Here is a 71,808-nt window from a genome sequence, read left to right on the forward strand (position 1 = left end):
AAGAGTGAGCAAGGACAAGTCCAGAAGTTACTTACATTTTCCTCTGAAACATCTGGCTGCTGCTGTGGGAAGGATAACGGGCCCAGGAGTCTGGTCTGGCAGGGTGGAACATATATCCTCACCCTCCCATTTTGGTACTTCTACATCTCCTTGGTAAGATACCACTTTGGGAAAAAAAAAGATTAAAATATTCATTTATTGAACAATCAGGTCTTTACAGAGTAGCTGTAGAAGACAGTTTTCCAAAACAGGTGGGACAGCACACTTCAGAGACCAGAAATCTTTTGACCATATTCCCAGCAGCGCCACTCGATGCTCATCCCTGCTCCCGGCCACCTAAACCCATTTAGCCAGAAAGTGTCCCAGAGCTTTCCCCTTCCTCTGGCTGCAGGAAACCTGTCCCCGCAGCAGCAATCCGTCAGGAGGTCCCTGCCAGGGCCAGGCGCTATTTGTGCCATCGCAGGTGCGGGGTGTGCGTGGCACCCCCAAAGCCAGCATTTAAAGACGGTTTACTTTCTACTAGTGAGAAGTTCATCATGGTTTGAAAAGAAACGCAATTTTCTGAGTTAGGGAAACCAAATCTGCATTTTGATTTGAGGAAGTAATAGAAAAGGAGATCTCAAAAACTTGGTGGTGGGGGGAAGATATCAGTGGTGTCTCGTAACATTAAGAGATGGAATTCCAAGGGGACAACTGCTCTGGTAGGTGTCCGTGTCAGCTCCTATCACCAGGGCTGTCGGAGAGTACAGAGTATTTAGTGAAACGGGAGTTTCAGTCTCCTTGTGGCATTGCAAGCTTCATAGCAACAGTTTGTGTCCAAAAAAAAGCAGTACACTGGCTTCAGATCAGGAGGAGTCATTAGGACCATACAGTTCAACAGTAAAAGGTTTTGGGTTTTTGCACGCAAAATATTCTTACTCACAAATTGAGGGTAATAATTACACCAAATGCAAGAAGTGGGGGGTTTTGCCTAAGTAATTTCCTTATTATTTTTATTAAGATGTACTGGGGAAAATATAGTTCAATCTAAAATAAGATTTTCATTAAATTCTCTGGTTCAATTCTTTTTAAAGTTTAGGGCTAAATCCACCAAATAGCCAGTAAGTAGTTTTTCGTCCTGTTTAAGTTTAAAGCCATTAAATAGAGTTTCGTAAATTCCACAGAAATCTTTAGATTTTTCTTTCAGATAAAAAGATAAAAGCTGTCATCATACAATTACATTCTGTCTGGGCGTGAAATTCAGGAAAAGAGTGAAACCACGAAGGCTGCGGTGGAGAGACAGATGGAGGATGCCATCCTCATGTGAGATGCAGACAGCACATTGCCCATGAGATGGGCTTCACTGCGTGGGATGCTTTCTACGCTTTTAATATATTTAAATTTGGCTTTTCATAAATTCTTCCTGCTATGCTTGTTTGGAGCACAGAAATAAGACTTTGACTTTGCTTAATGAACAACAGCAGTGCCAGGCTTCAAAAACGCAAACAAAACACCCTTTGCTTTCCCTGTTTTGATAATGAGCAGCACAAGAGGGTGAAGCCAGTTCCCAGCTCTCGAGGAGAAGAGGAAACTGGCCATGCTTTTCTCTTCCATAAAAACCCCATTGCCTACAGCGTTCCTATGGAGGAACGAAACAGAATTTGTAGGGCCCCATCAAGCAAAGGCACCACGCACAGCCAAATCTCTGACATCTTGGTTTCCCACTAAACACTAAGGAAAATAATCTCCTTTTTTTGTGGTTTGTTTCTGTAGCATATTAAGTCTATAAGCTTAACGAGCTCTGGTGGCCACAGAGGCATTGAGAGACCTTTGGGGTCCGTCTCAGGTGGCACAGGTGAGACGCTGCTCCCGCTCGCACCGCAAATCACAGCAGGAAGGAGGCAGCCAGTGTCCCAGGTGAAGAGCAGAGCAACATGTCCCCAAATTTTAAAAGGAGATTATTTCCATAACAAACCTTAAGATTACTGAATATAAAATTTTAATACTAGCTATCTGGCTAAACATGCTTACTCCTAGTTCCTCATCCATCAAAGCTCAGGGTGACCTACGAGAAGACGCACTGTTTCCCAGGACCATCCATCCGCAGGCAGATAGTAGATCTGCACCCAGATCTGATAGATTCTGTAAAAATATTGGGGCTTGAAATGAATGTCACTGAGCATTTTGCAAGTGTGAAGCTTTTTTACGGGCCCTGTAATTTTCTAGGATATTGTATTTTCCTCTGGCTAGAAAAAGTCCTAGTACATGAAACAATTTGTCCCTCAGAATATTAATTGTTTAATATCAGATTTTAATGAGTGTTCAGCATCAAAAAGAGAAGAATTCTGCCCCTAGCAGAAATAACTTTCTATTTACAGGAAATACACATTGCTAGAAGAGAGCTCTGAAGACTGGAATCATATTTCCTTAAGCCAGTAATTTCCTGAACTTTCTGAACGCAGTGCCCAACGGGATTTTTGTTGTCTGCTGTTCTGGTTTTGCAGTTGGCCAAAGCACTGACATCTACTACCCAAACGCAGAGACTCTCCACGCCAACATGTCAGCCCTTCTCCCTGCACAAGGCGCAAACTGCCAGGCAGCGACGCAGGCTCCAGCACCCTCATTAGATCACAATTATTTGGTTGCACGTGCATCTTTCTTTTTTTTTTAATCTTTTTTTTTTCTTCTTTTTTTTTTTTCTTAAGTATTCCAAATAACCTAAAATCTGAATTCATTCCTGGGCTTCATCTGAAAGTCAGAGCTACGGCTGCAGTGCTGTGCGGATCTGCAAGTGCTGTTGGCACCGTCAGACTTCAGCCGAGTGGTGGGTTGGTGAAACCCAGATCTCTATTACTCAGTGGAAAAACAGACAATACAGAGCAACGTCTTCCTTACTCGCGATATCAAGGTACTAAAATACCAGCTTTCCAACTAAAAGCACCGAAAAAGCGCAGGTCGTACAGAAATCACCAGTGCCCATCAGGGCCTAAAGTGCCAAGCGCCTCATTAGACAGACGCACACTTTGCACAGCCAGCCAGCCACGGCTTAACCTGAGGTTTCAGAAGGACACATGAAACAACCACCCTGGTAACGCACGACAGCGATTCTCTGTGTTTAAACCTGACGTTCCTATTTCACGTTTTACTCCTCCCAAATGCCTGTTGTGGTTTATTTATGTCTTAAAGATCAAGGTGAAGGTTTCACATTAGTGAAGCCACATTTTTCCCTCCCTGTTGGTTTTCTATTTACCCATTCTGCTTCAGAAAGCCACGTCCCAGCTTACAGCACACCGCTGACACATCGGGTGCTTCAACAGGCAGATCCAGTTCTTCCCTGGAGCTGGGAATAACTTTTCAGGTGAAGATCTTTCGTTTGGCAAAAGTCATTTGGGGCAGGCAAACCTGTTTAAAAATTCAAATTAGATTTTCTTTAGCTAAAGAATTTGAAAACATTTCCTGAAAGACAGAAATTTTGGTGTTTGTTCTCAAAGTGCCCGGAAATGTATTCTGGATAAAACTTATGTGAGGGAAAAAAAGACACTTTTTAAGACAAAACATTTTTTGAAAATCACCATTTCAGTGGATGAAATTGTGTTGCATTTGATCTGAAACTAATGAGGTCTGCTCAGTTATTTGTCTGTCCTCCTGAACTAAACCAACGGCTTATTCACCAAGCTCTGTCTTTGCACCATCTTCACTGAACAGCTACATTACCGTAGCAAGACGAGGACAAAAGAGATGTCAAAACGCTGGTAGATGCTTGTCATACTAGATATTTACCCTCACGGCACATCAACCATTGCAAGCCTAAAATAGCTTTGCAAGCCATTTTCTCTCAAAGAGAAGCGGACCCCTCTGCACACAATACCACTGCTTTTCTGTTAGCACCTCCGCAACACTCCAAAGACCCCCCCCAAAAAACGCATTACACGTTCAAGCTCCCAGCCTCAGGCAGACAGAGCACAGCACCAGCACATCACATACACTGCACAGTTCAAACCCAGGAACGTTCCCAAAATTTCTACTCAATTCTTTGAGTTGCCTGCCATGTTTCAGGAGTTTCAGATGGGACTTCGCAAGGCACTGCCGCTCATGATCCTGAATTCCTCACTAAGCGGTGAAGGAGCTTTTGTCACACTGCAAAGACTCGTTTCATTCGGAGAAGTAATTCATCTGTTGAACTCAGAGACATTCCAGCGCTCCTTCCCCATCCACAGGCAAACTTCTCTTTTGTTGCACTATAAATTCTTGGGGAAATTAAATCAAATTAAGGCATTTTACAAAATAGAGGAACTTTATTATCAAATTTGTTGGATATTTGGAAGCAAACAGTGACCAACCAGTTCTCAGTGATTCAGCAGCACTTTTTCATGCTCCTTACGACCAAGGTAAATCGGAACTTCCATCACCTCCCTGTGTGCAACCTCCATGTACACACTCCCACACTCGCTCCCCTTTTCTTTTCCCTGCAGCCACCGTGTCACGAAAAGGCTTTCTGTGCTTCCATTTCCAAAGCATTTCAACAGGGAACTGCAGCCCTTGTTTCCCCATTTTATTTTAAGTCGCTTCCCCCTTTGCAAGTTTTCTTGTAAGGAGCCTCCACATCCCTTGTTGCCCCAATACAGACGACTCGCCATTCCAGGAAAACCCATGTATTTTAAATCACAAGAGACATGAACCATTAATGAATGTGATTTCTTCAGTTCCTTAATAAATTAGCAAGATTTTGTACGACACCAAAACTAAGCAAAATCCCTGGACAAACAACGCAAGCTGGTACAGCATGTGAAAAGCTAGAAATTAAAGGGGGAAAAAAAAAAAAAAAAAAGAGGAAAACAGGCAGGAGAACACTCTGAAATTCTACATGTGCAACTTAACCCAGCCAAGAAAACAGTACAGTGCAGCGCCCTGGGTGGAAGTAAGCCATAGACAGCACTTCATCCCGTGATGCAGTTGACACCACAGATGAGGTTTCAGACCCCAGATCGCTGCCAGGTTGTAATCCCTTTCATCTCCTCGCAGCCCAAGCATCCGCGAGAAGATAAACCAAGGAGACAGGCTGCATGGAGCACGCAGGTGATTTCTTACTGAATAAAAGGTGGCGAGCACGTGAACTCGGTCACTCGATTAACACTTCACCTTCTACCTGTACGTCAGCGTGTTATCAATCTCCACTTTGGTTTCTTGCTCTGCTGAGACAGACTCAGCGAAGGCTCGGACATGAGCTGCGGGGTCCCTTCGCCCTGTGCCTGCCACGACAGACTCCCTGTCCCTGACCACAGCCACCAAGACCCAGTGACAGAAAGCTTGTCATTCCATAGGATTACTCTATGTTTCCTCTGCTTAAATTAAACTCAAGATCGTCAGAAGCCGTGAGATACTTTTAAATATGGACATCAAGAATGAGAACAAGTGAGAAGCTGACTTTTAGGATGACACAGTCTCTTCATATCTACACGTTTCCCAGCAATGCTTTAAAAGCAGTACCTTGCTGGCACTTCCAGAACACAGAATTCTCACGATACCCCAAAACCAGCAGCGATGGGGATCTGCATCTCCTTTGCTTGTTGGGAGCCTTTCACAGGGCAACAGAGAGGTAATCTAAAGGAGGGCTGGGAGGTATGACCTGTTCATGTACTCCAAAGGCATTTGATAAAGTTCCTGCCTAGCTAGAGGCTGTAGAGGAAACACGGTTACAACGATAAAGTCTTGTCATGGATTAAAACAAGTTAAGAGATAGGAAAGAGAATAGAAATAAATGGCCAATTCTCAGCATGAAGAAAGGTTAATAGCGTAGTGCCCTGGGGATCAGTCTTCGGGCTGGTGTTTTTCAATATATTCATTAACAGTCTACAAGAGGTGGTGAATAGCAAGGCAGCAAGAGCGCCTGACAAAATTGTTTTAGGTCAGTCACAAGGAGGGGAGGCTGGGAAGGAGCAGCCACCAATGCAGAAACACACACGGAGCAACCCAGGCTGCAGAGGCGGGGAAATGGCATAGAGACATTGCAGCGCCTGGCGCGGCCAGGTAGCTGTAAACATGCAAGAAAAGTAGCGTAAGAAATCACCTAATGCTGTATCTAATATAATGCCACATATACACGAAGGTCCAGGAATAATCAAAATGGACAGTATAAAGAAAAAAAACACAAAAAACATTATACAAAACATCTCCCCAACCTATTACCATTAAGATTTTTTTTTTTTTCAATAAGAGAAAAAAATCATAGAATCATAGGATGGTTTGGGTGGGCAGGGACCTCCCAGCCCATCCAGTCCCACCCCCCCTCCATGGGCAGGGACACCCTCCACTAGCCCAGGTTGCCCAAAGCCCCATCCAACCTGGCCTTGAACACTGCCAGGGAGCCAGGGGCAGCCACAGCTTCTCTGGGCACCCTGTTCCAGTACCTCACCACTCTAACAGTAAAGAATTTCTGTCTAACATCTAATCTCAATCGACCCTCCTTCAGCTTAAACCCATTCCCCCTTGTCCTGTCACTACACTCCCTGATAAACAGTCCCTCTCCAGCTTTCCTGTAGGCCCCTTCAGGGACTGGAAGGCCGCAATTAGATCTCCCCGGAGCCGCCTTTTCTCCAGGCTGAACAACCCCAACTCTCTCAGCCTGTCTCCAGAGCAGAGGTGCTCCAGCCATCCGATCAGCTTTGTGGCCTCCTCTGGACTCGCTCCAACAGCTCCATGTCTCTCCTGTACTGGGCCCCCAGAGCTGGACGCAGCACTGCAGGTGGGGTCTCACCAGAGCGGAGTAGAGGGGCAGGATCCCCTCCCTCGACCTGCTGGTCACACCTCTTTTGGTGCAGCCCAGGACACGGTTGGCTTTCTGGGCTGCAAGCGCACACTGCCGGCTCATGTTGAGCTTCTCATCAGTCGATACCCCAAGTCCTTCTCCTCAGGGCTGCTCTCCACCCATTCCCTGCCCAGCCTGTAGTTGTGCTTGGGATTGCGGTAAATAAAGGTAGCAGAAACAAAACTATTTTGAAATATCACAAAATCCTTAGAATAGTCCATCATCCCTTCCACATCTCTCTGATCTTTTGGCCTGTTTGGTGCTCTCTGGTCCCCACAAGCACCTTTCAGTTGTTACATCCAAAGGCTGTCCTTGGAAATCACCGACATTTCCAGCATTTAGAGCTCACGGCATTTTCTCTTTTATCTGCATTAGTGGCATCGCTCTGCTGAAATAAAGGCAGAGCATTATTCATAGGCATAAAAAGTGCAAGGAACGTTTGATGACAAAATAGTCCAGTTTGATCTGAGATTCATTGCTGCTCTCCAAGCCCTAGATCAAGGGAAGCAGGTGGGAACAAGAATATCCCAAGAAACTAGTGCCACCGAATCACCAGGCATTACTGCAGGAACGGGTGTGCACCCAGGGAGGAAAGCTGCAGCAAGAACATCTTCAGGTGTTGGGGGCAGAGGAGGTCACTCCATCCTCAATAACTCTTCATTCCTAAGAAGGAAACAGTGCAAAAAAACGTGCATGCCCGAGGCCAGAGCAATGAGCTGTGGTTATTAATACCCACAGGGTGACCGATCTCTTCAAACACTTGCGTACTCGCCTCCAAAATACTATCAGAGTACCTCAGTACACATCGGAGGAAAACAACTTGATTGTCGCAGGCAGAAAAGAGCACGCCACAGATTTTGTTAGGAAGAAGGTGCCTAAAGAAAGGAGTCGGATACCCAATTACACCCAGGAGTTAAAAGCCATGCTCTCATGCGATTCAGCGCTTTACAGAAGCGTCCAAGCAGGTTGTGAATAAGCCAGCACAGATACAGGGGGTCAAGCACCCAGATCTGTGCTTTATCCGTACGGTAATGCCGCTCCATTTCCAGAGCGCTCCGGCTGGGATTACCCACATCCAATACGTATCCCTGTGCCCCGAAGTGACAACTAACTGCTGCCTCGGAGCCGCTTGCAGCCGGGAGAGCGCTGCCTTGGACTGACAGCTCTGCCCCCCAGACAATGAGGGATTTCAAGCAAAGATCCCCAAAATGACAAAATTCAGGTGCCTCAAGAACTCCCCATCTGCAGCTTGCAGACGGCTTAAACCTGCTCACGCTGCGGCCCCCGCTGAGAACGGCCAAATCTCAGCTCTGTGATGGTTCTCTTGCTCTCCCTGCACGGTGCATCAAGGAGACAGCAGCAATTCCATTGTTAACACCATACTCCATATCACTACCAGAATCACGGGTAACAGTGTTTTTAATACAAAGATAAAGCAAATTTTATGAGCTGACCCTACTACCACCTCTTTACTTTCCTACAGAGCACACCGATACACGGCTGAAGCAGAAAGCGATAGCAATTTAGGGGAGAGAGGATGAATGTCAGCTTTGACAGATTACTTTTTCAATTGGTTGTTCTAATCTTTTAAAAGGCCACTGACAAACTCTGAGCAGCATAAGAAAGTCATGTTCACCTGAAAATTAAGGGAAAGCTACTCAATATAAGGGGCCTGCGTATCTGATGGCTTATACCAGGCAACGCAAGCTTAGAAAGGCACAGGGTAATTCAGGGGGTTTAGGAGAAATATCATTGCTCTGCATTACTTACAGAAATTCACTGAAAATTTAACATCCTGTTGGCACCCCATTTAATTTCGAAGACAGAATATTATACTGCGGATGATTTTGTTGTTGTTTTCAACTCATTCGTGTTACTTTACTGGACTGAATCCATCAACCAAAGCCTTATAAAGTCTTTTTCGGTTGGCTGGTGAGCAGGGGGATTACAGGCAGTGATTATTTCTCACTGAAAAGAGACATCAGGCCATTTCATGGAGTGATTGGAAAGCCAACGGCAGCCCCTCCTGCTCCGTCCCTTACCGCAATAACACAATTAAACTAGCGTCCTACACAGTGCATGAGCAAAGCATGTGAAGGTAGGAAAGAACTTTAATTCTAAACACGTTTAAATTTTTCTGTTTCTAAACAATTAGGAAGCATGTGCCTATTTGCTCAAACGTAAGAATTTTAAAAGTATGTCCTTACATGTGGGAGTATGAAAGATATAATTATCTTTCTGATTTTCCACTAAAGAGGCTATAATGAAGTGATTCTAGTAAATTCATTGGGAACTATTCAGCTGAGCACAAAACTAAAGCACTATGCATAAATATTTGCAGAACTAGGTCATTAACCCATCAAGGATCCCTTTCTGCAAGGTTTGAAAATTGCTGGCAATCTTTTGGTTCGGAGGACCTATCCTTTGTGCGGCACTGTGCATGCCTCTGCGTACAAGAGTTTCTCTTTCAGTTATCATTCTCAATACAAACAGATGCAATTTGTTTTACATTTGCATTTTCTCAGTATCCTATAATCATTCTGGAAGTCAGCAAGATGTACTAGTTGTTTCTATGCAGTCTAAAATTTGCAAAGAATAATTAAGATGACATGGTTCGGTTCATAATGATGTTGCAATTTCATCTTCTTGGAAACTGGTATTCTGCAATCTACTTCCTCGGTTGCTTTCAGGGGCTGCCTATGTGCCCAGAATGCTGACGCCGCTCTGCTTCTGTAAGAATAACATCGGAAAGAGCTCCCCAGCGCAACCGCCACCGCCGCCACGTCATCTAGAAGGATCAGCAGCCAGTACACTAGAGCACTACCACCAAAGCCATAATATAAATAATAATCAGCTTATTAAGAAATTGTCAACACTCATCATACGTTGAATAATTTTCCTAAGAAAGATAGCTGCAAATGGTTGTGGAAAGCCAGACCTCTGAAGGATGGAAATAATTCTGTGCATACCTGGACGCAGGCACATGCTCCCAAAGCCACAAATATCACCCTTCCTCTACGTATACATTAAAAACTACTTTAAAATGACACGTACATAATCTCTAATGCTATAATCATTCTAATTCTTAGTTCTGATGGATTTCTCATGCCGAGGGAAACACCGTGTGCTTTTTGCCCTCTGTAGGTGTAAGAAAGAATTTCCCACCATGTTTTCCTCACTAAATAGCAGCCTTATTGCCAGCGGTACTTGCACTAACATTTTACAGGACACTGCTGGAAGCGAAGAACGCAGCTCTGAACTCTTCTCACTCCTCTGCTCCTCCAGTGCACAGAAGGCTCCATCTAGTGTTACGCAGAAATAATCCCAGGGAAAAGGAGCAGAGGGGAAAAGCCAGTTGATAATAATTGCTGTGGGTTTTTAAGTTGTCCTACAAAATAACTGGACTTTCCTGCCTGCGCTTTCCCAGGCGTGCTTTGCTATCCTCGTGGAGGCTTAGAGTCCAGATGGAAAAGCAAGGAACTAAGAACAGGGAGTAGACTTTACTACACAGAGCTCTTCGGTTCCCCACCTAAATCTCTCACACACGTACAAACAATTGCATTCAATAATACAACAACAGAAAAGGACCTAGAATTTACAGCAAGTGGGAATGATGCCGGGAATTGGATTTTCACCCGGTTTTGGCAGCACGGCCTTGCCGTGGCTGATCTCTCCCATCACGCATTAGGATTTCCCCTTTCGCCCAGCGGCTGCGGGTCTCCAGAGGTGGCTAACAGTGGGTATTGTGCCTCGAACCTGGAAGTTGCATCGTGGATAAAACGCAACAGAGCATCTCCAGCCCAAACCAAACCAACTGAGGACCAGATCTTCCATCCTGACTCGCACGTAATGCCATTAATTCTGTTGCCATCGCTTAATTATGCTGAAAGTTGCACTGTAACCAGCAGAGGTTTTGAATCCAACAGGTTTCTGTACAAAACCAAGTTCTTGGAGCGCAGCGCTGGGCAGGCAGACTGGCATCCCGAAAACCATGGGCCGGGGTTCAGCCAGCTCAGCTGACGGATTATCCCCAGTGCTGAGCGGGCAGAAATGCCAGACTGGTTCTGCTGGGAGCCTGAACATCCCTGGGCTTATTTAAGAGTTTCAGTCTTCACAGCAGCTTCAGTCAGCCTAACGTTAGGATTCTTAATTTCAACCGAATCTTCCAAGGTGCAAGAAAACCTTGTCCGCCTGTCCTTCCCTCAGCCGCGCAGGAAGCACCGCTGGGCTTTCCGAGCCGCTCCAGCAGCTGTGACACCGCTTCCACTCACCCAGGCCATAGGAAACCCCTGCTCGGGAGGCTCAGCGGAGGCCCCCAGTTTCGCTCCCTACCTCGGTTTCCATCGCGTCCCTGCGGCCGCCTGCCCAGCCCCGCAGACGCCCTTCCTGCCCCCCTCGCCCCAGCTCTCCCCGCTTGCATCCCTCCATGCCCCACTTGCCGCTTTGTCTGCCGGCACCTCTCAAGCTAGGACTGTCTCATTAATCATTTACATCTTTATTTCCAAAATAACCAGGCACTGCGCAGCAGTCCCTGAGACCAGTTATTTGGGGGGCTTACCGGTAACCGTGGGCAGCTTTTATTATCATTACTAACCAACATCTAAGCTTAGAAAAAGCTGAAAAAGAGTCCGAGCTTGCCTTTGCAAACAGCTGCTCATGGGTTTAGCTTTAAACTTTAAAACCCTGCCAGAGCAACTCCCGAGCGCTCCCGCTGCGCCCCGCAGCCCAGCACCCTGCCCTTCGCTCTCCCCCTCCCAGGCCCCGACATCACCCCGCGGCTCCGGGACGGAACAGCCAGGAGCTGGGGGGTTTTCCCCCAAAATCCGTGCCGTTCAATCCACTGAGCAGGCTGCTCAGCAGGGGCATTCAGGGCTAAGGATTCACCAGGCAAAGCGGTCCTGCTGGGCGCAGACAAGCCGCTTTCCTTCCCGAGCTCCGAGGAAGCACATCGGTGCCTGAATGGCATTTACCTATTCACTGTTCTACGAGTTGTAACCATTCTCCTCCAGATCATGCTCCGGAAGAACATGCTGCCTGACGACGCACCCTCCCTCAGGTCCCAAAACCAGCCACGTCGGCAGCTGCTTCTAAAGATTTCATCTTTGAGGTACGTCTTGACGATTGCTAAAACTAACATTGTGAAATAATTCTCAACGAGGCACAGCACTGGCAGGGAAAGGCGCTGTACTACCATAGCCTCCGTTCAACGAAATGACGTGGCAGAGGCAAAAGTTTGTGCCTTTTTTGAATATTCATCTCAAGAACCCACGTGGTGCCTGTGGGAAGTCACCGCGCTCACCACGGACACAGCAGCACACGGGAAGAGGCCAGTGCAAAGGTGATGAAGAACCGACCCGCCGGTGCCCGCAGCCCCCAGCCCAGGGGAGTGCGGCTCTGCCCGCCCCAGCACGTCCCGTCCTCACACCTCGCCGGGCTCAGCGGTAGCTTTTGTGCCACTTGCAGCCAGAGCCGGGCACTCTGGCATAGCCCCCCCCAGGGACTGCGGAAAACTGAGCACGAAGCCAGACCCACTGCTGCCTCACCTCACGTTCAGCGTTCCTGCGGGACACGGAGGAAGCATCTTCCCTGGGAAGCACGTTTTTCTTTCACGTAGGAGAACCTAACCAGGTAGAACCGGTCAGCTGCAGCTTTTCACCACGTGAACTCAGGCTGCACCTTCCTCTTCCACTTTTACAGGACACCTTTGCAAATTTGGAGAGAAAAGGCTGTGACAGTCTCTGATCCATCCTTCCCTCTCCCTTCACATCTTCTAAGGAAGACCAGAGCATGAACAGATCTCAATTTAAGATAGGAAATAAGATGGGAAGTGGGTCAGCGGGAGAAGGATTTTGAGAGTAAAAGGCTTTGAAGCACAGCAACCTGCTCAGATGAGCCACAAACCGCGTCCTACCAGCCTTTGCTCGTCTCGGATCAAGAGTGGTAGCAATGCCTTCACCCCCCTTGCCTCTGCCTGAGGCTACTGAGACCAGAGCAACCAGCCAAAGCTCGTTCTGCATCTCGGCACACGTCCCGAGGCCCGGGAGCCCCCTGAACCCCTTTGTTCAAGTGTTGTTTAAACATTTCCCTACACCAGCAATAAGGTCAGTGGATCTACCGGTATGGCTGCAGTACGACTGGGCATAAAGGGTTCTTGTACAAGGGGAAATGCTTCACACATACACAGCTCACAACTACACGGTGACAGAGAACAGTCAATGCTTCCAACGTGGCAGGAGGACTTACAGACCCCGAATTAACAGCAGGATGTAAGTTTTTCTGTGAAGGAGGACTGTACCGACATCTCTGTCTCCTCTCCCCTTGATTTTAGTAGCCCACTTCCAAGTGCTTCCCTAGCTTGGAGGGGGACTCTGCTCCCCCGACCATACCCATCAGGAAAGAGCCGATAACATGGCCAGGAGAAAAGGAAGCCAGTGACTCCCCCGAGTGACGGCGGACAGAAGCCATCGCTGCGCTCTTCGGGCATCGCTGCGGCAGGGCGGGAGGCACTGGCATGGGAAGGCGAGGGAAGCCGGGAGCCAGGGCCGGGCTCTGCTCCCCCTGTCCACGGGGATGCTCTCTTCTGGGCCAGCTGCCTGGAGCCACCACTAGAAGAAAAGGAGTCACTGCTTTCCTCCCCTTCTGCCTCACCACTATGAAATGAGATCCTGTATCTTTCTGATTACTTTCCATGAAATACTCCCCTAATTAAAATCATTAATTGCATCAAATTTCTCCTTGGCCTGTCAGAAGCCTTTAACCAATGCTCACATATTGCCAGATTAATTTTTAATTTAAACACGATATTGCATTACCTATCTCAGCCATATGGCACTGGGCTTTAAAACCCAGAATACTTCATAGTGTTTTCCAAGTATTTCTTATTCCAGCAGAGAGGAGGTGGCAGGGTGGCAGTTATCTGGTTAGGCAAAGTTATTAAACACAAAGTTATTAAAACTGCTCTGTGGTCTATTAACAGCATAGAGCAGTTAACCGCTGCAGCGGGACTCTCGTTTTGGTGAAGGGAGCTGTAGGTGCTGGGCTGCGCTCTCCTCACTAACACTTCTCCCATCCACTAGCACTTCACTACTCTGCCATTTAAAAGCAGGGACAGATCTCTGCAGGTCATCTGGTCCAACCTGTTGCTAAAAGCTGATCAAGACCAGATCAAGTTTCTCTGAGGTTACTCGAGTCCTGAACAGCTCAGAGGATGGAGAGCCCCAACCTCTCGAGGCAACCTGGTCCTGTTTGACAATCCTCGTGGTTAATTTTTTTTTTTTCCTTGTACACTAATATTAAAGTACAGGAAAAAAATAATCTAGCTGAAATCTTGGGACAAGCAAGGAAAAGAAAACACACAAAAAAGAGAAAAATACAAATAAGCAGAACATGTTATGTAACATTACGTTAACTGCACCCAAAAACCGATGTCAAACACTTCTCCATCGGTAAGAAGCAACACGCCCTCTGCAGCGGCCACAAAGCTCGAGCCCTCACGTCCCCGCTCACCGGGCGGGCTGCAGCTCCCACCCCTCGCTGCCTTTCCTCCCTCCTGCGCAGAACACGCTCCGTCCCTCGGCTGGCTCCCTGCACAGCACCCCGGGCCTCCCCACGCCCAAATTCAGAGGCCCGGGAACACACGGAAGCGTGTTGCCCAAATCACCCTCTTTCACAGAAAACGGTAAGGGACTCCGGCTGTACTTTTCCATCAGCAGGCAAGGAGTGACTTTGGGAAGAGGCACGTTTGCAGACGGCAGCGTGTGCACGAGCACGCACGCAGAAAGCTGAACTAAGAACCAGCACCTACGCTGGTTACAGGTATCCACCGCGTAACTTCCACCAGCACGCACTTACCATCCCTCGGCTCCTTCATCCCTTGATGAATTTATCTACCTCACCTTCATCTCATCCCGAGTGCTGACAAACTACACACCCGCCGTACATCTCCTCCCTGCCACGTAAAGCCAAGCGTTCCCCCCCGCAGCAGCGGCAGAGGGACCACGGACCCCAGAGAAGGGCGAGCGCCCTCCCCGCAGGGCAGCCGCGGTGGACAAGCCCCGCTCCCCGGCAGCCCCTTGGGCTGAGATTGTCCCCAGGCGTGTTTTGGGGAGCTGCCGTGTCCCATTTCCCGTGGAGCCGGGCGGGGATGGCAGGGCAGCGCTGCGCAGCGTACGCTCTCCTGCCACGGAGCGGCAGCCTCCACCCGCGCATCCTTCCCGCATCCTTCACTTCGCCAGGCAGCTCGGCACCGGCCCTTCCGCGGCTCCTCGGGCACAAACCAACCCCAACCAAAATTACAGCTACGGGACGGTAAAGCCCGTGTACAGACTCGGTACAAATTTTAAAACTGCACCACGCAGCAGTGCAAGACCTGTGCAGAAATACACCACTTTGAACAGCATTTTAAGAGCACCAGCGTGAAATCCAGAGCTGACGCCCCTCTCACACCATTAGACAGCTGGAGGCCGATGTTCCAGTGTTGAAGCCCCCGACCCGGGGGGGTCCTCCCCGCACCACAGAGCACCCCTCAAGCCCTCGGAGCCCAGCTGCAGGCTGCGCTCACAGCAGAGCCCGCTGGAAAAGCGCCCTCGGACAAACCACTTTTACAAGTGCTTGTTTCCAGAAAGTCTGCTTTTGGGCAAAGAAACGTCACGCTGCCGTTTGAACTCCTCCACAGCGGGGTTACAACAAATTCTGGCAAAAGAACGAGTGCTAAATGTACCGACTGAGGCCAATGACCAAGCGGAAGCCCTTGGTGGAGCTCCATGAGCAGTTCAGAGAACGGTCACCAAACACCAACAGCAGCACAGGAGTTTCCCTTCCAGAGTAAATTCCGTACTGGTGTAAGAAGGGTAACACTGGAATATATGGAAGATAAAACCATAAAGCGTCAGAGAAACAAGTGGTACTCACCAGTGGTCTTTCACACTTCTATAAATATATTAGCAGGACTCCATAAACCTCGAGTAGTTAGCTTCCACTACAGTGAATTTTGAAGGAAAACTCTTGCAGAAGACAAAGCATTTTGTATTTAATCTTGTTTTAATTAAAGCTTCTAATTCCTAATTTGACCAGGGGGATGTTTTTTTTTTTTTTAAAAAAAAAGGCCTTACACCAAAAAGTAATAAAGTAGGTTAGAATTACTACTGGCAACTGCCTGGATGCATTTGCAATTCACTCTGAGAGACTAATTAAGGCTTGTTTTCATGAGAAGGGCAAGATTTTTTTTCTATAGTGCTTAAAATTGGTTTTAAACTTATAACATATACTATTTTACAGTAATTACAATTATTCCTAGAAAATACTTAAGTATCAATCATTATGAATTCTGTAACATGTAAAAGTATCTTCTTCTCTGCAGTCAACCTTTAGCATTTAAGGACTAAGTCCAGTAACAGTCCTGCTTCAGGCTCCAGTGTATTTAAATTACAGTTAGAATTTAAGCAAGCAAGCCCCAAACTTGCTTCCAAAACCTGACTTTGCAGCTGCTGCCCCAAACTTCGTACCACCCCGCTCATCAGGCATCTCCTTCCAGGCACATGTCGAGGAGCAGGCGGTCGGTCCCGACCCCTCCTGTTGGGGACACAACTCCTCGGAAGTGTCTGGCTGTGAATCTCGAGCAGACACGGGTCTTTCTCTGCAAGCACAGGCAACACAAAAACCAGCGAGGAAGAGGCTGTCAGCAACACCTCTCTGCTCACGATGTATCACTGGTGAGGTTCAGGCACTTGTCTGCTCACCAGGGCTTTGTGTTCTGGGTTTCATAAGGGGGCTTGTTCCTCCTCAGGTTCTAGACTGCTCCAAGAACATCAAGGTGTCCTTGACGTCTTCACTGTGTCTAGTCCACGCACTCCGAACAGCCGAAACCAGTATTTCACAGCTAGAAGTCAGCAGCAGCCAACACTGCTGTCACACGCAGCTGTCCATACATAATTACCCAGAAATATTTCACTATTTCAGACACAAAAGCACCTTCCGAAATAAAACCCTCACTAGTCTCAGCACAGATATCAAGAACTCAAAAGACCTGAAAGCAAAAAATGTTTCTCTTGAAGAGGAATACCCTCCTGCACACACTTGTGAGTACACCTGGGCTGTAGCTGGTTTGATGGTCAGCCCATTATTAGAGCCCTTAATATTTCAGAGCACTACAGGTATTGAAAGGAGGATTAAAAACAAATTAAATCCCCTGAATACAGAAGTGAAGGAGTCATATATTAACACAATGATTTAAATTGCCAAAGTCACAGCCCAGAAAGCAAACCTTTCCATCTAAGCAAAGGAGCACTGACGAGACACCAAAAGACTGGCCTAATCACTATGTTTATTGGCTCGTTTCCACCGTAATTTAAATATGTCCAAAAAGCTACGTTAAAATAGGTTGAACATCTGAAATTAACAATTACTGTACCTACTTAGATAATGAAGATGCATAGTATACGGCTGAAACTCATTAATAACAACTTCCTAATGGTGCATTGGATTGAAGTTTCAATAGTATTTTTCTTGCTCACTAGACATGAAAACAATTATTAAACAGGGACAGAAAATTATTATGCTCCGTACCACAGAGGTATACCCATTAATATTCTCCTAATGAGAGCATCTCCAAAAAAAAGATGCAATTTAGTCCTGTGTAGTACTGCAATGGACAGTGGTGTCATTACTCAATTCTTAAACATCCAGATGCAAGGAATACACAGAAAGAGTGTAGTAACAAACACAAAGTTCTTTAGCATTATATTTTAATTGAATTTGAAGATCTCAACATTTTTGTATCTTCAGTGGAAACACATTGTCATAGGTAGGTCTTGTGAAATATGTAGAGTACATAAGCTGTCTTTACTCCTGATGGGTTCCACAGGGCTAAGTTGTATATTGCTCCAATAGAATCTATACATGAATAATTGTTCCAAGTATTTCAGATTCCATTGACATCCTTTCCCATTAATTTTCTCCTTTCAGAACAGGCAACAATTCACCGCTTTCCTTTAGTTCCTGTAAAGAAACATACACAGCAATTATTCTCCATGTGCACTCCGCAATGACGCTAACAGGATTTCATAGGGACAGGTTATGGATGAGGAAATCGAGTCACTGGCTGTTAAGGGAACACACTAGATGACCCACCGCAAGTTCCTCTTGATCAAGACACTGAAGTTCATAATGTTGCGTTTAAATTCTACTTTGTGTTTCTTTAGTAAGAGAGGAAACTTACTTGGTGAAAAGATACACCTTCAAAAGAATTGCCATCACCTTTACCAGGCAAACCCCTGGTACATCTCCTTCTAGATGTAATTCAAGATATAATTTAGGCAGATGCAAAATTTTACAACATCCAAAATGCCTGCCACGAAATGCAAGAATGACCATCCACTGATGATTTTGTGACTACCACACAGTAAAACAAACAAGACAGTAACAGATTTGTAAGAGTTCTAAACACGAGGCACTTGCCCATATTATCTTGATGATTTAAATTCAAATTATAAGGCTGCTAGCTTACTAAAGAGACAGAGAACATCAGGAAATGGTTTTAAAATAACGTGTTGTGGAGCATATAGTCTTTTTCCACATTTCAAAAGAAACAACTGCTTTAATCTTGTTCCATGTTATGCTACATTACAAAATGCGTTTTGAAATACTGACAACACCATCTATCCACACAAGTTAGTGTGAACTGAATACAGTCCAGCTATGCAAACAGACAAATTATATTTAAATACCAACAAGACAAGAATTTTGCAGCATCTCCGCAATACCCAAGACTGTACTTACTCATCACCGAAATAACCCACACACTTGTTAAATAAATAACATTAAAGTAATCTATATAATTTAAGTAATACCAGTATTTTTAGAACTAAATGAGATTTATTGATTGTATCTTCCCAGGAGTTACAATGTCTGAGGAATTGGCTATAAAACATTCAGACAAGAATAGGCTCAAGAGTATTTGGGGTTTAGAACACTGTGCCTGCTCTGTTACAAAAATCAAAAACCACAGTAACAGATGCAGATCTATTTTTGTTGCTTCAGGGTCTGTTCAAACAACTACAATAAACCTGACTTTCTTCCAGCAATGAGACTGTTTGCTAGGAAAAAACGTCTCTCCCACCTTATTTGAGAAAAGCAATGTCAGAAGTAAAAGTAGGAAGAGAAACCTGTAAAAATGCACCCACGGGGTAAAAATGGTCTTTACAGTAACAGTAACTGACTGCTGTCAGGAAAATACATTTCACTGCTAAATCTTGGCATATGAGAACGCTAGAGATTTAGAGCTCCTTTCAACTGTACGTTGAGCTAATAGAAGTCACAGTAAAAGCAACCAAGTCTTTCGGTTTCAAGATCTAGGGCCACTACACGGGAATTTCTGTATATTATGGGCAGAAAACATTGCTACAGTTTTAAACAAACGGTCCATTTACATCTCAAATTCTCCCATTCCTACCTTAACAATATCCAGCCCTCCAACAAGTTCACCTTTCACATATAATTGAGGATACGTTGGCCAGTTTGAATACGTTTTTAATCCTTGCCGCACCTAAAGGAAACAGGCTTAAATGTAAACTTCAACTTAAGTAAAAGCAACAATGAAATCCTCAATGATGGAAAAAATTACCTCTTCATCCTCCAGTATGTCAAACGTCTCGTAATCAACACTAGACAAAAAAAAAACCAAAACAAAATCATCTACTGTGGAGTTTTGCAATGTAAGACTCTCAAGAATTCAAAATGGGTATGTTGACAAGCTGGCTTCCAAATCACTCCGAATTCACAGGTAATATGAGGTAAAGAGTCAACACCTTATGCACCAAGAACTGTAATGTAAGAGATGTCTAGTTTCACAGGAAACTTCTTATAATGCACAGGTGGTAGCCTAACGCAGTAAAAATTAAGCTGTGTAGCTTAGGCTCTATTTGGCCAAAGTGTGTTCTAAATAATTCTATTCACTATTAGCTTAATTAAAAAAAAAAAAAAAGACACGCAGACATACTTTGGAGATTTTTATTAAGGAGTCAACCAGTTGCAACTATTTCACCATCTTCATACACCACTTGTGTAAAACCATAGCAATAAAATGCCTGTGTAAATTTAATTTCTGGCTGATTCAATGTCTAATATTCTAAAACTGGCACTCTTCAATAACCAGCAAGTATGTAGATTCCTGCAAGTGGACTAGGGCCAGTGACAAGGAACAATGACTTGAGTAACTGCTACTTATTTCCGAGCTGGATATTGGTATACAGTTATGTATCATCTCAAAAACCCATTCTAACATCTAGTAATCAAGACGACTGCTTAACCTCTAACTAGCAGTACAAATGAAACAGGAGTTTATTCAAAGGAAGATGATACTCATCTCTCTCACTGCAGAAAGAACTGCTTTGAAGAGGAAAACTGAGACTAGATGACACGAGGCGCTCCAAGATTAAGGAAACAGATCAAGAGACACCTCTCTAAGAAGAGAAGCTTATCAGAGAGGAAGGATTTCTTTCATGTCAATCACAGAGAAAAAAAAAAGGGGAAAAAATTCAGTGTTGAAATGAACTCCTTAATGCAAGCAAGACAATCAGTATGTAGTAGTGCTAAAGCAGTGTAATATTTGACTTGGTATCAATAGAGTGTAGTAGTGATTTACACTATGGGCTTTTCCATAAAGATACTTTAAAATACTTTTAAACAAAGAAAATTAAGTTTGGAGAAGTCTTCCACTAATATTTTCCAAACTCTTTATTTATAAAATGTAGTTTTTAAAACAGAACTAGCTTCCCAAATTAAATTAAAAAAAAGCAACAACAAAAAACCCCCCAAAACAACCCACACTTACGTACCCAGTATTATTTATGATTTCTATAATTTGCTTGCTGAATCCACATTTTGCCATCTAGAATCCAGAACACACATATGTTAAAACATATACCTGCTATAATTAATCCACAAAATTCCAGGTCCTCAAGCTACACTAAAGCTATTACCAATTAAATGCTAGTAACGACCTTACTAGAAAAGCAATACTGCTAATCTCTTTTTCATTCTTCTTTATATTCTTTCAGCTTTAAACAGTACCGAACATCTCTTTCTTTATATACTCTGCTGAAATAAATGAAAACATTGAGAATATGAAACACTTTCCTCAGTTGTTGTCTGCAATGACATCAGGTGAATCTGTTCTCCAGGTTTGGTGATACTATCTTGAAAACTAGTTAGGCTTGATTATTTTATGAACGTTCAAAAAGCCAAAGCTATAGGTAGGATAGGTATAAATGCCTTATATGCATTTGTAAAACAGATGTGTTTTGAGACATAAGCTACCTTTTACTTACTGTTCTGGAAAGAGCAGCAACCTATGGTCAACTGATAAATAGGCTGCATGTACAGCAGCTCCCAATTGAAATGAATAATTCAAAGTATCTACTGCAAGCTCTTCATACTGACAGCGTAAGGACATAGAACACCTATCATTTTTCTAGACATTGAATTTTTAACCCAGACTATCCCTTCTTATCAGTGATTTCACTCCACCAATAGTAGCTCAAGCAAAATCAAAACATGTTAAGCAACTTGCCCAAACTCTTGCTTTCTTCAGGCAAGACACAGGCTTTAAAGGAGGCAGAAGTGCATCTGTTTAGAAGACCTAAGCCCAGCTGGCCCATCCTCACTGTTTCAGTGAGTCAGCACAACCCACAGGGTTCCAGTGGCTATGAAATGGCTTTGCAGAACAGCCTACTGCACCCTCAAATGCATCTGTTGTTAATACCCACAGGAGGCTCAGGGAACCAATGAGAAAATGAAATGGAAAGACAAGTCCCACAACGGAGCTCAGTCCCTTTCTCTGTATCCCTTTAGAAAAATACCGACTCTCACAACACACAATCGCTAACTGCAATTACTGTTTAGGGTACACCACTCCCATGAAAAGCCTGAGTTCAGCGCCGTTCAAGTAATTTTGACAGAAGAACTGCAATGCCTTGCTGTGCTAAAGGGCACAATTTATCCCCCGGCTACTTTGTTTGAGTATGCAACACAAAGCAACAGACTGACCTTTTGGGTTACAGTCATTGGTTATTATTTTAATCCTAACTGTTAGCAGTTGTCTGTCTTCAGTCACTGTATTTCAGTGAGCAAGATAATTAAGTGCAGCTTAAAGACAGCAGGCATAGACCATTCCATGTATGTGAGAAAGACAGTGGATCATCTATGGTATGTGGCATTATAGTTTAGCCTTAAAAACATCTCGCACCTTATTTTCAATGCAGTTGTGAAAGCATAAAGTCAGAGAAATTAAAAAGGATAGGACACCCAATCCAGTTAGGTCTATGGAGGGAAATCTCAAGAAACGTGTATCCAGAGATAGAGTTTTGGGCCATAGTCAAAGCGTACACCCCAAGTAGGATAGACATCAGGGGCAAGCACTCAGAACACCAGAAGAAAATCAATTATCTGCAAAGATGATCAATAACTAAGACGAAAAGGACACGCAGCCTTCTTCCATTCATTCCGGAACTGTAGATCAATTGACAGACGTCACTGCAGGGCATCAAGTTCCCTGATTTTACTGTAACACAGCTATCAGCATTTTAGCAATATGCTTCCATCAGGTAAAATAGGGACTATATGGCCTATAGAAGCACTGAATAAAAAGACAAATAACTAACTTCTCAGCACCATTAATTTTCATTAAGCAAGGAAAGCAAGCAAAAGAAAGTAATTGTCACTGTTTAAAAAAAAACAGTTTTAAATATAATGTAATATAACTTACTTAAATACAACTTAATCTTACCTGTTTGCTTCCCTTCATAAAAAGCATCACAGGAGCTTTGTTTATCAAGTTTTTAAGCCTACAGAAGGCACAAAAAAGAAAGACATAAACCAGCTCGGTTATTATCCCAAGCTTTGTTACAACGGGAAAACAAGAAGTGGAAAGACAGCAACTCACAGCTTTACCAAAGGCATATAAAGCATTATTATAAGCATTTATATTAATTTAAATTGTTTACAGTGACTCTAGTAAATCAATTTGAACTATTCCGTTACTTTTAGAGCAACAATTTACTTCTCTAGATTGGTCTCTAAGTATCAAGCAGCAATAAGTTTAAGGAGAAACGCCATTTTAGGATATTTCAAATACAGTGTCAGTATTTAGCGACACACTACTTTTTCACATACAGAATATAATACTTCGCATTTCTCATTCTCCACATGTGAATGGCTTTTGCAGAGTAACAGCTGTACCTATTGTACCTATTGTCCATCAGTCATAAGATCTATGGGCTAAGCACTACTGAAATCAGGAGCAGGTCTGGTTTGCCCCACCATGCCTTCTCCACTTCTGGTCTACCCACACTGCCCACCGACACTCCCCTTCTTGCCCTCTCCTTTCAGAGGAGGCTTTCTCTGATGGAAAAAGTTAGCAAAGACTAAACGCAGCAAGGGTAAGCTACAGTAATCTGAGCTGGTTCCCCAGCTGCCAGACTTCCTTTCTGAAACCAAGCTGATTCCCAGAGTCCATTTTCAAGGGTATTTTCAAGCGAAGAAAACACAGTTAATTGATGGGAAGAGATCAAACATTGAGCAAAGGAACATAGTTTAGCATTAAATAGATTGTACTACTGATATTCCTTCATATTATTAAGTCTTAACATTTTTTAGTAACTACCTCATAGGGGCTTTTTTATGAGTAACAACTGGTAGAGCGAATACAGTTTGAAAGAGATGTCAGTTGCTCAGAAGTTAAGTATGAGGTTAGCTATGAAGAAAAACTAATCTGTGTCACAGGGAAAAAACCTTACCAGAAGACAGACCTCAGCAAAGCATCGCATGTTAACCCAAGAAACCCACACCCACTAAAAGATGAAGGGCAAACCAGGCAACAAGCAGGTACTTGTGACTTGTCTGGTGAATTTTTAGCCAGTTTTCCTTCAGGCCACTTCTATATCAAAACTTGATAAAAGTGATAAAAGCTTCACACACCTGTTCAAAAGCTGCTGTTACTCATTTAGGGAGACATTTAGCTATACCAACAATTTTAATCTATTGAAACACATTAGGTACACAGAGGACATTTCACATTACCTTCTTTCCCCAAAAAGACTAAGCAAAGCAAAAAAAGCTACATATAAATTCAATGAAGATTCAGCTTATGCAAGTTTGCAAAAGGGAAGGAAGAGACTGAAGAAAGCTTTCTAAAATAAGTTTTCAAAAGGCCTTACTGAGACAATCTCATCTTCACCTATAATTTAATCTCAAACTGCAAAGTGTAGTGATTGCTTTTCGTGGCCTTGGTGAAACAATTTACTAGTAACAAAAGGTAAACCTCAGCCATAGAACAAATTAGAAAGGAATTATTAAATATGGAACTGTGAAAGTATACTTTATCACCATATCAAAATGACTTGCATTAAATTGTTTCTTCACTGTGCCAAGAAGGCAAAAGAACCAGAACCAGTCACATCTAGAGCACTGTAAAACTTGCTCTTACCATCCTCAGACAGCAAGAGGGAGTCTATGCTAATATATTTGCCTTCAAGGTACAGGCCGCCTTCTCAGTAAACCAGCCCCCCTTTGCCTGTCTTAGTGGCACTATTCACATAAAAACTAGGGGGGAAAAAAGGCACATCTACTAGCATCTTCTCAAACAGAATACTTGTCAGATATCTGGAGCTTGACTGCCTGGGGCACGTCAATTTCAAACAAGAGCGAATCTTCAAATGGGAAGGTTAAAGGAGGACAAATTGCTTTCTAGATACTACATCTGATTCAGGAAGCAACATGCTTCCTACTGATGCAGCATATATTCATGTTGCCAAGGTGAGAGAAAACAGGAACTGAAGGACATGAGTAATTCAAGAAAAATGAGGAGACAAGCCTTGATATTTTCTCCAGTGACATCACCGTTATGAAGTCTATGTCAAATAAAGCTAACAAAAGCTCCTCACGTTTAAAAGATTATCTTCCCAGTTATCTTTAAAGAATAAATTCTTGAAAGAGAGACAAAAAGGAATCTATATATTCCTGCTGTAATTAAAAATTAACAAACTACAAATATAATAAGCAAAGCCTGTTGGAACAGTATAGCTTAATACCTACATAACAGTATAACTTAATATTAAGTGATGCTTACTGTATAGAAAATAGAACATATTAAACTACTGCAGGAGTTCTGTAATTAAGAAAAATCTTGACACATTCCCATAAAGTCGAAGAACAGGAATTTATATAGGAGGTTCCCCCTATGTAAATGAAACCTCAAAAATAGACACTCTTAAAATAATGACAGAATACATCCCACCTGTCCTCCAACTTCTGTGCTTTCGGACAGACCGTGTCCAGTTCTCCAGATGCCTCAAGTTCCTGGCAAGATTGGGGAGAAGAAAAATCAGATGTAAAAAAAAACCAAGAAAAACATGCTTCTGACAACTAACAAGATTAAGAATTTCTCGGTTTCTAACCTTGACAATATCAAGTCCACCTATAAGCTCTCCAGCTACATACAGCTGCGGGTAAGTTGGCCAATTAGAGTATGTTTTCAGTCCCTGACGAACTTCTTCATCAGAAAAAATATCAAAACTGCTAAATGAAATACCATGTTTGTTCAGTATCTCCACCATTTGTTTGCTGAAACCTGCAAACACAAGAAGAGGAATTACATATATTTTAAAACAAAGCGTTCCCATGTCTGTACTAAACCTTACTCATTTTAAAAATGCAATTCTTCTAGATAGTAAGTTCAAAACAGCTCTAGTGTGTTATTCTTTGCTCTATCAATATCCTCAAATATTATAAAGGGGCACAACTCATATTTATTACTGGAATTAGAAAATCACATACATGGACAGTTTGGTAAGTCTGGTGCTTCTCTATTTAGAGCTACACAGTAAGTAACCTTCACCTAAGTGTTTCTCTTGCTCCAATATACAATTAAAGCAAAGTTATGTGCATTCCCTTATTCACACATCACTTTCTCTACCCCGCCATTGCTTCCTCCAGCTACTATTGAACTCCTCCCGCCCCAAACAGGGATGACATTGACACACAGAGTGGGAACCAGGATTTAAACCCACTACTGTGTCACTAGTTTAACTTAAAAACTTGGCTTTTGCAATGTTTTCTACCACTTTTGCTTTAAGAGCATGTCCTTCCCTACTTCGTGGGAAAAGGCAGATTCCTTTTTTCAACTCTGTGTTCACATGCGTAGTTAATATTATTTTACTACCCTTTTGACACTTTCATACCATGTTTTGTTTTCCTTTATGACAGATTTTCATTATATCCTACTCCGACAACACTATCTCAGCTGAAACACTGAATATTACAATGTAAACATCCAGGTTTTAGAAGTTCATTATATGGCCGACCTTCAAAAAAAGTTTCTCCCTTCTGTAGCTAAGCAACTTTTTCCTAAGAAAATCAACACATTATTTGTAAAAAGTTATACGAATAAAAATTTTAACATTATAGAATTTATAGTCTATAATCACCTAAATCTTCTTACACTAGAGAGAAATCCCCACAAAATTTCACTTTCAAACAATTCTCCTTCCACTCTATTACAAATTTACCATTCTTGTTAGAGAGAAACATTAATTTTATTTTTTTAGAAGGTAATTTTTTTTAACAACATTAGTCTCTACAGAAACTCTTCAAGATCACTTCAAAAAAACCCAACACACACCACCCACACCTAGGCTGTACCCATTATGTCAACAAGTCCATTCTTTATAGGGTAGCCTGAAAGAAAACCTCAGACTGATGTTCAAAGTCATCTTCATCCACTGAGCACTGCCACAGAAGCACAAGCGGTTCTCCAGGGAAGACATCAGCCTACTGGATGTTTCATAGTGTGTTACAGATATTTCTTCCGTCAGGAAACAGATAGGTCTGCTGTACTTTGCAACAGAAGGAAGCCAACGACTTGATCTTTAGGACTGATGATCAAACCTTGATTCACAACTCCACTGTTCCTCCACAATCTATTTGCTCTGCTATGAAAATTATGCTAATCAGGAAAAAACGCTAAGTACATTACAACACATTGAAAGATTTGGGGATTTTGCTTCATTTCTAACTCATGGTCTTTATCCTAAAGTATTTCAACACCTGCTACTGGTGCGTTCATGCACATCCATTCTAAGGAAATAGAAGCTTCCCAGACACCACCATCATATGGTTTGCAAAAAGGATCTATGAGAATTTGTCCATAAATCAATGTGATAATAATGTCTGCTTTATATCTTTGCCAACTCATTCTATTTTGGATTCAAATGCCCTTGCAATCCTACCAATTCCCTCAAAGAATTCCAACAAATGCTGGGCAGACAAATGAAAACCTCTATACAACTATTAAAAAAAAAAAAAAAAGAGACAATGCTTAAAGGCTTTAATAAAGGAATACAAAAATAAAGAAGCTTTAAATGGGAAAAAGAATCAAAGTGCCATGGAACAATAACCTTTGATTTCAGCTTGCAAGACCACCTATTAGTTTTTGAAATATGGATTTTTACTACAGCTTTCTGCAGTTTTCATGATCTGCAATTTATTGAGATATGAAGTAGCAGTATTTATACGTATGGCATCTAAGTTGCTTTTCTTTCTACAGCAGAAGTGTTAAGTTCATGTACAGCCTGAAGTAAAACACAGATTCTGAAATTTTTCATACATCTGGGAGTTCATTAGTAAACAGCTAAAGGCTGATTGCTGATGGTTATTCCATCGCCAATATATTAACTCATTGCTACTGTAAGGAACTGAGGGGGGAAAAAAAAAAAGCTTTATTTTAGCTGTAGGCAATTACATGCAAACTAGAAAGATTGATTGGTTGTGTTTCATTTTGAAGGGTTATGGTAGCAGTCTGGAAGTGTTATGCTTAGGGATAAAGTGCCAGAACAGCTTTACTTTCATAACAAAAGATCTAGCTTGAATTTCTGAAGGAATACCATACATGCATTACAGGGAATAATTAAACTGCTAACAAAATGTTTTAAGCGGTTATCTAGATGATCACAAATGCCACTCCAGATTCTACACCAATAAAAACACACTAAATAAATTACAGCATTGGTGAAGCAAATAAACAAATACTAGCACAGTTCAAATTAATTCCCTGAAATAATACAGCGTACGTAGCAATGACCTACAATTGCCAGTAAACACATAGCCGAGGGGACAAACCTTACTTTACACTGTGCTTAGCTAGATTTTCCAATGAAGAAATTACAAACTACAAGAAGATCCTGAAATACACTGCTGGATAGGGTTCCCTCTACTTGCCAACGGCACTAAAGACTCAAGTGCAAGTCTATTATTTGTATCAAAACAGATACAATTCAAAAATATCTTCACCTTTAAACAGGCATAGCTCCCTTTATTTAATTCTATTTTTATTACTCATACTACCGTTGTAACAGATCCATATCATCTTTGACAAAATGTTAAATTACCTTTACCTTGAAAAAGACTTTGTCTATTCTAGGAAGTTTAATGGACCCAACTTACTAACATCTCCCAACTACTGCCAGAAACTACCACAACAGCCTAAAGCAGGCACGTTATTTAACTGCAAAATTAAGAGCTGTAAATTCAGATGATCTCATGCGTTTAACACTTCCAACTTTAATACGTAAGTCTATTTAGTTAAGTACCTCCTGTGCACTTTCCACAGGGTACCAAGGATCAAATGTAAGAACTGAAAGCTTGAAGAAATATCTACTTTTTCATATTAAGACATGCAAATTAGCCTGTGTTATACTCTTAAGTTGCTTTCCATACTGAGTTTATGATGAAGTACCAAGCTTTTTTTTAACCTTGATGCCTCGAGGTCTTCTTTGGTTTGTGTTTTTTGTGCAGTTTTTTAAAGCCTCAAAATTCTCTCCCATCAAAAACTCAAACAGATGAAAAACAGTCACAGAAGCAGCTACATGGGGATGTCTGCACCTGAAACTGCTAACTGAATTTAATACTGAAAATTGTGGTGAGATCTTCCATGGCTGGAACATCAGCAGTGCGTACACACCACAAGGATGTTGGGCAACTATGTGAATACAGCATCAGTAAATTGCCAGACCTGGCGCAAGCACTCGTGGACTCCTGACCAGGCATGAGCAGCACTGCTCGATCTCTTGGCTGCACCTGTCAAGCCCTTACCAGAAGGGAGTCAGAAAGAATAGTTCCATGAGTCCTCATTCCCCCCCTCAAACTGTTTTAAACTCATCGAGTTCACGTGCATCTCTGCCACGATATAGAAACATTTACGAGCAATCTTTCAAGCCTGCGCATGCTGCTGTAATTCACACACAGATGGACAAAACAACTATTTTCATTATTGGTTTTTAGACAGAAGTAACTGAGGTTTTGCATGACAATTTAACATCCTGAGCAGTTGTCATCTCTTTATAGGTTCTGTAAATATATGCCACAGCCCCTTCTCCAGAAGCTTGGCTGTAAGGAGCTAGCTATTGCTAATTCTTTTCTTAATCTCCTGTTACATTTCACAATTCCTTCACCTCTTTGGCCCAGCAATGTGGTTGATATGATTTGCTCCAGGATACAGGTTTGCTTAGCAAAGGAATCCAATCTCAGTCATCCCAGTGCCAGCTACCGTAGAGAAGTAACTAGAAGTTGCAACATTTGATCGGAGACCAATTTTTGGAAGAGAAAGGAGGTAAAAGAAAACAATGCAACTTTTTCTCCTCATTGCTTTTTCCTCCCCTTGGTTTTAGAATTTTATAATTCTGTCTTATTGCCACTATCCCCAGAATAAGCCATTTTCAGTCTTCCCTTTCCACATGAAGTTCTGGAGATAGGAATGGTTGTTTTTCCACGCTATGTTTTGTTCCTTGTTTTTTTCAAGATGGAACATGGGCCTTGTGGAACAAGTGTACATGAAAAAGCAGCCCAGAACTTAGCAGCTAAATGTTCACTTCTCTAAGGTATCGGTAGAAAAAGACTGGTGAGTTAGAAGCAGACTGACAACTGAAGATAAACTTCAAAGGCAGGCCAGGATTACCCCCAAAGGAGACAACCTGGAAAGCGTGTAGTGTTGGTAACGGCCAAAGCGATGCCCCTCAAGCTACACCAGAACAAGAGGGAGCCATCACCAAACAAGAGCTGCCACGAGTGCTGTTTGGTGAGGCAATCTCCATCCTACAGCCGCGTTACTCTTCCGTTTACCTCCTGCAGCTCACCACAGAAGGCCCTACAAGATCAGTTCTGCAACACAACTTTTTGAGACTGCATGTGCAGAAGAATGGCAGCTTCATAGTACTTAAAAATCTTGCCTTTTAACATCTGCTCATGTGCTTTCCATACAGACCAACACTTCACATTAGCTAGGAACCAAGCACTCTAAACTCACACTAAAAGTGAGCAAGAGTTAAGGGAACTAAGTTTAAGAAAAGGCATTTCCTCTGTAGCAGAAACACATGCTACCAGTCTTCCAGTTTTATCAGCTAGGATAGTCTTACTGTCTTTTTCCAAATGGCAACAGAAATCCCAGATGTTAGTCAATTGAGACTCTCTCTTCAGACTCTCTTATGTTTTCAACACATGTAACTTGATGCACAGAATACATCACGAATAAACACTGAGTTATCTCAAGGAAAAGTGCCCTAGTTCAAGGATAGCATTGCACATCATGTATTGGTTAGAAAGCCCCTAATCTCTATGACTCCATTTCCAAAATTTAACCAAGGGAAGAGCGATTCTCTAGCTGCATATAAGCAACATGAAAATACTTTCATCAATACTTCTAGGTGTACAAGACGCTGTTGTGATGTATCTCCACCAAAACCGTGTAAATCTGACAACTAGCCGAAAGCAAGTGCTGTCACACTGAACAGGAACTTCAGAAAATCCTTACCACAGCGAGGTTCTTTGGGAGACCCTTTCATAAACAGCATGCAAGGGGCAGCATTGATGAGTTTCTTCAGACGAACGTTAAGATCTTCTTTTGCACTGTCATTAGAGCCGGCAGAAACGGAACTGCTGGATGCGTGGCGCTGCACTTTTCTGGTCAGCTCTGGGGCATGTGCACCATCTAATCTGTCAACTTTCTGAGAATTCTAAGAAAACCAAAATACAGGCTTGCAAAAAGGATTAAATTCAGAATTGGTACTGTAATAAAAAAAATAGTAAAACCATCATATAAAGATAGATTTTTCAGATGCAGGGTGGATTAGTGTATTGATCTTTTAGTGAGACTTTAGTTCCAAGACTCTTACCATTCTGTTGGCTGGCTACTCTTAATACTAGTGAATTTGCTATTAGAAGAATTTATTAAAGAAAATATTTTGAATTTTATTGTCACAGGCAAGTGTGACCCAAACAGACTTGTAATTTCCACCAAAAGATTATTTACTCGAGTTTTTGCCATGTTGTAGAACTATAGCTAGACAAGGAAACATTACTGAAGATTTTCTGACCCAATACAAGGTACGACAACTAAAATAAGAACTATGTAAGAATCCCAAAGCAATTAAGGAAGCTCTGAAATATTACACAGAAAGTATAGGAACCATTTCTATCTACTTTTTTAGGTTTCACTGGACAGACTTAAATCAGATACATAAGTGTTTCTTCACTTAGAAAGTTCTTAAGTTTCTGCTCTTCTGGTAGCAGTATTAAAAAAGTATACGTCTTAAGAGTCCACATGGAATCCATCTTCTCCTAAATCCATTTTCTCTTACCTTAAAGAATAAGAATGTTGGAACAGAACTAATTCCATACTTTTCAGATACTTCAGGCACAGCTTCAGCTTCCAGCTAAAAAAAAAAAACAAACCCACAAAGATTACTTTTATAATCTTCTTTAAAGTTTGACTGTGGATGTCAATCCTGTCTAGAATGTTCTTCTAGGCATTTTATACATTTAAAAAGGATTTGATGCAGAAGTTTGTGACACATTTGCATTTAAATGAGACTCACTGGGTTGGCGTGTCATCCACTGAGCCTACACAGTGTCAAAACAGGTTCAGAGGTTTTTATTTTGTTGCACATTTCAAAAGATGCCTGGAGGCTACGAATAAAATTTTTGGTGCACTAGTGACCTAGTAAATTTTCAATCATATGCAGCTACTACTATATTGAAATCCATAAATCATTGACCCCAGTTATGTCATGATTACAGTGCTTATTTTCTGCCCACAGCAATTCTTGCTGTTTGCTCTATTGACTAATTTCAAGGGGCAGTACATCATGACTGACATTTGCAGCCTTCTGCAAATTATGAAGAAAAAAGAAGTGTTTCTTCAATAAGCTATTGATGTCTACTAAATTTTATTTTTAACTCCTGCAAGGCTACTGAGTACTGAGTGGCAAGCTTGTTGAGATTACTCATTCTAATTTTATTCAGCATTCAAATGTGCACCTTGAAATTATAGAATGTACTAATCTGCCAAGAAAATCTATCTTTTAATTAATTCAAATTTTGTGATTTTCTGTGCATAGGCTAAAAGCCTACCTGAGTGACAGATCTAGTACAAGGTTGGTTAAGACACTTCCTCTGTAACAACTGCAGTTAATGGTTAAAAAAGTGGTAATACATCTAAATGTTTCAGACAGACACCTTCAATCCAGTGCACAGGAGAAAAAAGCCTTTCAAACTCATATTCCACAAACCATATGGTGAATGAACAAGCATCGAGAGAACTACTTAACAGTTTGTTCCTGCTTGCCCTGTCCATCCTTACGTATTTTAGAAAATACTGTGATTGTTCTCCCTATTAACCAAAATGCAGTGAAGCTCTGAATATTTTAGTATTACAGCATGATTTGTTCCAGCTATATGGGCTCTTAATGAACTCACTAAGAACAGAAGCAACCCAGCAAAATAAGTCAAAACTGACTGAAGTCCAAGCTTCACCTCTATTTCTGTAAATCAGTGCTCCAGCAGGATCAACTGAGAAACTAAAGCTATAAATTGAAAGCTGTAAATACATTCCAATTATCTATTCTCTTTCAAATGGCTAATGATCAAATGACTTCTACATATAATATTAATTTTCTTTTCCAGTAAAGTTTCCTACTTGGATTCTTATGTTCCACTCTGGTGAGGTTCACACATGCAGAAGAACAGCTTTAATTTCATATTTCAGTAACTTGCTCTTATTGGTACAACTTTCCAAAACTTTGTTTCTAACTACTTATGGGTGTAACTTTATGATTTGCAAAGCAGTACGCTAGTCTTGGTCAGCCATCTGTAACCGTCTGATGAGTTAACAGGTTCTGACCAATTAAAAGGCAGACTGGCTATTCTGGAATACAGACCAAAATCCCACAAAGAACTTACAAAATCAAATACATTCCCCATGACAAGCCCCCACAACAAAAAAATGTGCCAAGAAAAGTCACCCAAGTCTTATTTTCTCTAAACAAGGAGACCAGTAACAGCAGGGGGAGGAGGAGATGGGGAAGAGTTGCCATTATCTTAGTTTTGCAACACTTGATCACTTCAGAACCTTGTTATTAAAAAATAAATTTCAGCTGAATAATAAGGCTTATAAATAAATAATATATGAATATGAATAACAAAGAGGCAACTGAGAGTTTTCAAACTTCCTTGGGCCTACTAAAAGCTATAAGCATCTTGAATTTTCAAAATGTTGAATATTAGTCTTTTGAAGCTCTAAGTAATAAATTACTACCATTAAAATAGTTCTGTCCTTCTGTTTTACAGAAAAGTATCAACTGAGAGAGGAATCATTAAAAAAACCCACAAAATCTAAAGGCTGAAAGATATCAAATGAAAATACTCACACACAGCCGGCTGCTCCATTACTCCCTGCCCTCATAATCACTGAAGCGTCTCGTTAACAAGAGAAAGTTGTTTTAAAACGAACAGCACGTTGATGAAGTGCATTCATTTTTCCCTCCACACTGGCTCTCTTACTAGGACATGCAGATGATCTCACAAAAATACAGCATCTCCTTTGCGTTTAGACCATCCAGCACTATATGACTGTCATCTTAGGGTGACAGTGTTGCACAGACTTAAATTTACCTTCCTTTAAACTTCAAATAGATTCCTGGTCATCCTTAGTATCAGACAGAAAATCTCTATGAATTCTGAGATCTATTTAGCCAACCAATAACGTCATGGGAGCAAATGAGATCTCCAGTACACTCGAAAAGGACAGTGTTACCAAATTAATCTCAAATCCAGGGTTAAAAATCATGCTTTAAAAATATGGCTATCTTTAGAACTGAAGGACTGAGACACTGCAGGCACAGAGAAATTTAAAAGCCTGTCCATTAGCTGGAATAGCTAGTGAAAAAAATCCCTCATTGTATCTTCGTAGACTGATTTTTTTTTCCTTTCTTCGAACAGCACAATAAAATGAAGGTGTTATTTAAGCTTGCAGTATCAAGTTTGAAAGATTAACCTACACTTTTCATCCTGCACATTTTTGATGCATCTCTTGCATACGTTCAACTCACATCCTTAAATGTGAAGCTGTACATGAACTTCAAAACCAATTTTACCCATATTTTGTAATACTTCACTCACACTTTGTAATAATGCCTCTCCTTTGTTTAAAACAAGCTCAACTGCCTGACTTACCTTCACAAACGCAACCTGCATGTGTTCTTTCGCTAGTGCTGCCATAACCTCGTTCATTTGAGCACACTGAGGAGCCCATGGTGCCCAAAAGTGGACAACTACAAGGGACCTATAAAAAAAAGAGTAACAGCATTTATTTTTAAAGAATCATGCAACATAAAAATCTGATATGTCATGTCAAAAACCACCACAAACAAAGAAACAAAAAAATTCCCACCACCCATACCACCTTCCTGAGAAAACAGAAAATCAAACAAGTGAAACCAGGAACATTTTCTATGACTTGCATGGAGGAGGACTTTAATGCTTTTTCAGGAAACATTCCAAAACCTGACCAGCATTGTTAAAGTAATGCAATACAAAGAAAAACACCATCTTGTATTTTGATAGTAAAGATGATTCCATGTGAATGTCAGACAGGTAGAAGAACAAGCAGAAACACTAAAGATCAAGTTATACACTACAGGGCGCAGATTTTGAAGCACCTGTCGGCCAAGCACTCAGAATAGCTTCCAGACATCCCGCGTCCCTTCCCAGACATCCCGCGTCCCTTCCCAGGCAAGCTTTCTACCTTCAGAAGCTCTGGGAGCTCCAGGGCTCAGCAGCTTCATGCCACAGGCTGCACCATCGCTTTTCTCCCCTCAGTGCCACTACCGCCTCTCTGCTATTTATCCAGGAACTAAGGTAGTAACTTTTCAAGTCTGCTGGGGCTTTTCTAAAAATAAAGCATTCTTATGCTGAAATGCTATTTCTGCTTTTATTAGCTTCAACTTCTTATTCCTCTTCCAGTTTCAATAAGGTTTCCTTGAATGTTTAGTATTGATTATACACAGCATTTAAAGATGAGGAGCCACATGTGTGAACAGAAATCCCATCAAACCGGGCACCATGAGGTAGTTCTCATGAGCTTAAATGTGCTTCGATGACAACACTGACAAGGTATTTGCATCTAATTTTTAATTCTGTTTTCCAGGTTTGCTGAAGATAAAATCATGAGATAACAGGGGATAAAGAATAAAATGTAAAATGTACTACGTTTAATCTACTTAGAGATATATACATCAACACAACCATACCGTAGAGGCTATTTAGTGTTTTTTATTACTACATGGAACTTCAGTAGAAATGTTAATAGCTGTGCAGGCAGCATAATATTCATATTGGACCAGAAGCTCTGTTATCTGACCATATACTCCAAAAACAGCATTAAATTCAGACACAAAACTTTAAAATTCATGAACTTGATTTTCGAAAGCAATTCAAGAAAATTTTGGTAGAAATATAATAGGATTGCCTCAGGGGTTTTTTTCCCCCATCATGCCATCAGAGCATGTTTCTCCTTTAAAAGGAGATTAGAACTGGTAGAGTTTACAGACTAGTAAAAAATGAAACTACGGAACAAGGCAGTTCTATTTTTCTGCCAGTACCAGCCTTACAAACTTAAACCTGAGCTCAGGAACAGTTCAAGACATCTTCTCCAGGACTGTCATCTGTATAGATTCTTCCAACGCGAAGTCACCACCAGCAACAACCCCGAAGGCAAACTGTCTCTAATTACAAGGAAATAGCTGTTCTCTGAATAGTTCTTTGAACTGATTTCGCTGCTCACAACTGACACTAGCATTTAAACCACAGTAAAAGCTCATTTCAGTGAGTTACTCTTTACCTATAAATGGGATTTGATAGGAACTTCCTGAGAAACCTGAGACCATACCTTACTGCTTAAAGTAAAACCTTAACTGCAAAACTCCGTTTCAGCACGTACGCTTCTACAGCAATGCTCTTTGAGAGGAAATGAAGAGGCAGATTACAGCACAGGTGGCTCATGCAAGAGCTTTATCTGCCCTCACAGCAGATAGGTCTTCCGAATGTTACTGCAGCTGCCAGCTCATACAGACACACTTTAATTAAGATTTTTGAGCCAATGGAGACAAGCACTTGGAATTGCTGTCCCCATGCTGCAGCCGACATTTTCTGCCACAAAGTAATGAGGTGAAAATAATTAGGTAGGTTGGGAGACAGGGGGGAGTGATTTATATGTATGAGAATACCCAGTCACAACAGACAGGAAATTTTAAAATTAAAAAAGCAGCAGCAGTTCGATATTTCAGAAGACAGACCAAGCTCTGATGCAGAGAATTATCAAGAGCTTTGCTTCAGGATTGGCTTTCCTGTACTTGTTCATCATATCCTTCATCTGAAATATCAATTTTGATGACCGCCCCCAATATCATTCTTAATGTACGCACTGTTTACTGACACCATTAAGAGCTCAGAGAAGTTGTTAAAAATGGATCAAGGATGAACAAAAATACTTTTTTTTAAAATCAAGTTTTATGACAAAACAGTCTAATCTACTTAGATCTACTATGGCTTTTCCAATTACAGAGAATGAAGTTGTCAAGCTGTCATTGCAACTGCACAATGCCTGAACATTTAAAAAATAATAATTTTTACTTCTGCTAGACTACAAGAAGGAGAAGATAACACTTCCACTGGCTAAAAACAAATAGTGGTAAAAAAGACAACAGAGAACACAAAAGGAGTACACAAAAGCACCAATAACTAACTTGATGCACTTGCCTTCCACTAACTGAGCGTAGGAATGCATACCCTTCCCCTGCCACCAAGAAGAATTTCACAAGTGCTCAATTTAACTTAGTATGCATAGCAGAACACATCTGATCACATGGATGTCAGCCCATGACAAGTAGAGGAGGAATAATCACATGGTTGTTTAATCCTCGTTCCACCAGAATCCATTCCCTCCTTCCCAACATATAGCTGCAATGCACTAAATTTTTATCTTCACGAAGAGCACACTTTAAATTAATGTGCACCAAGGGCTTTGGGGTGTTTTTTGACAAATTCATTCACAGAACAAGTTTAATTTTGCAATTAGACTCTGAGCACTTTAAACTTGAAAAATAGCAAGAGTAATTCAAAACATTAATACAGGAAGAAAATAAGAGAGTTAGCAAAATAAAGCACGTAAGTGATTCTGAACAAAGTTATTTCTTACATTAGGCCAAGATATTTCTAAAAACTCAACTATTATCTATAAAAGAGGATTGTAACAAAAAGCTTACGACAAGTTCCAAAGTTTCTCTCCCTGCATCATTTTATATTTCACATTTTGGAGGAAAAGCCATGGGCTCACAAATAAAATTAACTTTCTTTAACAGAACGTTTTTAAACTTTAGTAGCAGAAGAAAAATCAGAAAGACACATCACACATTTTCTATGGAGACACAAAAAGCGTAAAGTCTTGTTTCTACAGTGTATTAAAAAAAAAATCGGTTGTAACAGACTCATAAAGTAAAGTACACTTTTAAAACAAAAAGACTGTTGATTGTAGAACCAAAACAGCAAGACATTCTGTGATAGGGATATCCAGAAAATAGTTACTCCATAGGTCACCCTCATTTTGGGCAAGATACAAGTATTTTGTGCGTATTTATAATCTGACAGGCAGCCCAAGTCACTTGGTTTTATAAACTGATTTTTCTAAAACATAATCCAAGTAAAACAACAGATTACAGAGCTATAATAGAAGTGGTTTGATAATTTTGAAAACATTGGCTCAGTTCATCTTTTGCAACTGTAAAAATCTAGATTCATTTCGAAAAAGATTAAACCTTGAAATTTATACTTACCCCAGAACACAAAGATTACTAATTACTTGATGTCAGAACAATTAATTTTCTGAAACGAAAAACTCCTATGAAATTAAGTGTCAACATAAAATGCTGGCAGTTGCACTTGATTAGTGGTAATTCTATTAGTTTGGAAAAATCAGGAAGTCTGTGTGAAAAAAAAAATTAACAGTAAAATTGCATTAGGCCTAGCCTTAAATATTCAGCACATTTTTTGTCTTAAGCTTTTTCTTTCAAGAGAAAAATACTTCCTTGAAGAAACCTTCACCTTTCCCACTTTATTAAGTGAATGTTTAAAACTACTTTCCCCCCCACCACCAAAAAAATATGCATAAAATAATCAAATCTGTTAAAGAGAAAACTGATTCATGTTCTGTGGACAAAGTGAATGCAAGAATTACTCAGGGTTTTGTTGAAAATAACTTCAAAGTATTGTATTTGCTCCTAAAGCCATTTCCATTTCAATATGTCTGTCAGGGAGTGTTTGAGCGTGACTTCCCTTTGGGGTGTCCCCACACAACAATTCTGTTGAAGAATAATTCCAGAAAAGAAAACTGAAAGTCACACAGCAAGTTTCAAAGCATCTAGGTTTTTTTTTTTCTTCTTCCCATAATCAAAACTTTTCCATGTTTCCTTATGCTGTCTTTAAGAATGTGATGCTAGTAGTTTCATCATTCTTTTTAAACCACTCATTTAATCAGCTTTTTCTCATCCATTTAAAGGCCACTTGCTAACACAGCAGTTAAATGACGTGGAAATGTTTTTGACACAGCACTTCATTTCAATGTGGCTTACAAAATCTAGTTAAATACATACTCAGCTAGTGGATTAAAAGACTTAATAATAGTTTCTACAAAGCTCATAACCAAACCTGATTTTCTTCATTAAGGCACCTGAGTACCTGCTCATCGTTAACTACATTAGTAGCTACTGCAACTCGTTCCTATCACACGCACAGTTTTCCCCCATGGGATCCGCGCTCAAGACTTCTAATATCAGACCAAAAGCCGCTGCCCAGTGGCTACAGAGAACCAGTGGTCCCTGCTGAGAGCTACCACAGGAACGAGAGCCCCGTTACTCGTTACTGGAGCATAACACCAGATTAATGAGAAACCAACCCTGCTACATGAGAGGTGAAAAACTTCATTTTGCATTGCTTCTCAGTAAAAGAACCTAATGCTGCTGTTTTCATTGAAAACGTCAGACTGTAATTGTTCATTTTGTTGACATCTTAGGGCTCAAGAGAAAAAAAAAAAAGATTTTAAGTTGCATGAAAGTTCTGTTTTGCATCATTTTCCTGCCAATCTTCCCATCCCTGCAGAAGGTCTGGCAGCTGCAGCAGTCCTCCCCACCTGGACGCCGGAGCTCTCCTAGAGACTCACAAGCTGCGCTAAGGAAACGGGTGCTTAAAGAACACTCTTGCCAAAAAACCGAACCCGCAGTCCTCCTCCAATCTATGGCTTGGTGGGGTTTTGTCTCCCCAAAGGCCTCACTCAGCTCCGAGGCAGCACCGGGCCTGCTCCCCTCAGCGGACACCGGCGGTTCACGGAGCTGGGGCCAAACCCCAAGGCGCCCGTTCCCCACAGGGCCTGACACTCCCCACCCCGCTGGTCGGCGAGGCTCCGCTCCGCTCCCTCCCGCCCCGCCTCACCTGTCCTTCTGCTGCAGCAGCTGCTGGAACTGCTGGGCCGAACCCGCCGCCGCCACCTCCCCCGCCGCCATGGCCGGACCGCCGCCACCGCCGGAAGGGGGAGAGCCGCCGGGTCACGTGGGAGCGAGCCCGCGCATGCGCCAAGCGGCCGCACCCTCTGCGCATCCGCCGTCCGCCCGCGCAGGCGCCGTGGCGGCCCGGTGGCGGCAGGGAGGAAGCGGCAGCCATCTTGGGCCGGGCTGGGCCTCGCCGGGTCGGGCGGCCGCTCCGGAGCTCGGCAGTGCCCGGTGACCGCAGGGCGCGGCAGGAGGGGAACCGCTCTTCAGTTTCACTCCATCTGCTTGATAGTCAGCCCTCTGAAAGGAGGGTATTTTAGGGATGTCGCTGCCCAGTCCCTTTGCAGTCTTTGGCCTCATCGAGAAGCATGGTGCATATGGGTGAACATAAATCCAAAGCTACTGCACTCGTGCGCAGCATGAAGGCGTTGTGTGAGGGAGGCTGGTGTGTCCTCAGCCGCCTGCTCCGCCTGCTGCGCTCGGGAGTGGCTCTACATGGCCATAGCCCATTGCTGGTAAATGGGCTGAAAGCAAAACCTCCAACGCCTTTGTCCTTTGTGAGGAGCGAAGCGGTGCATGCGTCGCGTGTGTCGCATGCCGTAGGTGTGTTCTTCACTAAAACCAAAAGCTGAGCCAGTGCTCTAAATACGGAGCTAACTCCCGCTCATAAAGGGCCCTGTTCACCATATGATTACCAAAGTAAGACCGCTTTAATTCTGGATGGAAATACCCATAAAAGGTTTTAATGTCACATAGAAAATCCGTATCTTGAATAATTTTGTTCATTTTCTAGAATCCACAATTCAAACAAGACCTCAGCTTTTTCTTAATTCAAAAATTATTAGTTAACACTTTTGTTACCAAAATAATGCACCTTTTGTTTCTAGTGAAGACTGAAAGATAACAATCCAAAGTAATTTACTTAATAAGGAAATCCAGAAGTTTACAGCATACCAGACTTTATGTACTGGCAGATAAAGCTGGAAAAAAAGACTCATGTGGATGCAAGAAGAGTCACTGAGCCTCAGTGCACAGGCTGGGAAGGCAGCGGGCAGCAGACCCTCTCCTTGCGACGTAATCTGGTTCAAAAGCAGCATCAGGGCAGTACTTTTTTCCAAGGAGCCTGACACAGGAACGCTCACACCATGAAGCAACAGCAGGTCATTTAAACTACACTCTTAAACAAAAGGTACGATGGGGCAGGTTGGTTGTAGTTCTTCACGTTCGTATTAGGCTGCTGTTTGGGACCGACGTTATCATTTGCCTTGGTATTTGCCAAGATAGTCTACTGAAAACAATCAGATATAATGTCAACCTGGAATTAGATTTTCACTCCTCAAGCTCACTGCCCGTAAATATGCAGCAGTTACAAGTCATGCTGCTGGAACTAGGATTACCACTGGTGATGGGGAATCACATTGTGAAGAAATGAAACGGATAAGAACAATGAATATTTTGGTTTGTTTTGTCTAATAATGCTTATGTTCTTTTGATGTGGAAAGAGAAAAAATAATCTAAAACACAGTCTTACCTCTGTGCTGTTGAAAAGACGGTCATAAAGGATCCTGAAGAATGTTTTCTGTTCCTGCAAATTTAATGTAAAATTTTGACATGATAATCATCAACAATATTTTATCTGAAATCTCAAAAAGCACAACACACATTAATCCAAAATAAAGTATTAATAACTCCATTTACTGTCTTTACTCAAATAAAATTTCTAAGATAACAAAAGCATATAAATACTTTTGAGGAAAAAGAAAAAAAGATGTAAAAATACATGCTTTGTATAAACAAATTCTAGTTGACATAGAGTACTTTGCTACCCTGCTGCACAAACAGCCGCTCAAGGGAAAGACCTGAAGTCAGGATGTGACATCGTAGCAGAGCAACAGGCCAACTAAAAATAGCTTCAACTTTAAGAGTGTTCTCAGAGCACCCTAAGTCTTCATTGTTCAACAATACAGTTGGTTTTTGATTACTCTGGGAAAGCAGCAAGTGGAGGATTTATCTGAAAATTGCGATGGAAGTCGTCTTCCCTGTTTATCTGTTCAATGCTTTTTAATTGACTACATTACTAGAGAGAAAAAAGTCATTTAGAGACAAACTTTTGGGATGAATTAGAAGTATTTTAACAAAATTCTAAGCCAAGTGCATGAATCATGAAGCGAGATCACCACAGTTTGTTCACCTTGACAGTTACAGGTTCATCTTAACTGGTGTTGTGAGAAAAGTGGCAATTCAAAGAGATTTCACAGGCATGATAAGAAGTGTGAGAACCTCGGCTCTGTTTACTGATTGCTACATCTCTCAGGTGATTTGGGATGAGTGGAGGGAAGAAAGTCTAATTCTATATATTTTCTCTGACATTTTAACCTGATGGAAAATCGGTGGCATAATCAGAAATTTGAAAGAACATAAAATCTTTGGGAAAAGCATATTTGGGATTTTATACCACATTTTGCTGAGTTTCAGAGCTTTTAAAAATTACTCTTCCTTTCAGTCACAAACCAAGGAAAAAACAGCTTTTTTTCCCCCATAAAATACTTGTCTCAAAGAAAATAATTTTACTTAAATTCTGAATTCTTGTGTTAGATAAGTAAGTCCCACAGATTGGCCAGTTTTATTTTAGATTTCAGATCATTAAAAAAATCCCGATTAAATAAACAGAACATTGAGCAAATAGCACATAACCTCCTCCTGCAGCTCTTTCATGACTAGCGAAAAGCATTAGACTGTGTCGAGTGGCATAGGACGCGGCGCTGTGCCATTAATAAGACTCAAATATGTAATTCCACAAGCAAATTTACTTTCTAATGGTAAATTCCTTTGCCTTTCAAGTTCCCTAGTACCACACAAATCTGCATCCTGTTCGATTTAAGCATTTCTGCTGCATTAAAGACAGGCTTATGTTGTTGGAAAAGACTAGTTTTCGCAATAAGGAAACACGCTGTTACAGTCTGATTAACTCTTGTTTTATTTTTATTGTCCATATTGTTGGTCCCATTGCCTGGCCCTTTTTCAACAAACGGAGCTACTTTTTGGCTGCAAAGGAATTCCGCACAAGGTAGCGTAGCCTGTATGCTGTTGAGGTCGACGCAAGCTGGGATGGACGGTTACAGCTCGCTCTATTCTGCGGGCCAAAGCTCGATGACATGGTTACACTTGAGGAACGACTCGCCCTACTTCAGCTGTAGGACAGATGTAACTTCCCAAAATAAACGTCTTCCTCTGTAGCCTATGTCAACTACAGCTATGTCACATAATTTAAAACCTCATCCTTAATAAGGTTCACAAGACCTTTTCAAGGTTCATTTGGAAGGTAAAAACAAGGATTGCTGTTAAAAATGTATAGGCCCACTGAGACGCGGGAGAACTAAATCTCCCTCACATTAGGCTGTATTTCTGGGCATCCCATATGGAGGATTTGGCAGCACGGTCCCAGGGAAACCCGGGGCTTCAACGACTCCAGATTGAACAACAGGCAGCGGGCCAAATTAACCTGGCAAGCCTCCCGTAGTGCCCAGTTGATCTACTGCTCACCTCAAGTCACAAAGAACTGGATTGCAGAACTGATACCCGCATCAGGATCAAAGAAGCCCTGAAGACACAGCACACCGCAGTGGCGGGGGCGGCTGCTCCCCAGCGCCACTCAGATTCTCCAGCCCTGCCTGAATAAGTCAGTTTAGAAAAGAATTGTGTCTTGGCTTTATGTTTGCTAATTACCATATTGTAGTACCCTGCTGAAGTACTGAAATGGATATTCCTTACAGGTTTGGTTCAGTTATATTCAAACTGGGAATTCCCCGTAAAATATTGATGTCTTTTAACATAATTCTCATTCTAGCCAGTCCCTGAACCCATGACTTTATGTGTGGTAGAAAAGTCACTGCTGCTTAATACTATTTTCCTGAGCCGTGCTTAGACAAAGACATAAGAGTAGAGAGACTATGTAATTCCAGTTTGAAGAAATTAATGTAGCTGGGAGTTGCAAAGTATTCAGATATATATAAGTTGTGTTTAGATACAGAAATAGTATTTATTAGTGCGTGTACAGTGTAAAATAAAACCTAAGATCTTTAGAATACGCCTCAGCAACCCCTTTTCTTCTTTTATCTCGTTACATCCTTTCTTTATTCTGATAGAACATCAGCTATGCTTTTGGGAATTTAGTCTGTCCTTTGCTCCAAAAGACTTATTATTATGCACTAATTCGGCGTCTTATCTATACAAAGTGATTAAGAATAGCAGTTTTGTTGATTCTTGCAAAAACAGCTTCTTGGGCATCTGAACTGGTGAGATTTACTAGACTATACAAACTAAGATTGATCCTAGAAAAAAACTCTTGTTAAAGGAAATGGTTGCAATCAAAGTCAAATTAAAATTTATATTGAAACAGATTACTTTTGTTGATAAAATTCTTTTGAGTATTGGTTTTTCCCTAGGGACCTTGATTGTGACTACTGGATGGTAGGATTAACACATAAGGTTCTCTCGCCTCCTTAAAAAACCATTGTAGATCAAGGCAGAATCGTTAGCTGTGTGGCAAGAGATACCCAGGGGTGACAACCTGCTCTGACTGCAGCAAAGATGACATTCAGTATGTGCGTGCAGCCACACGTTCACACCACTCCTGTTGGTTCGTGGCAGGAGTTGTTACTGCCCCCTCTAATTCCAGGGGCTTCAGAGAACTTTGAATGTGAAGAGAAAAAAAAAAAAAAAAAAAAATGGATGTGATGAGAATGTGTGGTATGATTATAAACGGTGAGAATGACAGATTCAGAAGATAAGCATAGAAAACTCATAATAATTAGAGGGTGGGAGCCACGGACAGTGGTAAGAATGCATAATAGAGTTCTGAAAAAACCCTTTTGTGATAAACAAACATGGTCCAGCATTGTATTTTGACTTTTGGATGCATGACAAGATAAAATGAAACACACTTTTGTCTGGAAGAATGTATAGGTTTGGGAGGTGAAGAGATTGTGTAGTATGAACACTACAAAACAAAGAACAAATATTCTGAAACAAGACAGGAATTCACTTTAAGACACGTCAGGTCTCAGTATAATAGCAGTGGGAAAAGGCTAAGACAGGTCACTAGTTTTCTTGATTAAATGTCAGTAAGAGTTGTATACACAGAATAAAACAAAATGAGGGGGAATTTAACAGGGAATCAAATACTGCCAACATAGAAATACTGATATTTTGATCAATGAAAATGGTAAAATTAAGGTCCCAGTTGAAGACCTAAAGATACCGGTTAGCTGTGGACCAAGGATGTAAAAGAGAACGAACACATCTGTCATTGCAGAGTTCCCACGGTCGTGAGTCTTCCTCTAACAGCACTCAGCGAGGTGCGCGAAGAAGCGGGTTGGGAGCGTGACAGGTTTGTGACTGCTAGAGCTATCCACTGGGGCAAACAGGCGCACAAGAAAACGCACTTGCTGTGCGGCTGGCCAAACATGGGAGCAGGTTGCCCAGAGGCTGGGGGGCTCCATCCCCGGAGAGACTCCAACGCCCACTGGCCACAGTCCTGGGCAACCTGCTCTGGGGAGCCTGCTTGAGCAGGGGGTGGACGAGATCATCTCAAGAGGTCCCTTCCCACCCAAGTGATTCTGTGAAATTGCCTGGCACCACACAAACCGATGGACGTAACAGCAGAGAAAGCGTGGAGAAACACTGAGCAAATGAGCTTAATGGCGGAAAGGGAAAAAACTCAGCAAACTGAGGGAAGAAAGAGAAGACTTGTGATTGACACCACAGGGATGTTTTCATTCCTGCTGAGCAGTGGGCTGTTCTGCTCCTCACCCCACCAGCGAGTAACTGGGGGTGCACAAGGAGTTGGAGGGGACACAGCCCGGACAGCTGACCCCAGTGACCAAAGGGATTCTCCATACCATATGATGTCATGCTCAGCACGTAAAGCAGGGGGAAGGGGGGGATGTTGGGAGCGGTGGCGTTTGTCTTCCCAAGTCACCGTTACGTGTGATGGAGCCCTGCTTTCCTGGGGATGGCTGAGCACCTGCCTGCCATGGGAAGTGGGGAATGAATTCCTTGTCTTGCTTTGCTTGTGCGCGCAGGTTTTGCTTTTCCTATTAAACTGTCCTTACCTCAACCCAGGAGTTTTCTCACTTTCACCCTTCCCGTTCTCTCGCCCATCCCGCTGGGGGGAGTGAGCTGCATGGGGCTGAGCTGCCAGCCGGGTTAAACCACGACGACCAGAGTAAATCCCCATTCCTCTGCTGGAGGGTTGGTTTTCTTGTCAGGTCTCACCTGCAGAGGACAAGGTGCATCCCTCACTGAAAACGTCAGACATTGCATTTGGAGGTGTCATGTCTTTTATTTCTAGCCTCTTAGTTCCCAAGATGTTTATAAACAGGTTTATAAAGTACGTATCCTCCACCTTTGTTACTGAACTCTTACAATCTGGTGATTGTAGCATTTGCATTTTTACTGCAGGCCATGCAGTCTTCACAGCATAAGCAATGAATCACTTCACAAAATCCCCCTTTTGGATTTGCATGGCTATTCTTTGCAACCTACTGAAGTGAGCTTTCATATTCCTTACCATACTCCTCTTTACAAAGCTATGCTTCTTCTTACTCAGAAAAATATCCACGGAGGGAGAGAACCAAGTGTCATTCTGTTCACACAGGTACCACTTAACGCCGCAGTTTGTATGTCAGATGAGACTTCCCTAACACAACTGCCATTTCCAAACCTTGCACCTGCAGAAGAGGATCCCCTGCCACACACTGATGCATTTAGATGGATGTGTCACAAAATGCCCTGTTTTTATAGTGCATCCTGTTGTTCTACACATGTGAGTATAACCAGGAAGCCAGTCCACAATGCTAGCTATACTGGCAAGACACATAAATAGGCTCTGGGGGTAGAATTGGAAGGTGGCTTTGAAATAATTAAATAAATCTGATCTGATGTGAATGGATTTGGGTTCAGTTCAAACCCTGAAATGACTTATGCTTCAGATGTTCTGCAAACTGGATTACCCAGATTTAGGGTTATTTTTCTATCAGGCATGTCAAATGCTAAATTAAAAAAAAAAAAAGAATCTGTGGATTATATTTTTGTGATACGCCCTCAGGCTCACAGAACGTAACAGAGCATATACTGTAAGTACAACTGGATCCCTAGTGAAGACTAAGCTCTAGAAGGAATGAATGCCAGGGAAAGCTTGACAATACATGCTCTCTCCTGCAAAACAGCCTGATGTAGCAGAGCTGAAAAGACGAGCAGTGTATTACACCCCCCTGACTGAGGATAGCATCCCGTCCGAGCCTCCAGACCCAGCAAAAGTAAACTGAAGGACTCGAATTTTATTTGACATAGAGTGATGAGCACTGTTGACTTCTGTCAGTCATACCTCCTCCCTTGCAGTTTGTTTTCTCCCTTTTGATGGGAGACAAAGGGTGCAGAAGACACCTTGGCTTCATTAAAGAAGGGCATCATCCTCTAGAAAAGAATCTCCTGTGGCTCTTTTCAGACTTCACCTGAAACGAGTATCTGCCCGTTCCGGATTGCCGTGCAATTTGTGCGGCCAGCTCTCGGGTCCCAGCCTGTGCGGAATGATTTTGGTCTCCTGCTGCCATGGGTGGGAATTTGCAGATGATCCTTGGAAGCTTCTGAAGGATTCTGTTTGGAAATTGGACATTTCTATATTGAAATTCAGGTACTTTCCTGTGACTTCATCTGAACTAATGATGAGCAGCTTGTGGCCTGTCATCCCAACGGGAGAAGTGACTTGTAGTAGGCAGCAGCCAGGGCAGGAAGACCACGGACAGTGCCAGTCCCTGTAACGGTCAATCCCTTACCCGAATGTCTGTATGCAAACTGAGGTACCTGATTTGCGGTCCCCAAACCTGAAAGTCAAAATCCTTCCACTCAGTGCTGCTCAAATTTGCAACTGCTCCCCAATGCAGAGTTATTTGGTGCACATCAGATGGCATTTAAATGTTTCTTTTAGAGAAGGACAACTTCTGAAAAAAAAAGCAGGAGCCAAGCAAGGTGTTCTTGTCAATTCTGTGTTCGGTCCTTACTCCTCAGCACTGTGGCTCCTATCTGAGAAGTGAACGTCCTATTCCCTGGCTTTCGTAACGCACACCAGGCTGGGCACATCTAATTTTCTAGCTGTAATTTCCACGTGGCTTCTTATCTTTCCTGGGACTCCAAAGGAGGTTTAGTTCTTTAGGAAATGTGTGATTACACAATTAGCTCCACTCACTGATGGCGAGAGCCTTGATCACACTGTAACCTGAACGGGTGAACTGTTACTGCTGTTAATAAAAGGTTACTGGCACACACTTAACAGACAAAACCAGGTTAGATGGTGGTTTTCCCGACGCCTGCACATAGAACAAGCCTTTTACTCTTCCCTAGGAAGTATCTGTCTTTTTTCCATCTACCGCGTCACCTGCAAAACTCTCTCTGTATTTCCATCCCACGCACTAGTGCAGCCTCAATCGTACTTTCACGTGGGTTTTGTTCCTCGATGTTGTGACATTCCTACAGCCTGCAGGCACAGAAATTAGACTGTAAATTACATCGAGGCACACACACAAAGGCCTCGGATAATATTTCCTTGTTGTCTTTAACACCACCAAACCCCAAAGAAATTCAAAGGGGAAAATAAAGCCTGTCCTGCGTTCAACACGAGTCCTGCCCAGCGCAGGATTTAAAGGAGAGCCCAGGGGTTACCGGCTGTTTGAGGATCGCTTCACACTCTTGCCCAGCTTTTCATTCTTTCATTACCCATTTCAGAAACAAAGTTAACAAAACGCAAATTCGTAAAACTGACGGTGATGACCCAACACCCTAGATGATGTCACAGCGTCCCTCCTCTCCGGAGGAGCCCAGGTCACCTCAGCCGCGCAGAGGCCCCGTAACGGGCCGCGCTCCGTCAGCCCTCTGTCACGCATTCAGACTCGCCTCCCTGCGCCGCCCGCCGGCCCCGGCCCGGCCCCGCCCCGCGCGGGCAGCACCGCCCGGAGCGGCCGCGGGGCTGTGAGGCGGCGGAAGCCCGCCGGGCCGCGGGCGCAGGGCGGGGGACGGGCCCGGAGCGGAGCCGAGCGGGACGGGACGGGACGGGACGGGACGGCGGCCATGGCCGCGCTGCCGCTGCCCGCGCGGGGGCGGCGGGGGGCGCTGCACGAGCCGGAGCCAGGGGAGCCGGAGCGCGTGAGTTCCGCCCGCGCGCGCGGGGGAGGCGGGAAGCCCCGCCTGAGGCGGGTACCGGCCCGGCCTGCCGCACGGCACCGGCGGGGGAGCGCCGGGCTGGGAGCGCCCCTCAAACTTCCCGCCGCCGGCAGGAGCGGCCTCTCCGGCACGGCTCGGCACGGCCGCGGCGGCTCCCGGCGCGCAGCCAGCGCGGCCTTACCGAGCTCGGCAGGTCCCGCGGTCAGCCCTCCGCCTGGCGGGGAGGCCGCTGCCTCCGAGAGGGCCGTGAGGGGTCTGTGAGGCGGCCGCGGGCCCCGGCGCGGCGAGGGCTCTGTGGGGGGTCTGTGAGGGGGCCGCTGGCCCCGGGGCCGTGAGGCGGGCGGTGCCCCCTGGCGGCGGCGCGGCGGCAGCGCCGGGCCGGGGCCGGGGCCGGAGGGCGGAGGGAGGCAGCGGTGCCCCTTGGGCTCCCCCAGCCCGCCGTTAAGGTGGCTCCGTGCGGGGGGGACGGGTACCGCTGTTGGAGTTAGTGCTGTGTACGCGCCATCCAGCGTCTGGTCTGCCTGGAGAGAGGGAGCCTGAGCGCACACTCTCGTAATTTTAAGTGGAATTTCACTAAACAAGCTTTTCCTTTTTTTTTTTTTTCTTTTTTCTGATACCCTCTTGACCAGGTGGGATTATTAATCCTATCTGTTTTCTGCTGTCCTGGTTCCAGGATGTGCCTTACAAGAATGATGTGTTTGGTATTTATATGTTGCACTTCCAGACTGGTTTTCCATTTCAGCTAAGCTTGTGTCTGATATTTCTTCAATCAGATTAATTCCGACAAGGTGTCTCTCATCCACCACCTTGTAAGCATCTTTCTTCCTAGTAAGTGCCAAGCTGTTAACTTTTAAAAAGTTAACAGGAGTTCCAAGAAAAACTTATCCTGGTGTTCGTGCTCTTCCCACACTGTTACTTGATCATCTCTGTTCATGTGTGACATGAGCAAAAACTTGTGTGGTTAGGGGCTAACCTCTTTTATCAGAGAAGCACCATTTGCAGAGGAGGAACATCTGTTTGGTGAACTGTCTGACTGACTGACAAGGTTACAGAGGAAAGAAGGAATTTTTCCTGGTTTTGAGGTTAGAGGGACTGTTTACAAGGGCAGGGAGTGACAGGCCAAGGGGAATGGCCTGAAGCTGCAGGAGGGGAGATGGAGATGGGATGTGAAGCAGAAATCCTTCCCCGTGAGGGTGCTGAGGCCCTGGCACAGGGTGCCCAGAGAAGCTGTGGCTGCCCCTGGCTCCCTGGCAGTGTTCAAGGCCAGGTTGGATGGGGCTTTGGGCAACCTGGGCTAGTGGAGGGTGTCCCTGCCCATGGCAGGGGGTTGGAACTAGATGAGCTTTGAGGACCCTTCCAACTCAAACCGTTCGGTGATTTTAAATAATAGTGTTCTTCTGGTTCATGAATTGCAGTTTGTCCACTAACGAAAGCATTAATGAGCCAGCTGCCTGGAGACCGGATAAAATTCTTCTCAAACGTCTATGACAGCAACTCGGAGTTGCTGTTGTTGCCTCTGTAGATAGCAGAATACGTGAGTCAAGTGCTGCAAGGTAGTTCTAAAAAGAGAACTTTTCTTATTACACTTGAAAACATTTTCTTTGTACAGTAGCCTAGACAAGACATTAGAGGTTGAGTTTCTTTCTGTAACAGCAGCTGTTCTGGTCCAGATTACAACTGAGTCACCATGGCTTAACGTGTTTAAGTGAACAGTTGAGCTGCTGCAGTCACGTGCTCTGTCACAGGCACGAGGTGAAACGCCTGCGCTTAACCCTTCTGACTGTTGAGGTGATGCATGCTCATCAAACTGCTCTCCATCTTCTAGTCCCTGCTCACTATGGTGCAGGGATTTCTTAGCTAAATGACAACCATTTTCTATTTTCGATTGTAGCTAACAGCATGAACCCAAGTGGCAATGCAGACAAGGTGCTTTACTTTGCAATCCGTACAGCTCTGAGTTTAGCACATTTTCGGTCTAATATCAGAACATTGGTCACTTTTCTCCGTGGGATTCTGTCCTTTTTGAGTTTTAAGCCATTGCCAGTACTGGGGCTTGAAGTCATTACAAACGCTGCAGCCGGCTTTTGCAGAGATGTCATCACCAAATCAGCCACTCGGGGAGTTCAGAACTCAACTCTGCCAACTGAAGCAAGTAGGCCCAGACTGATCCCTGGGTTTGGGGAGGCAACTATTTTGGAGTCTTAATCATCCTCTTACTTGATGCTGCTACCATGCACTGTCCTGTGCTCATGGTTGTTATAACTGGGGAAGATGCCCTACAGTCTTTTCTGCTCTCCCTCAGCTCCTGCTGTATGTTATATATATGGACATATGATTTCCTTTCGTACCTTGATGTAGCTATTTGCATGTATTTCAGACACTTGCTTTGAGATGGAGCTCATTGATGTTGTACTGGGTTTAAGGCATTTGGATTTAGAGGCCAGTAAAGAATAACAGATTTCCTAGACTAGGGCTAACCACGTGGCATGTTCTGGTTTGGACTGGACTGCAAGCATTCCCAGAGCAAGGACCTGCGTGGACTTCATATTCCCTCCACTCCCCCAAACTGAGCCAGCTGAGACTCTTTCAGTAGGAAGCTGGGCCCGGATAACGAGGGACAGCTACACGTGGCCATCATTGTCCTTTCCATGAAGGTATCCAGTGGAGCTAACCAAGTGAAGCTGGGCTGGATGGAGACCTGTTTTATACCTATAGGACAGCTGTTTGTGAAACACAAGAAGATAGCTTGGCTTTTAAAAGTGTGGTAAACAAAGCACAAATTACCTGTGATGAATGTACAAAATGTAGGAGATCTTTCAAATCTTACAGCTAAATTAAAAAAAAAAAAAAGTGTTATTCTTTCAAATATTTTTAGGTTAGTTATTTTGATGTAGCTAGTTTTTGCACCAGTTTAGTTTCACTGTTTCTGAAAGACAGCATCTGTGAGGCCTTTACACTTTCAGCATCAGTGAAAATGCATGTGTTTTTCCCAGGACTTTCCAGCTGGAAAAGAATGTTACAGAATACCTTCTCTGCAGAGAGACCTGTTTTCTACTTGTTGTGGGACAGTATGTGATTTGTTGTTGCTTGTCTTAAGCTGTTTCCAAGCTGGATGTAGCATGATCATTTCCTAACAAAAGTCATTTTGATGAAATCTTTGCTTGCCTTTTGAATAGCTAGCTTGTTGATCCTTATTAATCACAGGCTCTTTGAATCCTGCACTTAGTGTGTTCTGTGTGCAGGCAGGATTGATGTATTGATTGTTTCTTTCCTAAGAGAGGCAATTTCAGAGAGCAGAGTCTTCCCCGAAGCCGGCCTCTGCTAGAAACTTCCACAAATTGTCTTGACATTGGTATGATAAGTTTGTCAGCCATCTACTCTGTATGCTGAATTCCCATTGCTGATGCTAAGTATCTTAACCCTCCCCCCCCCAAACAATACCTTGAATTTATTTTTAATAAGCCAAATTTCTTCTGATGTATGGCAGTAAATCATTTTTTTCCTTCATCTCACACATCTTGCTAGTTACGCTGCTGTACCACTATGCTGTACCTTTTAATAAAGGACGAGTTCTGCAGCAACAAAGGGAAGAGAATGTTTTCCCAGTGGAAGGCGGTCTATCTTTAGAGGACCTTCTCAGACTTTTTGTTATTATATTATTCACTTTCTTAGTACAATACATATTTCACTTTTTGATTTACTTCCCATCCAAATCTCCTGTATTCCTTGATAGTGTTCTCGTTTCAACTATTTTCCACTGAGGTTCCTGTTGTATTGATCCATTTTATTTTTGCATAACATATTCAAATTTTAAATTTAGTTTCCATGCTTCAATAGTCTGTTAGTTCTGTGGCAACACATCTTCTGCCTGTGAAATCATATGCTGGTGAAAGAGATGGAATATTGTTATTCCTTAAACAAAGTTTGTTCAGAAAGGCATCAGAAAAAAAATTTCAAAAGCATGTGTACCTCTTTGGAATTCAGAGCCAGACCCTGAAACGTCTGTGTCAGTTCTGAAATTTCCCATTATTCTGATAATTTGCTGTTAGAATTTCAAGGAGCCCCTGGGATGTAGGTAGTCTTCCCATTGCATGGAATAGCAGTCACAGGCCAAGGATATTCTTCTGAAGGTTTCCTATCGGTGTCTTCCACAATCTTGGACCTTAACCTTACCAGTTCCTGACCTGTTACTTACAGAGTAGTAAAGCAGTATTTCTGGGGACCGCTGATCTTGCGTTGGGCTGCTGAGTGCTGTGAGGAGGACACCCCTGGTTAGGCCAGCCCTTCTCCAGAGGTGGAGTGCCTTTGATTCGCAGGATGTCCACGTGTCTTTCAGTGCTAGGTAACAGCTCAGGTTAGAGCTTCAAGTGTGGGAAGTTAATTGGTTACATAGCAATGGAAAGCTGTAAAAAGGTGACAGTATTCAGAGAAAGATACGAAAATCATCACAAAATATGTCTTCATAGCTGTCTGACTTGGCTTCAGGGTTTTCCTTCCGTTTCCTTGATGTAATTAGTTATTTCATACAACTTCCCCTGATCCGCTCCTTTGATAAACGCCATCCTAAATTACACACTAATGGAAGGTGAAGTATGCTCTTTTCCCAGTGGCGTTTATGAAACCGAGGCACAGAGACATTTAGAGAGATCTGCAGATTTCCGTGCTCCTCCAGCATGACATGTGTTAAATACAAAACGTTGGTGTTCTGGCCTAGTGTCTGGTAGTCTGTATTTTGATAACGTACTGTTCTTCCACATGAATGCGGAATCCCTATCAGTTATAAACAATAAAATCCTGAAAACTTGTATTCAGTGGCATGTGCCTTGCAAAGAAATGTAAATATTGCTTTTGATTCTTGCAGAAGCGAGCATGCAAGCCATTAGAAACCATTCCAAATGAGCCTGATGCTCGCCTCATTGACTGTGCCATGGAGCTGGATTTGAAACGGAAAATCTCCACTGACTGTGGTCCTTGGGCTACAAAGGCAAAGCAAAATTCAATGGTATGTTTATGCTGTCCACAACATCTATTTTTTGGAAGAACACATTTAAAATGTATTTTATAATAAAACTGCAAATAATTGCCTTTTTTTTTTTTTTCCTTCTTGATGGCCTTGTATATGTTTTTGTTCATTAGATTTTTGAAAACCATGGAAGCAGAGGTACTGCCCAGCCTTGCCCAAGATGTATTGCTGGAGAATCTGTAAGTATATTAACTTTTTTTCTGTGACATAAAAGATAGACTTGTTCTTAAGTATTAGATCCATAAAACATAAAGTTAATAAAAACCGCAATTACATTTCTCAGGAATAAAGCATGTAAATAAAAGAAGGCAGATTGATTTAGCATTCCTGAGGTACACCAGCAGAGCACAGACTAATATGTTTCCAGCAGCAGTTGGAAAATATGGAGACTCTGAACACATTTTTCAAATTCATTCTAAAAAGCAGAGTTTAGGAAGTAACTGAAGCAAACACTTACACACAACTTCCTCTACCCCATTTTTATATTGTCCTTGATTTACTGGATCATAATAAAATACTCAGGAATCCCATTCTATCATCTCCTGTTTTTCCCTCTGATTGGATACTTCCTTTCCAGCAAGCAGACGTAACCTAAAAATACGACACTAAGGACATACCAGAGCTAGCTTTAAACAACCTAGCTAAAGAGCCAGTAGCAATCAGAGCTCAGCACAGACAACTTGATTCTTCTGAAAAACAGCACAAGTATTTGGACAGCTGAATAGTGCTGATTTCTGAGGCGATACAGATAGGTTCCTCTTTGCGTCCAAAGCAAGCTGTTTAAACCTGTATTTTTTTTGATTTATGTAGGCTATAGCCACAGCTATGACTTGGCACTGGGTAATATGCCATCATACTGCAGCAGTCGCACCAGAGTCTTCCGCTAACAGATGACTGGGATCTTAACCACTCTCTTTTTAGCTCTGGATAGAAAGCCAAAACCTTGAGGAGATAAAGGCTGGTAACACTGAAAGAGGTTATGGTGTTCCTGCCGTTCTGTTTGTCATGCAAATTGTCTAACCAAAGTTTAGGAAGTTTCTTAAATGTGTGGGAGCTACTCTTGACTTTTGTTTGCACCCTCTGTATCCTTTTGAACCATCACACAGGATTCCTTAGAGAGCCAAAAACGAGGAGAGGCCTGAGGGAACGCCATGCATTTCTTCAGAAAGGCTGAACATTTATAGCAAAGTCTTTGATTTAATGGAATTAATGGCAAAATTTCCATTGAGTGGTTCCTGTCTTAAGTCAGGAGCTGTGACTGAAAAGATATTTACTGTGTTAACGTAGTCTGCTCATCTTTAAAAATAACATAGAAACCAGATCCAGGGCTGCTTTTAGGAACATAGAAACCAGTATGACCTTGTATGTGGATTACCAAGTTTGAACTTGCCAGATGTGTTACTGCCTTTGGGGGCATGGAGAACATCTTGGGATTAAAACGCGAAAAAGAAAAGAGTGTCTTGGGATTAAACCCAAATTGGCACATTAGAGAGTCAGTTTTGTTATATTCCAGAATTTCAGTGACAACATTAGAGTTTGTAAAATTCTTCTATATCAGTGACCACTTTTTTTGAAAATGATAACTGCTTCTATGTAACCTAAGTACAAATATTGTAATTCCAAATAACACCTGTTCTGTTTTAAGTCAGATTAGCCTGACATGTTTTTTTCCTATGGCCTAGTAATGAACTTGAGATAAAAACCAGGTAACTTGGGGTAACACTGACCTCTTCCACAAACATGTATGTATTGAAATTTGGTTATAATGGATGACCTATTCTATTCCCCTTTAAATGTTTTTCAGCTACAACTGTAAGAAACAAGGAAATCAACTTGCTAACTTTACTGAATGAGAACTGGAACCTCAAAACTAAAGAATTTTTCTACTTGAGTGTTCTGTGCTTTCAATATAGAAACTGAAGGTAGTGTTAGAAAAATCTGGAGCCCCTGCAGAGCTATTCACTAGACTTCTTGCTAAATTTGCCTCCTGTTGTCGAGTTTAAATGGAAAATGCTTTGCTCAAAGCAGGGCGATTTTAAATATGACTGATTTTAAATATGTTTCTGATTTCCATGATGTACCTTGTAGTGGGGGAAAAAGTTTACCCATGTGTGTTCCAAAATGTCAACTATAAATTAGAGTTTAAGGAGTAACACACGATGTTTGGTAATGGAATAATGAACTTAGCGTGTACATTCAGTTCTCCATGATTTGAGTCATGGGGCTGGAACAATCTGGATAAAAGAAAACTATGACTGCTTTTGCACCAATAGCTTGCTCCTGCAGAGAGGAGGGACTCTTTTGCTCCCAGTTCCTGTTAGGAGTTTGCTGGTTTGGACATAATGCCACACAAAGACAGGACTAGAGCAGGCGGAATTGTGTTCTGGTATAGCTGAATTCGTGTCATGTGGAGCTATCATAATCACCCTGATACTCACTGGCTTGTGTGAACATCCTTGATTCGCAGTAGGATTCATCTATAACCTCTCTACCTGTGGACAATGAGCTAATTGTATAGATTTGTTAATTGTGTTCTCTTCAGATAATCAGTTATTTGTAGCCAGTGACATGGCAGAGAATACAGTTATATTTCAATAAATTTGTTAGGAATTGTATTAGTAAATTACCTTCATTCTTAAAATAATAAAAAGTTTATACTAAGTGTGTAATGTCTAGTAAGCCGGTAAGAGCTCAGATAACTTTCTTTACAGTTAAAATTTCACTTCAGGACAATCAGAGACTGTCACGGTGATTAATGTGCATCATGGAAGTCCTTCAGAACAGCTGAAAGGAACAGAAGGGAGAAGCCTACAGAGAGCAAGATTAAGAATGTTGTAAATTTCTTCATAATAATAATTTTAAAATCCTGTAAGAAGTTTTATTCTGCTGATGGCAGGGAAATTGAAATAAATGAAAACATCCAAACTGGAACAAGTCAAACACAAAGCCTATTGGGCTGACGCAATTTTTCATGGTGGTGGGTAGTCTTACCAGGATTGCACTTTGGATCAAGAAATCTGAATGCTTAGGGAGCTAATCAGTCACGTGAGGAACTCGAGTAACATCAGCTTTCCTGAACACAGCTATTGTGTGTCATTGCTGTAAGTGCTCTGAACTTCAACGTGTATGTAAAGGCGGTATCACTGTTCGATTTGCTCTCATAACTTTTAGACCTCTTTCTACATTTAATGTCACCGCATGGTTCAGAAGGAATAACAGATGTGTATTAAACCACAATTTGAGAAAAGAGTACTACTTTAGTTGCATTTTTTGTAAGCTTTCTGTGGACTAATGCGTTACTATTTAGGCAGGGACTTTAGAAGAGGAAGAAGTGGTGTTAACTAGAAGAAAACTAGGTAGGATTTCGGGGCGAGACCACCACCATCATTCTTGAGATTTTTTTCTGTGTTACATGATAACTAGAGGCAATGCTGCTTTTTTTTTTGTTCTAAAAGTATTACTTTGAATACATTCTTTAAAGAAATACAATGTGATATAAACAAATGCAGACTTGAGTTTAAAATAAAAGTTGCCAACCAGAAAGTAAATTTCTGTTCTATCCTCAAAATCTTTAAACAATTAGTGGTAGAATAGAATAAGGCATACAACTATGATGCTGAAATTGTCTGTATTCTCTGTGGGTATATTGTAACTTCATGTGCAAAACTAGTGTCACAACTCGGCCATGCTCTTTACACAGATTATGCTGAATGGTCCCTTTACTGCCCGGACTTCCTAGTTGTCCACTAGTCCTTCAGGAAAGAAAAAAAGGGAACATTTGTGATGTGATTAGTGGAACGGTCAGTTTCTTTTAAGATAAAATTTGAAAACATACTGAGGAAAAAGACTTCAGTTTTCAATGAGATAATTTTTAGTGACATGGAATTTTGTCATTTCAGGGACACTTCAATCATATCCTGGGCTTCTAGAAATTGAGAGACAGCAGATCAGCAACGCCGCTTTTCTTTTTAAATTTTCCAGATGCACCTGTGACCACTGTACAGCTGGATATCTGTACATTCACTCACGGCGTGGATTTGTGCATGGTATTCAGCATAGAGTCTGCTGTATGTGTTACTCTTTCAGAGCACAATTACAGATATCATTGGTTTTACACTTGAAAAAATGCTTCTGCTTTTAAGGTAGCTCAGTATATGTTAAAAAAAGAAGTTGATTGAATGTTTTAGATTAATTAAGTTGATCTGGCCTTGGCCCAGTCTTCACCTGGGACTGGGCCAAAGGTCATGTTGATACAAGAGATTTTCCTGTCTCTCTTGAGCACTTTCTCTAACACTCTTGAAAACAGTCCTTGCATATACATGGGTACAGGGCTTGCAGTTTTAGCTCAGCTCTATATATGCAGGCAGAAATGGGAGGACAGAAATGTCTTCATTTTTAGATGACTATTCAGCTTTGCAGCTGTGAAGGCCAGTAAAAAACTATTGAAACTGATGTTTAAATCTGAAATGTGCATCCAATTCAGGTATCTTACACTCTATACTTCTGGTTTGTTTATTTATAACAAGCAGAGTTTGTGAATGTGGCAGGTGAGTATTTAATAGAAAAAGGAGTATTATTTGAACAATGCTCTATAAAGTGAAGATGAATGGTAATGCAGCTTTGGAGTCCTCACAAAGCCTTGACTCTGTCTTTCCAGTTATTCTGATATTGGAACAAATCTGTTTTAAAAGTTTTAAACTTGTCATCCAACATGATTCTACTGGCTTGCCACAAATAATTCTGCCTACATTTTCCCAGTATAAAGCACTATATAATTTTTAAATGCATTCAGACTTTTAGAGTCAAAGACAGCCGAGTTGCGCTGTTTGGGTGTGACACTTGAGTGGCTGCTCTGGTTTAGGCAGAAGGGTCCTGCAAGCCCAGAACTGCATGGCACCACGTTAACCCTCTGCACTGGAGGGAAATTGCTGTGACCTGCCAAAGTTCACAAGGAAAGCAATCTCCGCTGCCTGGAGACCTGCTGACCTATAGCTCTGCCCTGCTGCCACTCAGCTTTCGGGCAGAGTTCAACCCAAAACAGATATGGCAGGTGTAACAGCATTTGGCCTCTCCTGTTCTGAGAGCAGCCAGCAGCCAGTTTAAATGAAAATGGTAGCTCTGAAGTTGCAAAAATCTAGTGACAGGCTTTTAAAGGTTAGTTTCCCAATGGGGTTTATCACGCTGCACAATCCTTAGCCAAAGGTTTTTCAGAGTCCTAGAATGCTGTGTGTGTGGAATTGTAGCTAGCACTGAGTTGACTATTATTAAGGAGATGTTCTTCCTAAATACATGAATATCATATAAATACTGAATTCAGTTAGGTAATAGATGAGGAAATAAGTCTATAAAGCAGACCTGCACTAAATTAGCATAGAGACTGTTTGGCTAGGAAAGAAGTTTCCTCCAAGCCAATAAAAATTTTAATTAAATCGGAAATAAATATTTTCAAAGTGTGAAATTTTTCAGACACTTCAATATTTTCTTCAATCACAAGAACAGTACAATCTGTTAAAAGATCAGATCTCCAAGAAACACAGTGGTCTTAAAAATTGTATTGTCCCTGTTACCTTGAAGATCTGAAACTCATCTTGAATCCTCCCACTCCCAATACAGGTTGACGCAAGCGATAGTATCTGTCCAAACTAGAAAGGAATGTATCCTCACTTGAAATGATAGTATAATGAGCAAATTCCCGTATACTGATATCAGAGTTTATCAACTCGTGCAAAATAATAATACAAAATGTTTTCTAAAGATGGAAATTACATATTTGTGACTAAGACAACTATATTTTCTGGGCAATTCATTTCTACAACATTTTCCAACCCTTGTTTTTTAAAAATCCTGGTAATAATAGCGGGGGGGGGGGGGAAATGGCTAACCCTCAGTTCCTCTGCTGTAAAAGCTGAAATAGCTGCTTGAAGGTAAAATGGTTTTGAAAGTTTAGTTACTGCAAAGTGACTCCAAACCTGTTCTATTTCATCAAGTAAAATGTTTGACAAGTAGTGATTAGTAGAATGGTGTTTGGTCAAAATTTAGGGTATCCCAAGAAGAGAATACCAAAAGTAGCCTCGGACTCCATGATGGAAGAGTTTTCTGCTAGAATATATCAGAGTGTGTTTAAAACAGGGGGGATATGTCTATGGATTATCAAACCAAAGGGTGCTTTTCATTTAAATAACTCGAATTTCATCGTGTTAAGAATTCACAGATACCAGTGCATATATTTCTGCTTAACTCTATTTTAATCTGGTATGGAACATGGCAAAACCAAGAACCAATTGGTTTTCCTTATGGTCCTCGTCAGTTTTGTACCATGTTCTTTTTCATTCTTCTCCTTTTAGAGTAACCATTACTTGTTTTTTTTTTAAATCTTATCGTATATAAATCACAGGATTGGTCATAGTTCATGGCTGCATTACAGAGGCTGATGAAGTCATACTAGTGTTCGATTTTAATGTAATTTTTTCATATCAGTCTTCCCATCATTACTGGACACTGTGCAGGTATTTTATTACACTGTCCACCCTGACTCTCCAGACTGTCCTTGGAGATTACTGCATCTCTACAGCTGAACAAAATAGGAGAACTTTATCCCATTTTTTACTCTGTAACCTGCAGTGTAAACACGAGCCTGTTGTACTTTCCTTACACTGTTAAAAATGTAGTGCTGCAGTTTACATCAAAGCTAACTGATGAGTAGTTATGTTATTCACATGTCCAACATCTAAATGGGCTGCTGTAGGAAGTAACTTGAGTAAAATGGTCACGAATAGGGTTTTTATTTGGTTCTAACTTTAGGCTTTTACATTCTCCAGGAACACAATATAGGATATGTCAGATCAATTCTATTAATAATATTTAAATAAAACCCCCTCTGTTCCCCTATCAATTTCATCTGTTTTGAGAATGAACTCCAAAATGAGTGTAGAAATAGATTAGCTAGTGGAAATTAACTCCCCTCATCTTCAGCCAATCCCAATTACTACTGTCACGTAGTTAGACTCAGTATTGTCAATAAAACGCATTAGTACAGAAATGGAGTGAAAACCACTTGGCAGTGACCATCCCTGCTGCATCGTAACACAATTTGTAATGAAAGAGCAGCTATTAAAAAAAAAAGGTTTTGATACAGAAATGTGATGCCTTTCTTCCTTAGCAGAGATTTCTATGAAAACTCAGCTGTATCTTTCTGTTCCTTCAGAGTTGATCAAGTGTTTTAATTTTTGCATCCCTAACATTTCAGTTTGGGGGATAGTTGTCACTGGTTATTAAACTGCAAAAGCCCCAGACCAGGTCGGTTGGGAACACCTGGTTCGGTAGCCTCCAGGTTCCAGTGACTAGTAGCAGCAGACACACGGGAAGAGTCCAGGAAACAGGTCATGCATGGAATGGAAAGACTTTTTACAAATACAAACCCAGTATTTCATGTCAAGTTTTGTTGTGGGCATCCTGTCTTGCCTCATAGCTAGGCCTTGAACATCAAATATCACAAAATTATGAAAATGTCAGTAATTTCCAACAGTATTTTTTCCTTTGCTATTGTTTGTTGATATAAAAAATGTATTGGCTATCAGGAGAACGTTAAACTTTACTTTTTTTATTAAGCATTGGTATCTTCAATATTTAAGATGTAGTTCTCATGTGACTGGAATTCAAGTATGTGTATATACACACTTCATTTCTGCAGTGCACGGATACTCTTGCTAGTATTTGTCAAAAATAGCAGCTCCCTCCTTTCTCTTTTTCTTGAATTGGCTTACAATATTAAAAACAACAAAAAAAAGAAACCTCTGGGAGTTGCAGTTGAAGCAGGAGCGTAACTGTGCTGTACGTTTTTATTCCGTGTTCTGCATCCTTCCTTCTTGTGGAAGGCCATCAGTCCCAACAAAAACTTGAACAGATTTGACTTTTACATTTCTGGGAGCGCTGCTGCTGCTAATGGAAGTGCTCTGGATAGATGGACGTTTTAGCTGTACTCTCTGTAGAGCATCCCGAAGTGAAATAACCGCTGTCGCTCGCTTGGTGAGCCAGAGTTTCAGTCCAAGCGTTCCTTGCTTCGTGGGGCAGCACAGCGCCTGCGGGATGTGGCTGTGCCTGCTTCCCCTGCGCCTCGCTCTGCCCTCTCCCGCTGACTGCAAACGCGTTCAGCTCTTTACAGACATCATCCTTGGCCCTCATTTTTCCACAGACGAGAATGCATACATTTCCGGATAAACTTTGAAGCCAGTGTCTCAGCTAGGATATGAATCCTTACTCCGTGCTTTCTAACGGAGTAAGGAATGCTTTTATAAATCAGCCAGTATGAAAACAAATCGTAGTTTAATAGTTTAATATATTGAAGGTTTATAATTGTGGGGTTTTTTTTTAAATAGATGCACTGTGTTTGTAATTTGTTTCAGGATTTGTCAGTCAGGATCTAAAGTTGTTGCAGTAGGTGCAGGTGACTGCCGGACAGGTCAGGCCAGGGGAATACTGCTTTAAAGCAGATTTGCGTCAAATCTGCAGTAGAACCACAAAATTATTTTTGTAAGACTTTTCTTCACCTTGTATAACTATGAAATTTTGTTTTATTGATAAAAATTATATATTCTTTATATTTTCTAATACTGTGGTTTGTACACAAAATAACCTGAGTGATACTTTATTTACATGTATATAGTAAAATAGGCATATGGTCTGTTTCAATTGCAGTTAAAATGATACAATCTAATATTTTTAACTTTGTATTTTGTAAATTGTTACTTACAGAAGCAGAAGCATTAAACACCACTTTGGTTACAGCGTGAAACTGGCTGGTTTTGTTATGCCATTAATAATTGAGTTGCATTCTACAGACACTGAGGTATAAAGGTAAATAAAACCTGTTTGTAGTTTCCATCACAGACAGTTTCATTTGTGCGGTGTTACCCCACACAGCGTTTCCCCCTCATGGGCCAGATGTATGAATGATATGCAGAATCAATATTTTGAAGCAAAGTAATTCCTCTGCAGGTTTGGTTTGATAGAGAGTTAAACATTAATATTTTTCAACTGATCCTCTTCATATATGTCTCCAGATTTTGTGTTTCCTCACCTAGTTGGCACACCTGAGATCAAACCTAAGTTCCTGTGGATGTCAGTAGGAACGTAGGTGTCCGGATACCTTCAGAAATCTAAACTGTGATCTCCTTCGGCTATTGCTTTATTTAGATAATCATTTTGCTCCATAGCAGCGTGGTTTCAAGGCAAATCCCCCGACCGTTGCCGCTTGCCGTGCATCATTGCAGCTGGCAGCGCGGTTTTGGTGCCTGTGCGATGGTTTCGTTCACACCGAGTCTGCCCCGCGCTCCAGCCACATGTCAGGTTCTTCCCCAAGGGCTCGTCCTCCGGATGGCTGCTGCTCAGTGCCGCAGACTAAGTTTAGTCCAGCGTAAAACCCCCAGACTAGGCGCAGCGTAAATGTAGGGGCCATGGCAGGGGCAGCTGTGGTGGGCTGCTCACTGCCTGGCTCCAGCCGCTTGCCGGCGTGCACGTCGGCGTGGCTGTCCCCTCTTCCCATGGCGTGGCTGTCCGCTCTTCCCATCCCAGCAGAGAGCTGTGGCCTGGGGCTGCGGAGCCCTGTCTTGTCTTCTGGGGAGCGGCCAGTCTCAAGGCGGCTGTTAAACCACATACAGGGCACACGCTGCCCTTTAGAGCCCTTAACTCCACAAAAATCTTCCAAAAATAAAATGAAACTTGTTTGATAAGTAAGTAGGTGTTAACCTGCTTGCCTGCATTTATCCCAGTTCTGGAGAAACTGTGTTGTCTGTCTGGGCACAGCGTAACCTTGGCCACGTAGGACAGGCTCACGTGCCGGGAAAAGGAACGCTTGTCCTCAGGAACAGCAATACTCAAGCCAAGGGAAGGAGGAGGAAGGCAGAGCTTTCTGCCTGCGTTTTTTCTTCTTGCGTGTACTGAGGGTAAAGTAACTTTTTCTGTTTAGAGATGAACAGGATTGGGCTGGATGGCATCGTGCATGCATGGTGTATAAAGGTAACCAGGGGAAGCACGAGGCGAGGATTAATCCTGGTTTGATGTCAAAAGTAGCAAGAAGCGCAAGAGCGAATGCGAAAGGGAAAGGATAAATGTAATATTGATGAAAATAATAAATACACTATCTATGCTACATAAAATTGTTGTACTAGGTTTAGTTGCTTTAGACTAGCGTTCGCTTCACTATTCATTAGATGATAATTACACCTCGACTTGTCATCTTGACAGCCAAAAAAATGGCAAAACAAAACTTTGGGGTTAGTATGTGGGGTTTAAAGGTAGTCTGACTAGCCATGAAGACAAGAAATTTATACAATGTACATGCTGAAAATAATATACTTAAATATTCTTTAAATATATTATTTAAATATATTTAGATATATTCTTTAATATATTTTAAACAAATGGTGTTTATGTCTAACTTAGTTGGGAAAACTGCGTATTAAAACTGCAGCATCTCTCCCGAGAAGCCCGTGCGGTGGTTCCTGAGGACGTAACGTGATATCCTGTATGGGCAGATTAACAGTCTTGCATTAGTAATGTTAGTTTTGCCGTGATTACTGGCAGTAATTATAAAGTTAAGAGTTGCACCTTGACATTTTATCACCCATGAAACTTCCATTCAGGATAACAGCGTATAAACCCCGCGTATGCAAACATGCCCGTCCTGCTGTGGGAAGCCCAGAGTTTCCATCGCCGGGGACGGGTCGTTTGCTGAACCGTTACTGAAAAGTAAAATCCCCAGGAATAGCGGGGAACGTCCCGCATCGAGGGGCACCACGACTCACCCGTGGCTCTGCCTTCCGGAGCTGTCCCCAGCCCTTTCTCAAGTGAGCAAGAAAAACATTGGGCCATCTCGTTTTCGTTTTAAACACACACAAAAGGAAAAGAAAAAAAATCCCAGGGAGCTCAACTAGGCATTAGCTGACGGGAACCTCGCCCTCTGTCAGATACCGTGTCCTCCCCAACCCGAAAAGCCACGCTTGCCGTTCCGCCACAGGGCGGGTGCAAGGTCTCCGAGCCGCGGCATCCGGGATCGAACGCGGTGTGCTTTGGGTTTTGGTGTACTGTGCCGAGCTGCGGTGCTGAGTCCCAGTTTTCAAACAATAGCTTGCTAAGCAGCAACTCGGTTGGTGTCTGGCCGCCCCAAGGGATCCGGTCCCTGCCAGTATCGATGTGCGCCTGTTCGATACGCGCTGGCTCTTACTTAGCGCTGGGTAGATGTCGTATTGGCTTCTGAAGCCCGTGCTATTCAATGCCATTTGCTTCGTCGAATCAGGGTAGGGATAGCTGTGTGTGATTATAGTGTTGTTACTGAAACAATATAGGAATCACTGCATGATATTTGCTTGCAACACAGGGTGTCATTCATGAGTTATACATAAATGGCAGCTTTACATATTTAAAAGGAACATGGACTGCTTCATATCTGAAGTATGTTTCCCAGGAGATAACACCACCATTTGATCTATTTTTGATTAAAATGTAAAAATTAAAAATTAAATCAAATGGTAGTATAATTCCTTTGGGAAAACATACTTCAGTTATGAAGTATTCCCCATAGTAACCTTGAGAATCTTACAGCTGTATTGTCTCATCTGTAGGTGGTCTTTTTATGTCTCACATAATTAAAATGAATTGCTGTTAGAGAACCCATACTACTGCATACAGATTTATGAACCTTGAGGCACCTCCATTCGCAGACAAACAGTGATACCCGCAGCTAACTCGGCAGATACGCCGCACCGAGGCAGGTGCTGGGAACCGAGAGGTTTACGGGGCAGCGTGGCTTACCCCTGCCTGGAAGGGGTAACCAAGGAGCACGCTGTGAAAGGATGCCGCGGTGCCAATAAAGAACGGCGTCTAAAGAAAGATAGCGTACGTACAGTGCAGCTCCGTTCTGCTACGTGGTGGTGTGGAACGGGGTAGTTAAAATATTCAAAGAACACTTTCTATACTAAGGAATGGCTAATATGTCACCAGAAAAAGATTGTGAAATTGGATTTACTAGGAAAATGTGTTCTACGAAATCTAATGCAACTTGTTTATAGCAAGCTGCTTTATCAGACTGACTCAGAATATGGGAATGTATATTTGATAAGATTAGAGAATAGTGGGGATCAGAAAAAATAAGGCTCTAGAATTTGCATTCACATTTTCACATATCTGAAGGACAAAAATGTCATTTATTTTTTGTTTGGGTTTGATTCTCTTAGTGCCGTTAATGCTGTCCATAACAACGACTTGTGACTATGCATTCTGTTCAGGCTGTAATTAAAACTTCATAACATAGATTTCAGTAAAAAAAAAAAATAAATGGATGGAAGTGAAATGCTCGGATTTAATGTTTAAATAGAAGAAAAAAATTCTAACAATGAAAATATAAAGTCTGAGTTCCGCAGTGCCTTGTAGAAACATTTTGTAATAAGCAGCAGGAGTGTTCAAATTTCAATGTAATACTTAAAAGAAAATGTCTCTGATCTTTGAATTTCTTTATAGAGGGGAGTTTTTAATGCATAATCAGACTAAAATCCTCCTGTAATTGCACAGTGAGAGGCCTGTGAAGTTCCAGGAAGGCTGCAGATGGAATACAGCCCTACGGAAGCAAGAAGGTTTTTTCCTGATCCGCGGAGCCAGCGATGCGAAATCAGCCTGAGGTGTCCGTGCGCGTGTTCGGCGTGGGAGATCGCCGCCGCCGCTGTTGCCACCTAGTGATGGCCAGAAACGGTTCCGAGTCGGCGCCACGGTTAAATATTGCGAGTGATGACAATGAAATCCTCTGTCTCGGAACATTAAAGCAGCAGCACGCAGGTCGCGTTGTGCTTTCTTCCCCTTTCCCATTGCCCAGGGTCTGCAAGCCTGGAGACTCCTCGTGAAACTCTTCCCCCCCAGACCGAGGCCACGCTATTAACACTGACCCCTTAATTGCATTAACGTAAGCACCCGCACGGGGAGGGACTAAAGCTTTGCACTGTCTGTAATCCTTCTCCTCCCGCATTCTTGCACTTCACCGGAGATCCCCCCGCTCCCACCTCCGCTGCGGCAGGAGAGCAAACCGGTAACGTAGGGCGCGGAGCCGGGCTCTCGAGCTGCCGCGTGGCCCCAGCTACGCCGGCGAGGTGTGACGCCCACGGCAGCCCCCGAGCTGCCCTCCCAGTCGAGCACAAACGAAGAGAAGGAGGAAGAAAATGTCTATGTAATCTGCCGTACTTCCAGATTAAAATGGCAGTGCGCGGGAGCACTCTGCAGGGCAGCAAAAATAAAATCTAAGAAAATAAGGAAACGGGTGGAAAGTTTGAGAGAGAGCTCAAAGCAGAGAAATTAAAACTGCGGGGCTGGCTTTCAGGTTGCCACATGTAGGAAGGACGAAATGCTGGGAGACAAAGCAGAACCCTCTCAACTGAAACCGGTAAAGATCTCCCAAAATGTTAAGAGTTAAGACCTTGATTCTGCAAGTTCTGCCCACACATCAGATTTGTACCCACCGAGCTGCTGGTTAAACATGCATCCTTAGGAACTAGGACTTAATCGATTAAGAGATGCCACCTCTCCCTTCTCACTCGTGCCCTAAGCCAGGCTTGTCCAGGCGCCGGGGAGAAACAAGACGCAAGTTTAGTGGAACGTGGGCATTCCATTACATTTGACGTGCTGACAGCGGCGGCCTCTCTGCAAGGCAGCGCACAGCTAAAATCCTCCGTGTGCCTCCCAGCTCACGGCCAAAGGCTCCCTCTGCTTGCGGACACCTTCCCGAGCACCGGCCTTCGCCCCCACCACCCTCATCCTCACCCCCACAAGGAGAGGAGTCAGGAAGACACCCCGAGTTCCTCTGCGGTGGCTGCGCCCAGGGCTGCCTCCAGCACCCTGCCGAATGCTGCTTGGTTCAAGTCTTGAACAAAAGTCCTTTCTATGAATGCAATGAGAGGCCTTTAGATAAAGGAGTTATCTGGGCTCAGCACCTCTTGCTGAAAAACGCCCGGTCAGTGAAGGTGAGTGCACCCTCAGCGAGTCGGCAGGTGACACCAAGTTGGGTGGGAGTGTTGATGTGCTGGAGGGTAGGAAGGCTCTACGAGGGGTCTGGGCAGGCTGGATCCATGGGCCAAGATGAGATGGAAGAGGTTGAATGTGGCTCAGTGCTGGGGCCTGCCCTTGGGTCACACCAACCCCAGGCAGCACTACAGGCTGGGGGCAGAGTGGCTGGAAAGCTGCCTGGTGGAAGAGGACCTGGGGGTGTTGGTCGGCGGCTGGCTGAACATGAGCCAGCAGTGTGCCCAGGTGGCCAAGAAGGCCAACAGCGTCCTGGCTTGTATCGGAAATGGTGTGGCCAGCAGGACCAGGGCAGTGACCGTCCCCCTGTACTGGGCACTGCTGTGTTCAGTGTTGGGTCCCTCACTACCAGAAGGACGTTGAGGTGCTGGAGTGTGTCCAGAGAAGGGCAACCAAGTGGTGCAGGGTCTGGAGCACAAGTCTGATGGGAGCGGCTGAGGGACCTGGGGGTGTTGAGCCTGGAGAAGAGGAGGCTGAGGGGAGACCCGATGGCTCTCTACAGCTCCCTGACAGGAGGGTGTAGCCAGGGGGGGTCGGTCTCTTCTCCCAAGGAACAAGCGACAGGACAAGAGGAAACGGCCTCAAGTTGTGTCAGGGGAGGTTTATACTGGAGATGAGGAAACGTGTCTTCCCCCAAAGGGTTGTCAGTCCCTGGGACAGGCTGCCCAGGGCAGTGGTGGAGTCCCCATCCCTGGAGGGATTTAACAGCCGTGTAGATGTGGTGCTTGGGGACATGGCTTAGTGGGGGGCTGGGCACTGCTGGGGTAACGGTTGGACTTGGGGATCTCAAAGGGCTTTTCCAACCCAAACCATTCCATGATTCTATGTTTTGAGTCCATGAATCAGTAGCTCACAAAGGACCCTATGAAGCTTTTAAAATGTATAGTTCTGAGCAAGAGCCAAGAAGGAAAAGAATTCAGAAGAGCAATTTTGAAAAGGGAAATGGGTATTTTGAGTTCTTTAGTAAAGAGATCATATTTCATTGAAGATTAGATAAGTTAGTAAGTTATATTCAGAATTTTCGGTCCACTTTTAATTGCCAGGGTTACATCCATTTGACAATTTTGTTGACGCTCATTCTAATTCTGTGAAAAATTGAGTCACAAAATCCTGCTTTTTATAGATGAACACTTGCTCAGTCTTTCTTTTATGTGCAGAAAATCACTTTCCCAGATCAGAGGCTGTGACAGTTATCTTAGAAAACAGGCTAAAAGTTTTTCCTCCCATTTCTTGACAAAAATGTTGCTATATATGTCGAAAAGCAGTCAGGTAATTCGGTTTTAGTGCCGGCCGCTGTGACAAGGAATTTGGGATTCTTGTTGTTACTGCTGCCGAGGGTTGCTCCTGGAGCAGCTGGTGGGTTAAAGACGTGGTTTACTTGGGTGGACCCTCCTGAACCCTCGCTGCCCACCCAGGGCCGTGCGTGCACAAGGCACGAAGGGGATGAAGATACCTCCTCAGGTTGTAGCGCTGGGAAAACTACCGCACCTGGGAACGGGCGGTTGGCTTTAATAAAACTCTGACGCGTGAGAGATGCTTATTTTGAAATGAGCAAAACAATGAGTTCGTTCATATTGACAGCAATCGTTCAGGGGACTGTCAGGGATACAGTACTGGAGTGGAGAGGAATCGGTATTTTCCACGGCTGGATGCTGAAAATAGTGAATGTCTGGCTTTGCCACCGCTGAGTCTTCAGTGCTTCAGGCGCACCACGTGTCTGAACCTGAAGGGAAAGCCAAACAGCAGAAGTCCCGTAGAATTTCAGAATAACTCGGTCTGAGCAAAATGATCTGTTTGGAGTTCACCTCTTGACGGAACTTGGACGGAGTCAAATGCAGAGTTTAGTTTAACTTTCTCGTAGAATAGCATCGGCAGGTAAGGCAAGCTCTGTGGCTTTACGGGTTTTGAAGAGCAGATGATTCAACAGCGGTATGAATAAATAATGAAAGAAACTGAGATTATAAATTGCACTTCCTTATTTGAAAGGACTTGTCTCCTGATTCATGATTATAAATGCGTTACAAACTTCGGGTCATTTACAAAATAATAGAACACTTTAAGGTTACCCTTAGCTTTATGTAAATGTAATTTTAATATTCTATCTTCATTAATTATCTAATCTTGGGAGCAAATAAACTACTGACACAATTCCGTAGCTATTTTGCCAGCAGGATTTCCTTTGAAGTCGGTGGTGGCTGTAAGGAAGTGGATGACAGGACTGAGCCTCACCATCACTTTCAGAAGAAGAGAAACTTAAACAGTAGCTGAAAATCCAGACTTTGTATCCGTGCAGAGCTATTTCTGCACTGCAAGATGTTCATTAGTGCAAGAAAATAGGTGGCATTTTTATTCCCAGTGCTCGGCTGTTGTGCAGGAGCTCGTGAAGGACTTGCTTCCACCTCCGCGCAGCTCTGCAGTCGCCCCTCGGCTCTCAGGGCCACGCGCAGCCCCGGATGCAGACCCTGCGGGTTCGGAGGGCCGGATTCGCCCCCGGTGTACCTCTATAGCAATGTACACACGTCAGTTAATTTGCCGGCTGGGTCTAGGTGCGACTGTGCTCTGCGGAGCAGCGTACCGCAGGGGAACGTGGCCCACAGCCCGGACCACGAATGTCCCGGTGACAGCCCGGAGCCGTGACCGCCGGGGAGGCTGGTGCGGGCTGCCGCTCGTGCTCACCCGCTCGGCTTCCCCTGCCCGTTCCTATGTTAATACAGGCAAATTAGCCCTGGATGTTTTCCACCTTATTTTGAATTTTACCCAGCTATATGCATATAAATGCTTATATTAAAAGGAATTCATTAATAACTCATACTTAGTTTCTTTAGTGCAAAAAGAGCAAAATCAGTACATCAGATAGAAGGAGTAGAGTTCAAAATTACCATCCACAGCCCAATCAGCAGTAGGTCTGCTAATACTCCCCTTAGAGCTCATCAGCTGAGACAACAGATTTCAAAGTCTGAATTCTGGCATTGCACAACCCCAGGGCTATTCATTACATTATACAGTTTCCCGTCTGTTTTATGAAAGGTAGAGATGTATATTACAGTAGTTTGCAGGCTATCATTTTCATTAATAATCTGATCCATGTCTTTAGATTATTTTAGTAATTACTTCACATAAAAAGACTACTGAGTATGATTACAAATATGTCTTTGTTTTGATTGTCTGCTTCTGTGGTGAATACCAGATGTCTGAAGTTCTTGACTGTGTTTAACAATATAAATAATGTTCACTACGGTTTCCAAATGCCTCGCTCTGACCCCAGGAGTATACAACTTAATAATACAACACTCTAATAAACTAATCTGCAAACTGTTCAAAGTTCAGAAATTAAACCTTATTTGCATACAAAAAATACATCAAAAGAACATTAAGGGCCAAATTCTGTTCTTTTGAAGATCTGCATGCGCAACTTGCAAATCGCCGCCGCTCGCCACGCGGCGAGAAGAGCAGGCAGGACCCGCGGCTCTGCCCTTCGCCTCCCGCTGCCGGGCGCTGCCCGGGCTGGGCAGCGTTTGCCCGGAGCTGCCTGCGGCCAGGGCTCCTCACCGCTGCCTGTACCGGGCGCCAGGCACGCCTCTGGTACGTACGCCGCTTTGGCTTCCCCTTGCTCTGTTTTTATGTACCCGATGTAAACTATTTGACCATCCCTGCTCGGGAAAACACGTGGGACTGCCGTGATGAAATAGCACGCTAAAAGGGGTACGCTGCGAGTGACCATAGGGCCGGCCAAGCGCTTCTCCACCACGCAACCACTGGCACGACCATGCAGCTCAGCTCCTGCCAGCCTACGGAGCCTAACGGAGCAGGCA

At 42.9% G+C, this 71,808-nt stretch overlaps 2 protein-coding genes and 1 long non-coding RNA gene across 4 annotated transcripts; 1 reads left to right on the forward strand and 2 right to left on the reverse strand.

The window, feature by feature from the left end:
• Positions 1 to 17,509: 17,509 nt before the first annotated feature.
• Positions 17,510 to 39,796, reverse strand: GLRX3 (glutaredoxin 3). The gene is made up of 11 exons (XM_075757588.1): positions 39,644 to 39,796; positions 34,337 to 34,445; positions 31,465 to 31,539; positions 30,639 to 30,840; positions 25,234 to 25,406; positions 25,074 to 25,135; positions 22,566 to 22,623; positions 20,617 to 20,669; positions 19,404 to 19,443; positions 19,233 to 19,325; positions 17,510 to 17,779 (listed from the first exon to the last, which is right to left on the reverse strand). The coding sequence occupies exons 1-11, from the start codon at positions 39,712 to 39,714 to the stop codon at positions 17,729 to 17,731; spliced, it is 987 nt and encodes a 328-aa protein (XP_075613703.1). The 5' UTR covers positions 39,715 to 39,796; the 3' UTR covers positions 17,510 to 17,728.
• A 612-nt stretch (positions 39,797 to 40,408) lies between these two features.
• Positions 40,409 to 49,597, reverse strand: LOC142602535 (uncharacterized). Of its 2 annotated transcripts, none has more exons than XR_012836271.1 (3): positions 49,097 to 49,597; positions 45,813 to 45,970; positions 40,409 to 41,284 (listed from the first exon to the last, which is right to left on the reverse strand). It is a non-coding gene; the product is annotated as an uncharacterized LOC142602535 (long non-coding RNA). The 2 variants fall into 2 exon arrangements; XR_012836272.1 differs by having other exon boundaries at positions 45,813 to 45,975.
• Positions 48,671 to 59,796, forward strand: C7H10orf143 (chromosome 7 C10orf143 homolog). Its single transcript, XM_075757589.1, has 4 exons — positions 48,671 to 48,897; positions 53,777 to 53,917; positions 54,052 to 54,117; positions 57,838 to 59,796. The coding sequence occupies exons 1-4, from the start codon at positions 48,823 to 48,825 to the stop codon at positions 57,865 to 57,867; spliced, it is 312 nt and encodes a 103-aa protein (XP_075613704.1). The 5' UTR covers positions 48,671 to 48,822; the 3' UTR covers positions 57,868 to 59,796.
• Positions 59,797 to 71,808: the final 12,012 nt, after the last annotated feature.

Source organism: Balearica regulorum, chromosome 7 (assembly GCF_011004875.1).
Source record: "Balearica regulorum gibbericeps isolate bBalReg1 chromosome 7, bBalReg1.pri, whole genome shotgun sequence".
NCBI classification, from domain to species: domain Eukaryota; kingdom Metazoa; phylum Chordata; class Aves; order Gruiformes; family Gruidae; genus Balearica; species Balearica regulorum.

Excerpts from the sequence above, each read along its gene's own strand:
- C7H10orf143 (XM_075757589.1), top strand. The coding sequence starts at position 48,823 with ATGGCCGCGCTGCCGCTGCCCGCGCGGGGGCGGCGGGGGGCGCTGCAC. Across the intron at positions 48,898-53,776 it reads AGCCAGGGGAGCCGGAGCGC|AAGCGAGCATGCAAGCCATT; the intron begins GTGAGTTCCGCC and ends TGATTCTTGCAG. Across the intron at positions 53,918-54,051 it reads AGGCAAAGCAAAATTCAATG|ATTTTTGAAAACCATGGAAG; the intron begins GTATGTTTATGC and ends TTTGTTCATTAG.
- GLRX3 (XM_075757588.1), bottom strand. The coding sequence starts at position 39,714 with ATGGCGGCGGGGGAGGTGGCGGCGGCGGGTTCGGCCCAGCAGTTCCAG. Across the intron at positions 30,841-31,464 it reads CAACATTCTTATTCTTTAAG|AATTCTCAGAAAGTTGACAG; the intron begins GTAAGAGAAAAT and ends TGGTTTTCTTAG. Across the intron at positions 25,407-30,638 it reads TCCCAAAGAACCTCGCTGTG|GTTTCAGCAAACAAATGGTG; the intron begins GTAAGGATTTTC and ends TTGTGTTTGCAG.